This window comes from Balaenoptera acutorostrata, chromosome 5, assembly GCF_949987535.1.
Source record: "Balaenoptera acutorostrata chromosome 5, mBalAcu1.1, whole genome shotgun sequence".
Taxonomy (NCBI): domain Eukaryota; kingdom Metazoa; phylum Chordata; class Mammalia; order Artiodactyla; family Balaenopteridae; genus Balaenoptera; species Balaenoptera acutorostrata.
In genome coordinates, this window is record NC_080068.1 from 129,095,837 (window position 1) to 129,167,925 (window position 72,089).

Genomic DNA, 72,089 nt, shown 5'->3' on the forward strand with positions numbered 1-72,089 from the left:
GAAAAAAAACTATTAGTTCATGGCACTCTGCATTAGGAGACAACAGCTGAATCCTAGTTGTCATCTTTCTTCATATATTTCCTTAAGTGTTATGTGAGGATTTATACCAAAAAGTTACTTCTTAACTCTATAGTGTAAGCCATTTATAAAAATAGATTCTTTATGAAATAAACTCAAATTTAACTAACCTCACATCTTCTAGCTGTGAGAAGCCAAAATTCAAAAGCAAGAAAAACTTTCCTGTATTAATGAGAAAGGATATCTTCTTAGCAAAACCCATCACCCAGCACATGAGGCAGTGGAAGTAAAGAGATGTTTTGCATACTGCAACTCCAGGCATTTTCATGTGCCTTAGTGGAAATGAAGTAATTTGAATACAAAAACAAAAGATATGACATTGTCTCTGTTATCTAGAAGCCAAAAATTCAGTGAGGAGATAAAATACATAATCAATATAAATAGAGACAATAATTATGAAAAGAGACTTAGAATGAGAGATTGCAAGATGGAGATGGAGAGAAAATAAACCCTGCGCTGTGACTGTACTGATAGGTAAAAGAAATAAGAAGAAAATACATCAAATCTCCCTCTATTTTCCACCAAGAAAAAGGTGTCAGGCAGAACTGGAGCCCTATCAAACCCAGAAAATGGAAAACTTCATAAGTGTTCTCCTTGTTTGAAGCTTAGTAAAGCACTATAGTGGGTATTGGCTTCTTCATTAATTCCACAGGTGTTTGTGTCTAGGCAGGCACTGCCCTAGGAACCGGGAGCCTACATAGCATTTGCCTCAAGTTGTTTTCAGACTCTTAGGGAAGATGAACACCTAATGAGACAATTATAATATAAATGCTCAGTTCTATATAAGCAGAGACTGTGTGGGAGAATGTAAGAGGCCCCGTAAACCTCCATGAAGTTTAGGGAAGTCTCCTCTGAAGAGGAAGGGAGAGGAAACTGAGGGACAGCACGGACAAAACAAAGACCTTCCAAAGGATCTGGGGCATTAGAACAGTTGTGAACTGATGTCCGAAGTGCCATCCCTTTTGCCTGCCTTCTCTCCCTTCTCTTCTCCTCTCTTCTCCTCCTCCCCCACTTCCTTCTCTCTCTCTCTTCCTACCCTCCACACACTACTCAACCCCTCTCTTTCAGCCCATTTTATTCTCTTTCTGATTACAAAACACCAAAGTAGGTGGCAAGGACCCCAGCTTTGGCCGTAACGCTGCCCTGTGGTGGTATTCAAGTGTGTCTTGGCTGGTATGATGGTTTGGTGGGGACACCTTCCAGGAGATTATTTATGTGATAGTTTTGGAATGAGTAAAGGAAAACTTGGGGAAAGACAAAATTTTGTGCGTCATGGATATTGGTAACCTCACCAAGTCTCTTGGACCCCTATCTGAGTCCAAGAGAGGGAAAAACTTTAAGTCAAAACTCAAGGAGCATTTTCCAGAAAACCTCTGACACTCAGAAGTGCACAAGAAGTACCACTCTGGTGCCCACCTAACAACCAGAAGACACTTCAGTTACTCAAGAACAAGGATATTAATCAATACATACACTGTAGCTTCTTCAAAAACGAAGAACATTTTAAAGGGTTATTTATATTATCGTATTCTGGCAGAATTTTGCAAAACAAGGGCCTTTTCCACCTGATGGATACTCTCTCTCCCGTGACATTTCTACAGCAAGGTTTCTCAACCGCTGCATTATTGGACCAGATAATTCTTTGTTGTGGGTGCCGTGCTGTGCATTGTAGGATGCTACTAAACATTCTACAGAGACTGCCCCCACTAAGATGTCAGTAGTATCTAGTCATGACAATCAAAAATGTCTCCAGACATTGCCAAACGCCTCTGGAGGACAAAGTCATCCCAATTGAGTACCACTGTTCTACAGTAATGTGTAGTCATTTGGTACTTTGATGTCTGCTGTCCTGTGTCACTGACTGATTTTCCATGTATCTATCTCTCTGATAAGCTACCAGTGAAGATCACATAGTAGGCACTCAATAAATACTCATTGATTGAAATGAATAAACCTTCACAGCAATGCATGTTTTTCCTTTTCCTAAATTCTTTAAAGTTGAGGCAACTGCACACTTTCCCACCTGGACCTCCCTGTGTGAGCAAACAGAACAAGCCAACAACCAAAGGCAGAATTTGGTTCCAAGAAAGAAAATGTGTAGAATGGAGTATGTATTAAGAACAATCCAATCTGAGAAACATCCTTAAAGATAATTTATCTTCCCTTCAGTTGTATCCATTTTCCTCTAGGGAAGCTTTAAAACTGTGTATAAATGTTTGTAAACTCTTGCTTTCTCCATGGTTACAAACTATGAGATCCTATTTATTTATACAGAGAGGTCAAGACTAAGGCTATTACCAACCAGAGACACACTAAGATAATGGTACTCTACCGATATTATTTTGGGCAAATATTTGTCAAAAATATAAATTGAAGTTCCCTTAAATGAGTCAGACCTTATATTTCCTTCCTACAACTCTAAAATCTAAAAAATGTCTTAAAGGAGGAGAAAAACCACAGGCAAAATAACTATGACAATATGAATCTGGGCAGAATAGGAAGTGAATCATGGGCAAAAAGGAATACAAACATCAGGGAATGAGATACTCTGAATGGTATGTAGCATCTGAGAAGAAAAGTCAAGCTTTGAAACCTGCTACTCTACAAATCAAGGTCTGACAAATGACACAATAAAGGAGGCTGGTATCATGTCCCTTGACTACGTCTATTGCCCAAATGTTTTGCATTTGAAGGTCTTGAGGCATTTATGAGAAGCTGAATGAACTTTCATGGTCGGCTCAGAAATGTCAGTGTCTTGAGGCCAGAATGCTTTCAACCTCATCATTTCCTAACTTGAAGACAGGAAACTGGAAAAGCTTCATGAAGTGTAGGGGAGACAGATTTCATGTTTAAATGTAACAGTATGTTTCTCAAAATATTTAAACGAGCTAGGGAATAAATCTCTTAACTAGAAAGTTAATAAACCAAATGCATGTGTTTTAGCCATCTCGAAATCTACTGTAGTATTTTCCTTAAATACTTTATGGCTTTAAAAGGCGAGAAAACCAAAAAATAAAAGAATTTTCTCTTTTTTTCCCTCTCACTCACACATGGTAGAAATTTCCAGAGGGAGAGAAAAAAGAAAGGGGACCTCACATTTACTGAGCATTTATTGAATCCTTCAAAAGTACCATTTCATTTAATCAGAATAATCCTGTGAAATAAGTACTGATAATCACATTATACAGATGAAGAAACTGATGCTCAATCTACACAGCTAGCAAGTACCAGAATTTGAACCCAAAAAGTCTATGCTATATCCCTATTCTAACCTCTAAGTTACTTTTTAAAAAATGCAAAAAGAATTTTCCTGATTTTTTTCTCAGAGAAGCCCAAAGTAGAAAACAAACAAAAACAAAAAAACCACCACTGTGTTAGAATTCAAGGAAGAGAGAATTTCATTTTCTTTTTAAGTGTGGCCTACAAAAACAACACTTTGTCAATATATTACATTCCTTCTCATATTCTACTCAATTTAACTCAGGTTAAGGTAACAAATATATATATAATTTTATATTAGGATTATCATTTAACAGTGAAATAGAAAATAAAACACGTAACTGATCTCAGATGTAACTAAATGTAATAACTTCTGGCAAAAGTATGCATAGAATTTACTACAGTTTCAGAGGGTTTATTTTTAGCCTAATAACCACAGTTTAGGGAATGTTTCTGAAGTACAAATCAAGATATATTTTTCCCATTTTGCCTAATTATTTTTTGACTTTGAGGCTATCATGATGATACTAGAAAAGAAAAAAGATCGTACAAACTCTTCTGTGTTGAAATTCAAAGTGTTGTACGCAATTTTCCTATTAGATATCCCATGACTATTCATATTGATGGGTTGATAGGTCTATATAATTGATGTAAAGTATACCTGACATGTGTGGAGAAAAGAAAAAGGCAAGTTGTCCTATTCCAGTAGGAAAAGGAGTCATCCAATATCATTACTTCAAAAACATTGGCCCATACCCAGAATCTCCTTTCATATTCCAAGGTATAAAAGAGAAATCTCAAAGATGCTCTTTCCCATTCACTGAATGCCACTGCAGAAGGCTCCACTGGTTGGTGCTCTGCAGTGCTGAAACTCTCATTTGCTTTGGGAAAAAAAAAAGGGAAGAGGTGAAACATTTGCTACTGAAAGATTTTACTTAAAGTAAAATCATATGTTTCCCCCCACTGCTCATATTAATGTATGGTGCATTAAAATTTAGTCCCGTAAGTCTTCATTATTCAGGCATTTAATCATATGGAAAAAGTGGTAATTTAATTAAAACAAGAACATAGGTTAGATATCCCTTGGGATACAAACCTAGGAAAATGATCTAATCCATCGGGTTTCCATTGTGAAAATGTATTAATATTAGACCACAAGACCTCAGCAGAAAAAATGCTACTCATTTGCAAAGCAGTAATCTGATGCAGAAACAACTTGAGTTTAAGAAGCCAAAGCTACACCATTATTTCTGAGATGAGTGGAGAGTTTGTAAGAGACTGCTTCTCTGCTCTCACAGAGGTTAGGAAAATGCTGCAGGAGATGCATTTTCAGAGATAAGAACTTTGCTTTGTTTAGAATATAATTGCCAACAGTTCACATTATGATAGTCTATTGAATGGACTACCAAGATGCAATGTCTTTTCAGAGCATGATATTTCATCTTTTAAAACATGTTACTATCTGTGTTTATGAGAAATAATATTTACCAGTGCTATATGAAAACAAAATTAATCTCATTTACACCCGAGTATCTCATTACCAAGACTATTACTGCTAATGTGGAGGTTCCCCTTTTCTAATTCCAAAGTCAAGTTTATTTCCATAGACTAGACAAATGCCATAATACCCTTAGTTCTGGGAACCTAAAAAAAAAAGGTTAAAAAGATCAACTTTAGAATCACAAGATTCCATAATAAAAAAATATTTTAAAATTACCTCCTCTATCAATCTTCCTACAATGAATGAAATCCTCATATCATTCACTCCTTGCTGCTGAGTCCTGAAAGTACATGATACAATTTAAGACTATTGCCTAGTTGGGTTAATATAAATGTATTTTACCATCATCCAGACTACAATATCTTAGGCTGAACTATTTTAACAAACTGTATATCCCATGAAAGTTTGCAGTAGTGATGATAGCTTTTATTGAGTAAGAAGGACAAGAGAATTTTTCTGGCACATGGGGCACTGATTTGGATAAGAGTATCATAAAAGCCTAAGATAACATTTCTTGGACCATATTCTACCCATCATGGACAGTTCTGGAGTAGAAATTTAGTAGGTTACCCAAAATTTCTCATGATTTCTGGATCTCACTTGATCCTGTACTATTTCTACTATAACTAAATACCAGTTAAACCAATATAAATGGGAGAAAGCACCCACGATATTAAAATAACTCCTCAAAACTTCACTTACTTTTGTGCCTTTCCTCACCAATCCAACCTTACTCTATCAGAGTAATGCCTCCAGTATTAAGAAAGGGTCTATCTTGTCCCAGATGGACCGAATTTCAGCATCTTCTGCACTTGGCCCACTACACGCATACCCAAGGGATCAGAAGAAATTTTAGAAGGGTGGCCAAAAAAAAAAATAGGTGGAAACTAGAAGAAATGGAATCCAAGAATCCAAAGAAAGAAAAAGTTTCAGGAAGGATAGGTTGAACAAGAATATCAAAGTTCAAAAAGATAAAAACCAAAATATAATCATGACCTTGACGTGCCTGAGGAGCAACAGGTAGTTCAGGATGGTAGGAGCCAAGGATGCAAAAGAGAGAGTAGTAGAAACCTTATCTTTAAGTGGTAGGAAAAGCGCTGATGATGTAGGATTATGTACCCTTTCGAGGCAGAATAAGGAATAAGTGTGATGGGAATCCATTGCGAAGGGCAATCCATCTACATTTTTGAAAGCACTTTCTGACTTCCCTTTGGAGAAAAGACTGTAAAGGAAGAGTGAAAACAGTGAAATATTTTAGGAGGCTATTACATGGGTCTATTGAAAGGTGGTACTGGTTTGTACTAGGGTAGTAGAAGAGAACGTAGTGAGAAATTATCAAATTAAGGGAATTTTTTTTTTAAAGTAAAGGCAGAAGAAGAGTAAGGGGAGGAGAGAAACTAAGGATAACTTGGTGATTTTTGGTCTTAGCAACTGGAAAAATAATAATGTACTTTTATTATGGGGAATAATTTGGGAAATATCAGATTTAAGGAGGGTGATAGTGATAAAGAGTTATTTGTCAGAAATGTTATGTTTGAGATGTCTATTAGACACTGGGGTAAGGGTGTCAAGTAGTAAACTATATATACAAGTCTGGAAGTTAGGGGAAAGGTTAGGACTAAATATAAATATGAGTGTATATCATAATATACATGCTATTTAAACAGTGGGAATTAGTGAGATCATCTGTAGAACAATAGCAGGTAGAAAAGAAGGTGAGGACTAAGCAAGCAGTTCTAGGGCACTCCAACAGATAGAGGTCAGGAGAGGAAAAAAGCCTGCAAAGGAGAATGGAAGGGTCCAGCCAATGAGGAAGAAGAAATACAGGAGACTATATATCTATGAATCAAGGGAAAGAATTTTTTCAAGAGCTGCGTCAAATATAGCTGGAAGGTTAATGAACAGAGTGTGTAAGAAATTATTGAATTTTATGATATGAATTCACAGGTAAATGTAACAAGAACTTATTTAATGACACAATGGTAATAAAAAGTTGATATGAATGAATAAAAGCAATAATGGAGAGGAGGAAAGTTGATACAATAAGTGCTGTGGTGCTTTTGTACTGTGGTGACTTGAGTAATTTAGAACTAGGTTTTACAAAACCCATTCTCTGTATGGTTCTGGATTAGAGCTGGACAAAAGAGAAACTTGCATGCAGAATGAAGCAGTAACCATTACTCTCTGAAGGTTATCAGAGTTAGATGTAATGAGACACAGACACAGAATTTGGCAACCTGTACCAGCTTGTCCTCACTCTCTTTCCCCCCCCCCCCCCCCCACAGGTAGTTCTTCCTTACTGCAAGCCCTGCTGACCAACAGCAATCCCAGATCCACCACCAGGTCCAGAGGCAACAGCCTTCCATGGACTTCCCCTTTAGCTCTGCTTCATGGCCCCACTCTGGCAGATAGACGTGTCTGGCTTTCCAGAAGTCTCTGACTTGTTCACCTACACCAGTGTTTCAGGAGAGTGTTTAGTGAATTTTCTATGATCCTCCAACTCCCCTTTTTGTGGGCTTGTTTCCCAGCTTCTCCCCTCCCCATAATTCCTATAATTAATCCCTAGCATATAATACTCATTCTCTTCCTGAGTACAAGTATAAAATTGGTACAAGTATTAAACTTTTCAAGAAGTTTTGGTCTGAAGGGAAGGAAAGAAATATAAAACAGCTGGATGTAGGTGTAAAGTCAAGCACAAGTTCCTTTAATTTTTAAGATCAGAATTATGGCATATTCGTATACTAGTGGATTGATTCATTAAAAAGGAGAAACTGATGATACAAGACATAGGGGAGGTAATTCAGAAGTAAAATCCTTAAATAAGCACATAGGGATACAACAAAGGAATGGTCTTAAATAGATTCTGAAGCAGTTCATAATAGAAGGCTGTGAATATGAACACAAATACAGGGAAACTGATAAATTAAGGATAATAAATTAAGATGAGATTTGTGGTCTGATTTCTTTATTAGCTGAGAGTGAAGAATAAGAAATAGATGTTGAAGGTTTGACAAGGAGAAACTGTAAAATGAATGTTGAAGCATAGGAGAAAAGTTGACTAGGGAAATGTAGTTGAACAACTGGACAGAGCTGAGGGACAGCTTGAAATCTGTGAAAAATGAGAGCAGTCCACTGAGTTCTGTTTATTGGTTGGTTGAGTTTTTTTCAATATAACCATCTGTTGGTTACAGGTTTGGAGCAGAAAACTTGGGTTTATCCACGATAGGGGGTTGGTAAATTTAGATGATGGAGAAATGTAGGTGCATGCAAGGTAATGATTTTAGTAATTGGCTCTAAGCATGGAAAAGGGGAAAATGAACACATGAGAAAGAGTACGATGGGGACAATAATATTAAATTTCTCAGTTAGGCATAAGAATTCATCCAGTGAGGATACTAGAGAATGTGAGTGAGCTCTAAAGTTACTAGAGTTAATAAAAAATGGGATGCTTGACAGTTATGTTTTGGAAGCGTTGTACTCTTTGGTAGTAACAAGGTCTATGGTATGACCTTAAACAAGTGAATGAAAAGAAAGATTACTGGAAGAGATGTCTGTCAAGTCAAGGAACTGAGATGCATTGATATAGGGTAAACTATCCTTCGGGAAGTTAATCCTGCCAAATAGTGTCATTACAGAGGGGATAACAACAGGGCTGGGACTCGGGTAAAGGAAGCAAGGCACCCAGGGCTCAAAATTCAAGGAGGCACACAATTGTAGGTATCGATCCCACACTTGCATTATATCAGTAATGTTATAATTAAGACATTAAGAAGCGTGAAGAACAAGAGAAAACGAGTACCATCCATTGAAAACAGAATCATGTAAGTTTTCATAATTAAAATGTATATTCCATATTGGACATAATTTTATAAAATCAGTAAGGATGCTGCTCATAAAAGTCAATGCTATTCATATAAAGAATACTCAATAAATCAGAGTTACGCCAGCATAACATAACTACATTGTTCACTTGTGGATCTGAAACACAGTCTCACTCCCTTTAACTATCTCTCATTGCTTACGGAGGGTTGAGTGGTTAACAGCTAAGTGTTAGGAGCTAAAGCCATTTTCTCTTTTACACCATATAGTAGAATTTTGATTTTACTGTTTCCTATTCCCTGACAATAGATTTAGGAGTTGGCTTTAGATAACTACAGAACTAAAACTGACTTCATGAATTCTTTCTGATCCATGGCCATTCTCTTCCTTGAACCTTAAGAATCTCTAGGGACTTTCCTAACCTTACATGCTCTCAAATACACATTTACCGTCTCACTTAAATTCATCATTGTATTTCTGACATATATATTAATCTGGGAAGAAAGGAGAAATAAGGATATTCCACTGACACTGAAAAAAATTTGATAAGTATCAATCATGAGAAAAAATTACTAAAACAGAGGATTTGGTCTTAAAATGTGTTCAAATTCTCCTGAGAACACCAGACAGACAAATAAAATGATCATTATTTTAACTTTCCAACTGAAGAGAAAGTATTTTTATTTGTAAATACATCTACCTCATTCAGGCTTTTGTTTCTACCTAAATTCACACTGATGACTTCTGGTGTCCCATCAGCTGTAATGCTAACCTGCACCGCTTTGAGAAAAATAATGTCATCTTTCAGCCCAATCTTCCATTTCAGAGCAATAATCATAAAAACCTCTTAATACCCTCAATGTAACTTAAAACTATATAAACTTCAGTATATGTAATGAATGGTGATAATGCCTTTAGTAGTTAACCAAAAAAGACATTGTTCCCTACTTTTAAAAAAGACATAAAGATAGAATCTACTTTGCTGAGCCAAAACATGTAATCATGAGTGATATTTGCCATCCCAGGGATGTAATGCGATTCCTTTAGAGAATGAACAAAGGCTTAAAACCAGCACCTGAAATAATTACTTTAAAGGTCAAAGAAATTAAAAATCAAAAATTCTATTTGTATTAGACCTTTATGAGACAAGTTTAATGTGCAATTTCATTGAAATAAGGGGAAATATTACTCCTGGTCCTCCTAGAAAGCAGATCCAAGATGGGATTAAACATGCAAGGATTTTATTAAGGAACATGCTTGTGTGAGGAAATAGGGAGGGAGCCAGGGGAGGCTGGGAGAGACACCAAGACCTGATACAAGCCTGTCTCTCCAAGGAGAGACAAAAGGAAGGTTTGGTGGAAGCATCCTAGACTGCCCTGCAGCTCAAGGAAGTTTCCACAAGGCTATCAGGGAGTCCGAGCCACAGGTACTCATCAGAGAAGCCCTATGTCTGCCAGGAACAGGCCTGCCTTAGCATCCCTCCCGTGCTGTTATACACTAGCAGTAGCCCATGGAAAGCATGGCCTCTGTGAAAATGCCTTGATAGATTTCAGAGCAGGGCAGCTGGAGTCTTCTGTCAATTACACACTTGCTGTTTGGAGCTTTGTGAGGCACACTCTCATAGCTGCCAGAGGGTGGACATAACCAATATTCTACCCAATATCTGACTTGTAGCTATATTTAAACCTCACAAGCATTTTATGTCTCTTTTAATTGGACTGATATTGTTAATCAGAATGATCACTGAAATAGCAACAGAATATGCATATTAGGCATACACGTATAACATTTTTAATCAGGAATTCAAACGGACAGCTCATTCTTGTTCCTGCCCAAATACATAACTTTGGCAAAGGATCATAAGAGATTACTATGAACAATTATATGCCAATAAAATGGGCAGCCTAGAAGAAATGAATAAATTCATAGTAACATACAACCCACTAAGAATGAATCATGAAGAAACAGAAAATCCAAATAGATCAATTACTAGTAATGAGATTGCATAAGTAACCTAAAACCTCCCAATAAACAAAATTCCAGGCCATATAGCTTCACTGGCGAATTCTACCAAACATTCGAAGAATTAACACCAATCCTTCTCAAACTCTTCCAAAAGATAAAAGAGGAGGAAATATTTCCAAACTCATTTTATAATGCAATCCAGCATTAACCTGATACTCAAATCAGACAAGGACACCAGAAGAAAAGGAAATTACAGGCCAATATCACCGAGAAACACGTATGCAAAAACTCCTCAACAAAATATTAGCAAATCAAATTCAACAAACATTAAAAGGATCATCACCATGACCAAGCAAGATTTAGTCTAGGGATACAAGTGTGGTTCAGCATCCACGGATCAATCGTTATGATATACCATATTAACAAAATGAAGGATGAAATCATATGATCATCTCAACAGATGCAGAAAAAGCATTTGACAAAATTCAATATCCCTCGATGATAAAAACTCTCAACAAAGTGGGTTTACAGAGAATGTAGCTCAACAAAATAAAGTTCATGTATGACAAACCCACAGTTAATATCATACTAGATGGAAAGATGAAACTTTTTCTTCTAAGATCAGAAACAAGACAAGGATGTCCATTCTCACCACTTTTATTCAACATAGTATTAGAAGTCCTAGCCAGAGTAATTAGGCAAGATATGAAAGACATCCAAATTGGAAAGGCAGAAGTAAAATTGTCACTATTTGTGGATAATTTTACACACAGAAAACCCTAAAGCCACCGCCAAAAAACTCTTAGAACCGACAAACGAAGTTAATAAAGTTTCAGAGTACAAAATCAATACACAAAAATCTGTTGCATTTCTACACACTAAAATGAACTATCAGAAATATAAATTAAGAAATCAATTCCATTTACAATTGCATAAAAAGAACAAAATACCTAGGAATATATTTAACCAAGGAGGTGAAAAACCCAGAAAATGAAACCAATAAGACATTTATGAGAGAAATTGAAGCAAACAGATGGAAAGATATTCTGTGTCCATGAAATGGAAGAATTCATAGTTAAAATGTCCATTCTATCCAAAGCAATCTATAAGTTCAAAGTAAAATTCCAATGGCATTTTTCACAGAAATAGAACAAACAACTCTAAAATTTGTACAGAACCACAAAAGATCCCAAATAGCCAAAGCAATCTTCAGAAAGAAGAACAAAGCTGGAGCCATCTCACGTCCTGATTTCAAACTATATTACAAAGCTATAGCAATCAAAACAGTATAGTACTGGCCTAAAAACTGACACATAGGTCAACAGAACAGAGAGCCCAGAAAAAAACCCGCACTTAGATGACCTGTTAATTTACAACAAAGGAGGTAACGATATCCACTGAGGAAAGGACAGTCTCTTCAATAAATGGTATTGGGAAAACTGGACTGCCACATACAAAAGAATGAAACTAGACTACTATCTTCTGCCATACACAAAAATTAACTTAAAATGCATTAAAAACTTGAATACCGAACTGAAACTATAAAACTCCTGGAAAAAAACATAGACAGTAAGCTCCTTGACATAGACCTTGGCAATGATTTTTTTGAATCTGACTCCAAACCAAAGGCAACAAAAACAGAATCAAACAAGTGGGACTACTAAATACTAAAAAGCTTCTGCATAGCTAAGGAAATCATCAACTAACTGAAAAGGCAACCTATTGGATGGGAGAAAATATTTGCCAATCAAGGAAGGGAGGGAGGGAGGGAGGAGGGAAGGGAGGGAAGAAGGAGGGAGGGAGGGAGGGAGAGAGGGAGAGAGGAAAGGAGGGAGGAAGGAGGGAGGAAGGGAGGAGGGAAGGAGGGAGGAACGATGGAGGAGGGAGGGTGGTAGGGAGAAAGGAGGGAGGAAGGGAGGACAGGAGGGAGGGAGGAAGGGACGAAGGGAGGGAGGGAGGAGGGAGGGAAGGAGGAAGGAGGGAAGGAAGAAGGGAGGGAGGGAGGAATGAGGGAGGGAGGGAGCGAGGAATGAGGGAGGGAGGGAGGAAAGAGGAAGGGATGAAGGGAGGGAGGGAGGGAGGGAGGAAGGAGGGAGGCAGGAGGGAGGGAGAGAGGGAGGGAGAAAGGGAGGAAGGAGGGAGGCGGGAGGGAGGGAGAGAGGGAGAAAGGGAAGGAAGGAAGGGCAAACCAAGCTCATAGGTACAGGAAACAGATTTGTTGTTGCCAGAGATTAGGAGGCTGGGGGTTGGGTGAAATGGGTATAAGGGATCAAACAGTACAAACTTCCTGTTATAAAATAAATAAGTTATGGGGATATAATGTACAGCATGGTGACTAGGGTTGATAATGCTGTATTACATATTTGAAAGTTGCTCAGAGAGTAAAAGTCCTCATCACAAGAGGAAATAAAAAGAAAAAAGTTTTTCTATGTATGGTGACAGACAGTAACTAGACTTATTGTGGTGATGATTTCACAATGTATACAAATATTGAATCATCACACTGTATACCTGAAACTAATATAATGTTATATGCTGATTATACTTAAATAAAAATAGGAGCTTTATCATAAACAAATAGATATGCAAAAGTGCTATCTTAATAAATTCAATACCATAAATGGTGATGTGAGTTCCAATATGGTGAATAATTATTTGGGGATAATTCTGTACAGACAGAATGTTTTACACAGACATATTCTATACCCATTTTTTCAACTATGATTTTTATCTTTTCAATTTGTAAGAGTCATTGGCATATTAGAAATACCATCAGACAGTCATAGACAATGTAATTTTTCCCATACAATAGTTTGCCTCTTGGCTTTGGTATAGTCTTAACACTCAAATTTTTCATTCTTCATTCTCAAATATATTTATCTTTTCTTAGTTTCCTATTTTGTTTAGAAAGATCATCTCTATATTGGACTAACGGTTACAGTATTTATTTTTTATTAGGTTTTTACCTTTGATCCTCTGAAACCCCAGCTTAATTGTTAAAGTCTTTGCCAGATAGCTAACCAACAATGTCAACATCTCTCATTAAATAACTTATTCTTTTTCCACTAAAATGTAATACTATTTTTCCATTATTTTAAGTCCCTTATACCTTTGATTTTATGTCTGGATTCCTATTGTGTTAAACTGATCTGCTCTTCTATCCCTGTTCCAATGCCATGCTGTTTTGATTGTAATGATTTAGTAGTAAGTTTCAGTATCAGGCAAGGCAAATCTCCACTTAATATTCTTCTTTCTTATACCTTTCTTGATTATTCTAGGACATTTATTCTTTCATATAGTTTTTATACAGTTTTATCTAATTTTTGAAAGCACTGCTATTCTGCCTGAAATTGCATTAAACACAGAAATTAATATAAAAGGATTGCTATTTTTATACTGTTTTCCCACCAAACACCATCAGCATCTCTTTTTTTGTCTGGTTTTTGTTTTATTCCCTTTACTAAAATTACATTTTTGCTTTCTTTTTAAAATTATGTGTGTAGTGCATCAAGACAAAAGTATGTATAAACATAAAATATAATGAAAAACTAAACAGTGAACATTTTTCTAACTACCACTTAGATCAAGAAATAGTAAATTACCATCACCCAAAAGTTCCCCAACCAGTGTGTCTTCCCAGATACACTGTGGGGAGAAAGCCTTCTATGTTCTATCAGCGTGCCCTGCCACTTCCAGCACATACACCTACCTGTATTTTATGGACCTCAGAGGAAGGTTGAAGGGAATAGAAACGTGATACATCTTTCTTTAATCCTCTCCTAAACTTTTTTTTTAATGAACATTTGCAAAAGGAAGCTTAAATGGACTATTGCTAAAGCACTACAGATTTATCTTTTGGCTTTGGGATACTATTAATTTCATTAAATTAAATATTCCTGAAGCACTTTATATCTGCCTTTTAACTTTGAGATAATATTATTGTTGTTTATTTTAATGACAATCCTTAAATGGACTCCCACATGATGTAAAAAAATACGTTGTAAAAAAAAGTTGGCATGTTTATATATATAGGAATTGATACTAAAATAAAATTGGATAAAATATTATCCAAATAATTGGGTCAAACAGGTAAAAAAAAATCAAATAAAAATATAGACAATTGATTAAAATATACTTTTCTGGAGTAATTCAGGTAACTATCTCAATTATCCGCTTCAATAAACATGTGCAGATCCCAGCTAAATTTCAAAATACCTTAACAGTTTCTTGAAACAAATGGCATAAAATTGATTTTTTTTTTGAATTGACACTTTAATGGGCCAATTTCTCTATGCCAATATAGAGCACTTACACAAATTCTAACTAAATAATTTAAAAAATAATAAGCCCATTGGTCAAATATGTACAATAATCACTATCACATTGTAAGTATTACATTTAGATTAAAAAGAACCTCCAATCTCATGAAGGCACAAAATTTAATAATATACATAACACTACACCAAATATGCAATGTATAATATAATTTAGCTAAATATTTTCTAGATTTTATTTTCAAGTCTTCTTGTGACATAAATTTGACATTGAGTCCCTATAGTGACTTAAAAACAATTTATATTTGATGTACTTTTATATTTTATCCTGTCTGAAAAATCAGCTTCTCCTCAATTTTGTGTGTGTATGTGTGTGTGTGAGAGAGAGAGAGACAGAGACAGAGAAAGAGAGAGAGAGAGAGTCAAAACTAATAGATTATGGTAATTAGAAAGGGAATTTGGGGTAGTGGGAGAGCCAGAATTTCGGGGCTCAATGATCTCAAATGGGCAAGTGAAGGAAAAATTAAATATACATAAATACAAAAGGTCAAGTAACACTTAGGAATCTTACATATGCAAATATTCTGGTAACAAAATCTCAGAACTGTAAAATCCCATTTGAATTTAAATTGATTGACTGATTTTTCTAATGCAAAGGACTAAAAAAATAGGACATGAAAATGTGAACAAATAAGGTCATCAGTTTTATGCAGTTCTTTTATTGTATTTTTCTAGTCTGACTGAATTGATTTTGCTTCTTTCACCTTCTCCTTTTAACTCTTCATGCCTTTTCCCCACAGACATAAAAGGCACAAAAGAAGCCAAGCCCAGGATTTTCTCAATGAGTGAGTGTGTTGGAAGAGGCTAGGTCTGACAGGAAAACCTGGTGCGAACAGCTCCACATGAAGCTGCCCTGAAGTAAAGTGAAACAATTCTGCTTATTTAGAGCTGTATCCCCAGTACCTGCCCAGTATCTGACACAAGATAGATGCTCTGTAAACTAAAAATAAATCATTGACACTGAATCCAATGTATCCAATTATATTTTAATTACAACAATGCCTGAAAATCAGCATCACCTTATGAATGTAAGATGTAAACACGATTGGCCAATGAAATGTTCAATGGTCAAGGACACAGCAAGGCAGACTGGGACTGATACTGGCTGTGCCACCCACTACTTATGTAACTTTCACAATTTACATAAGTTTTCTATGCCTCAATTTCCTTATCAATATTAAAGGTAATATTAGTATCTGTATCATGACCGTTTTGTTTCAATTTAAAAGAATATCAGGCAAGTTTTTAGTGCTTTATTCTAACAATTATAATGAATGGTAGCAGGCATTTGGATAATAATCAAACAAACAATTCTGTCATCATAATAGTCCCTGAGTCCAAGATACAGATATGATTTAGGATATGATTAGGTAAGTGGCTTACCTTAACCTAGCAACACTATGTATATCAGTGCCTTATTAGGATTATGGAGCAACTATCCCAGCATTCCTAGTCAAATTCTGTACTGAATGGAAGCAGGCATATGAATAATCAAAGAACAAACAATTCTGTTTGTTTGTTTCATGCTTAGTTTCATCAAAAGACTAGGATAATTCCTTTCCACATGCCTTTTCACTAAAGAACTATTTGAAATTTACTGAAATGAAAATGTTTTTAAAACATGTAAGTTCAGTGTATTATGTATCAGGATAAAAATAAATATCAAAATTCTAAATTGAAAGAGCAAAATTGACTCTACGATGCAGGTATACATATATAGATATATTATTTCTATGTATGAAGTTCTAACTGGCTATAACACAATTCTGACACTACCTGGAGCTAAGTTAAATTTCAGAGGTTAAGGGCACAGTCCTTCACAAGACTCTCCTCACTTCAGACACCAGCTACCACCTCTGGGGTCCCCAGGCTACCTACACTTCTGACCAACTGTCTACAAGTTCAGGGGTTCCCACTACCTCCTCAGGCTCAATAATTGGCTGAGATGACTCACAGAACTCAGGAAAACATTATACTTATGACTACAGTTTTATTATTAAAAAATATAAATAAGAGCCAGCCAAATGAAGAAAGGCATAGGGTGAGATCTGGGAGGTTCCCAAAGGCAGAACTTCTGCATCCTCAGGACACATTATCCTCTTGGCACATTGATATATGTCGCCAACCAGGAAGCTCATCCAAGCCTCAGAAGTCCAGAGTTTTACTGGAATTTCATTATGGAGGCATGATTGATTGAATCACCGGCCGTGTAATTGAACTCAGTTTCTAGCTCCCCTTTCCTCCCAAGGTTAGGATGCCAGGAGGTCAGACCTATATCATGTGGTTCAAAGCATCAATCCTCTAGTCCCATGGCTGGCCTTTTCAGCATGGCCATTCCCCATGCTGAAACTATCTATGGCCCACCATGAGTCATCGTGTTGGCTTAAACTCAGGTGTGGTCCCAGGTGTCCACCATTAACAGCAAAGATACTCTTATTACCTGGGAAATTCCAGGAACCAGGGACAAAGGTCAGCCAAATGCTTTATTATACAACACTGGCATTAAATAGAATTGTTCGACATATCTTTGGATGCCAGATGAAAGGCATCCAAATAAAGTAAGTTACTGACATGTTATATAGTGGACCTTCCTAGCCATTAACAAATTTAGGTTGTTTTTTATAAATAATGTCATAAGTCCATGTACCAACTACTGGAATTTAATCTATCAATTGTAAATCTATCCATTAACATAACAGTAATGAGTCTCTATAGTTTGTAAGGTTTCTTAATCCTCATGTCAAACATAAAAGGAAGGCAAGTGTCTAGTTTGACTAAAATTAAGGTCCAATTTTAAAAGTTGCACATCATGTTATATAAAGACAAAAAGTTGCAATTACAAAGTACCTCTGGGTGGTTCACCCTTAGTATAGTGACAGCATTTGATGTAACTCCTGCAAGAAAACTAATCAGCCACTATGAAGGGCTAATAACTAGAGGACATGTTGTTGTGCGAAGTTGGCCTGTTCTCCAGCCGTGCCAGCTTACTCACTCCGTTGCTTGAATCTGAATAAGACCCTCGCGTATCAGATACAGACTTTGGTAAAGTTCATGAGACAATGTTCCCAGGAATCTTTCCAAGAAATCAAATCTGCCTGGTCTTAATAAAACTGCTTTCAGCATGACTGCTGAGAGGGACCCAGGAAACAAAGGATGGAAGCTATTATAACCATAGTTGAATCAGGAGGTCACTACTACAGTCCTTTAGCTGTCATGAAAATAGCAGTGAACCCAAATAATCCTAAATAAAGCAAATTTAAGTGTGTGAACAAAAACAAAGAAAAAGAAAACAAGGTAGTTCTAGAAAACCAGTTTGTCAATGAATAAGATCAAAGCATCAGGATTTTCTTATATATTAGCTCTCTCTACTGTAAAAATTAAACATGCAAATGAATTTTTCTACCACATTAAGTCTTCAAAGAGAAAATCCCAACTTTATCTAGGATATGAGTAGCATTACTCCCATTGCACAGAGTTTTTTGAAAGAAAAGAATAAAGTTCCTAAGGCACAACCATGAATTGATAGAAATAGAGTGGAAACTTTTATGTTTTTAAACAAACCAGGCCACACGGGTTCTAAAAGAAACCTTAAGAAGACAACAGAACAAATGTATGCTATTCTCCAATCGTGGATAAAAATCTGCCAGCTGAATTATGCACACTGATCTGAAAGAACTGGGAAAGAAAACAGACTCATTCGTGAACCCTAAAAAAGAGAGTCCATATATACCCTTTTTAGTCTTAATTTTCCTTTAACAAGCTCCTTCATTCCTTAGATGTAGAAATCATTCAATTCAATTTACAATTTAAAACATTATATTTCTGTTTCTAACTTGTATTGGTTTCCAAGTACTACTGTAACCAAGTGCCATAAATTTAGTGGCCTAAAACAACATAGATTTAGCACCTTACTTACGTTTCTGGAGGTCACAGGTCTGAAACAGGCCTCACTGAGCTAAAGGGCTGAAGGGCTGAAGGGCTGCGTTCCTTCTGAGGCTCTGGGGATAATCTGATTCTAGGCTTTTCACCTTTCTAGAGGCTGCCTGCATTCCTTGACACACGGCCCTCTTGGTTCATATTCAAAGCCAACGAAGGCCAGTTTTATCTTTCTCACAGGGCATCCCTCCAACTCTGCTCTTCTACTTCCTTCTTCCACATTTAAGGAGCCCCGTAATTATATTGGGCACACCTGGATAATCCAGGCTACTCACCTGATTTTAAATTTAACTGATTAACAACCTTAATTCCATCTGCCACCTTAATTCCCATCTGCCATGTAACCTAACATACTCAAAGGTACCTAGAATAAGGATATAGGCCTCTTAGGGGTGGGGGATGGAAAGTTTATATACGGTAAAATAGGATAGTCTAGTTTGAGGTGAGAACACAGCAGTAGGAATACCCAAACCTCCATTTTGTTTCTGGCCCTGCAACAAATATATGTTATGATCTTCATCAAATAAGTCATGCAGCCTCTTCTTCATCTAGTAAATTTTTAAATACTCATTAATTCTGAAACAATTAATTAAATTGAATTCATCTGAGTTATTTGCACTATTAAATAATGAATTTTAAATTTATCATAGAAAACAAGACAGTTTCTCAACAAAAAGACTTACGTACAGTTTCATATTCATGCTATCCTAAAATTATCTTCCTATTATCTTAAATTTTATCAGCATTGTAAACATTTTGATTGTTAAGTCATGATCTGTAGTAATTTTGATCTTTGTAAACCTACTTAGAAAGAACCTGAAGCTTTCTAGAAGTGATTGTTCAGTACATATTTCTAAAATTCATTTCATTAAGCACAGGAAACTGCTTCTTATTTCTTTTTCTTTTTTTTAATGTTTGTAACTAATATTGCAGATATTTATTGCACTGAATATGACCCAAAAGAGCAGAAATTCCTGTCTGTTTTGTTCTCTGATGAATCCCAAGTGCCTGGAGCAGAGCCTGGTATAGAACAAGCACTCAATAAACATTTGTTGAATGAATTACATTTCAGCTTATAAATAACCAGAGAACATAGAAACATGTCGGTTCACAATTCCACCCAATCCAAAGGAAAAGGCAATCACTTAAACTCTGGAAACTGCAAAGAATGGGGAAAATAGTTCCAAAGCAGCTCCAACGACATTTCAGTTCAATCCAGACAACACGTTTCTGTGCTAATTGATGTCGCGCTGAGCAGAGGGAGATGCAGACGAAGATGCTGCAATAGTCGACTTCACAGGGGACCATCGCGGCCCCAGGTTAGTCCTCACAGATGGAGGATCTCAGCACGTTGGGTTCCGCAGAGCAAAGGAAGGCTTCGGTCCTGAATTCTGACTGGTCTTTAGATAATTTCTCACTCTCTCTAATGTGCAGACCAGCCCTTAAGGTTTCAAATTGTCCGCCTAGTTTTTACCTGTTCTGCTTCCTCAGTCAGGGTAACAGGGACATAGCTGATCAAAATGTCAAAATCCATTAGGATAATCAAATGGGGAGTGAGGGAGGGTGGCGTTCGGCCGGCTTCCGTCCATCCTTCTGAGACGGCCTTCTCAAAGATTCGGGACTGTCACTGCCTGGGCCCTCCGTCAGGCACGCTGTCACATGCAACTATGCAGCTGTGCGTATTTTCTCATTCACTCATTCCTTCATTCATTCATTCCATCAGCTCTGAGTACCTCGCCCTCCGCTTGCCTCTAGGCATCCAGAGATAAGAAGCCTGGTCTTCCCAATGTCACGGTAAATCCCTTAAAGCTGACTTGGGTTGATTCTTAGCTACGAACTTCACAGTACCTGGGAGTTTACCCAGTAAGATTTCAGTAGCTGTGTCTCCTCCGCGTGCAGGGAACAAAATCAGGCATCTCCACATGGCCAAGTGCCTCCGGGCAGCCGGTCCAGGCCGGCAGCCTGCACCTGGGCTGCTTGTCAACGTGCCCGGGACTGCGACGCCCCAGCACCGCTTCGCCGCCGAGATGCCAGCAGCTCTTTCCGTGGGGACAGGAGCAGGCCCGGGCTCGCGCTCCCTTTCTTAACCTTTAATCCTCCCACCATCATTGTGTGCTTCCCCTACGCCCAGTCTGGTTGCAGAGCCTGTTCCAAGGATTGTTTTTCTGTTTGGCTCCCCAAACCTCTTTAGCCTTCACTCTAAATCCTTTTTATTTTTTGAATTTTTGAATTTTATTTTATTTATTTTTTTATACAGCAGGTTCTTATTAGTTATCTATTTTATACATATTAGTGTGTATATGTCAATCCCCATCTCCCAATTCATCCCACACACCCCCCAACCCCCACCCTTGGCGTCCATACGTTTGTTCTCTACATCTGTGTCTCAATTTCTGCCCTGCAAACTGGTTCACCTGTACCATTTTCTAGATTCCACATACATGCATTAATATACGATATTTGTTTTTCTCCTTCTGGCTTACTTCACTCTGTATGACAGTCTCTAGGTCCATCCACATCTCTACAAATGACCCAATTTCGTTCCTTTTTATGGCTGAGTAATATTCCATTATATATATGTACCACATCTTCTTTATCCATTCGTCTGTTGATGGGCATTTAGGTTGCTTCCATGACCTGGCTATTGTAAACAGTGCTGCAATGAACATTGGGGTGCATGTGTCTTTTTGAATTATGGTTGTCTCTGGGTATATGCCCAGTAGTGGGATTGCTGGGTCATATGGTAATTCTATTTTTAGTTTTTAAAGGATCTATTTCTTAATATATTACTCCTATCATTAAATTATCTGATCTTCAAAAGTTCAATTTCTCTGTCAAGGTATTAAAATTTTATCTATAGTGAACCAAAACATGCAGAGAAAGAAATAAAATAACCAAAATATCACAAATAATGCTATAGCTGAGATATAGGGACACATATATACATTTTACTATGATACATATCGAAACATAGTTCACTTGAAGTAATTGTGTTAATTATATGTATATGTATATAAATTTAAAATTTCAAAAGACAGGGAGAATGATCTGGGTCTCAAACACTTAACGTATTCTAATAGAGTCAAATTGGGTCTCTTGGTCTTAACTACAATTAAAACTGAAATATTTTTCTATTTTACTTGTCAATATTTTTTGAAAAAAAAATTAAGACTGGAGAATTTCATCTGATAAGAAAGTAAGCATTTTAAACATGTAAGGAGACCATGGTACCTCAGCCTTATCAACATACTAGGCTGTCCAGAAAGCAAATATGAATTGAGTTTGTCCAAAGGACAATATTTAACTAGTCTGTTTTGTACAAAATATAACCTACCTAGTATTACAAAATAGGAAAAAATATAGTATTTCATGTATCTTGACAGTAAAAAGAAAACAGTTTAGATCTCTATCTCTGTGCCTTTATATTGGAACATTATTTCCTATTTAACATTTATATACCTTGTATAAAATTCTGATAAGGAAGTTTTTTTTTGAAAAAGGGTCCATTCAGTTGAATTACCAATTTTTAAAAAAATAGGACATGATATTTCACCATTAGGGAGGGTAAGCCCAGAAAAGACATGTCATTTATCATATAATAAATGACCCATGACTTTTTAAATATCTTTCAGTTCAGGACACTAAAAAAATTTTGAGAATGAAATCTCCTCCAGAATTAAAATATGGGAACCAGGCATAACCATGAAAAAGTATTAATCAAAGACTCCTATTCATACTATTTTTAAAAATCATAGAATATTGAGATGCCAGAGGGAGAAAAATATAACTAAAAGAAATGTGAAAAAAGCTAAACCTACTGAATAACTAAAAGTGCAGAATATAAAAACATTATATTAATTTTTATTATAAAAAAGTAATTTATAAAATTAGATTATATCAGATGCAAAAGTACATTTATGTAACCATTCTAGGAAGTTTCTCCACAGGAACTGCTTTAGCAAATAAGAGTGATAATAGTTTGGTTTTTTTCCCTCTAAATTGTTCAGTCATTTTCATTACATTTTCATTTACATTTGCTTATTAATTCTTTAAGAAAAATATAAGAATGGTAGTCAATGACTCAATTTTAAATTTCTTAAAATTTCACATATTTACTTTACGCTCAACGAAGGAAGCATTTTGTTTCACAAGCCTGGATAATCAGGCATGTTGACCCATTGACTAAAGCAATGTTGACCAGCCTCTGCAAGGCCTGGCTACCTCTAGAAATGTTCCTTTTCTGCCAAAAGAGGGATCTGTACAGCAAAACCATATGATAAGTGTTCAAGCAGGTATCACCTCCTTAAGTTTCCTTCCTTTTTTTTTTTTTTTTTTTAATGGAAAAGAAGCTCTATTTCCTATTTGTAGATTCTGGAGGCATAGCCAAGGCCATAGCTATGGAGATCTAGCTTAGGTTTGAATAAGAGCTGTATAGATAAAAATGTAATGTGGCCTATTTCTCAATTTCAATTCTACCTGCTTTAGCAGTTGAGCAGATGTATCTCATGAAATATAACCTGAAACCTGGAAAGACTTCCTTTACTTCAACCTTAATGCCCTGATCATCAGGGACAACATGAATGAATGAATATTCCTCACTGCAGAACACTTGCATCACATCCTCAGTTTTCTAACTGCTCAGCCTTACCAATCTTCATGATACACTTCAGTTTTCTATAATTTTTGTAGCCTTATACCTTTCTAAATAGTTGTGGCATCTTTTAAACACACAAAAACTTTCCGATTCTATTTCAAAACATTGAAGATTCAACGTAAACTGCATATTTTTTCTCCAAAGAGACTATTAATTAAGGATAAAAAGATATAATTTGAGTACACTAGCCCTAATGTTAAAATGATATAATTAGGTTAAAAAGCAGATGTCAGCAATCTTCCAAACAACTTTGTAACAGATTTGTTATTTAAGAACTAACTCAGGGGGCTTCCCTGGTGGTGCAGTGGTTGAGAATCTGCCTGCCAATGCAGGGGACACGGGTTCGAGCCCTGGTCTGGGAGGATCCCACATGCCGCGGAGCAACTGGGCCCGTGAGCCACAATTACTGAGCCTGCGTGTCTGGAGCCTGTGCTCTGCAACAAGAGAGGCCGCGATAGTGAGAGGCCCGTGCACCGCGATGAAGAGTGGCCCCCGCTTGCCGCAACTAGAGAAAGCCCTCGCACAGAAACGAAGACCCAACACAGCCATAAATTAATTAATTAATTTAAAAAAAAAAAAAAAAAAGAACTAACTCAGGTAGATTGGCCAAGGCCCCGAGTTCATCTCTTCTCACAGGCACACCAAAATTACAACTACTTACAGAGCAGCTGTAGGTGAGAACGACCTGAAGACCAGCAGAAAAGATCTTCTACTACTAAATATATAAAGAAGGATCCACAACAGAGGGGGAGGAGGAGTGGAGAGGCAGAATAGACAAGACCCATTCCCCAGGTAGGTCACCCACAAATGGAAGTATAGTTACAATTACAGAAGTTCTCCCCAAGGAGCAAAAGATCTGAACCCCGCATCAGCTCCCAAGGCCTCAGCCCTGCCCACCAGTGGGCCAGAACTAGCACTGAGACCCCTCAGCAACCACAGCAAGTCACCTCGGGACCCAATGCCACTTATCAGCAGGTTAGCACCAGCCCCAGAACCACTAGGCCCTGCAAGCCAGATCCCCTAGGACACCCAGGCCCAAATCCAGCTGTGCTGGGCCCTGGCACCCACTGATCAGTGGGCAGAAACCAGCTTCTGGACACCCAGGCAAGTAGCCAGCCACCAGTGGCAGACAGCCTCTGCACAAGGCAGGGCCAGGAATCCAATCAGGTCAGGGACCAGCCCTGCCTAACTTCACACCACAGTAACTGGTCCAGTCCCAACAGAAGGGCACACTTAGCCCACATAGGGGGCACCCCTACAGCATATATCTCCGGTGAGCAGAGGAGACTGTGATGCTTGGTCCCATAGAACACTTCCTACATAAAACTACTTCTCCAAGGTCGGGAAATTTAACCAACGTAACTAATACATACAAATAAACACAGAATTAGGCAAAGTGAGGTGACATACAAGGGAACTCCCATAAGACTGTCAGCTGACTTTTCAGCAGAAACTTTGCAGGCCAGACAGGAGTGGCACAATATATTTAAAGTGATGAAAGGAAAAAAAATTACAACCAAGAATACTCTACCCAGCAGGACTATCATTCAGATATGAATTTAAGAAGACTGAAAACATATCAAACATCTTTTCTTACCAAAACACTATGAAACAGATATCCATTATAAGAAAAAAAAACTGCAAAAAACAAACACGTGGAAGCTAAACAGTATTCTATCAAACAACCAATGCATCACTAAAGAAGTCAAAGAGGAAATTAAAAAATAGCTGAAGACAATTGAAAATGGAAACACAACAATCAAATATCTATAGAACACAGCAAATGCAGTTCTAAGAGGCAGGTTATGGTGATACAAGCCTACCTCAGGAAATAAGAAAAATCTCAAATAAGCTAACTGCACACATAAAAGAACTAGGAAAAGAAGAACAAACAAAACCCAGGGTCAGTAGAAGAAAAGAAATAATAATGAACAGAGCAGAAATAAATTAAATAGTCTAAAAAGCAGAAACAGTCAATTAATCTATGACCTGGTTCTTTGAAAACACAAATATAATTGATAAATCTTTAGCCAGAATCATCAAGAAAAAAAAGAGAGCAGGCACAAATAAATAAGATCAGAAATGAAAGAGATGTTACAAATGACACCACAGAAATGCAAAGAATCATAAGAGATTATTATGAACAATTATATGTGAATGGAAAACCTAAAAGAAATGCATAAGTTTCTAGAAATGTACAATCTCCAAAGACTGAATCAGGAAAAAGTAGAAAATATGAACTGACCAATTACCAGTAATAAAATTGAATCAGCTATAAAAAAAAATTTCTAAACTCCCAACAAACAAAAGTCCAGGACCAGATGGCTTCATAGGTGAAATATACCAAACATTTAAAGAAGATTTAACACCTATGCTTCACAAACTTCTCTTAAAAATTTCAGAGGAAGGAACACTTGCAATCTCATTCTCCGAGACCACCATCACCCTGATACCAAAACCAGACAAAGATATCACAAAAAAAGAAAATTACAGGCCAATACCACTGATGAGCATAGATGCAAAAATCCTCAACAAAATACTAGCAAACTGAACCCAGAAATACATTAAAAGGATCATATATCATGATCAAGTGGGATTTACCCCAGGAATGCAAGGATTTTTCAATATCTACAAATAAATCAATGTGATACACCACATTAACAAACTGAAGAATAAAAACCATATGGTAACTTTATTTTTAGTTTTTTAAGGAACCTCCATATTGTTCTCCATAGCGGCTGCACCAATTTACATTCCCACCAGCAGTGTAGGAGGGTTCCTCTTTCTCCACACCCTCTCCAGCATTTACTATTTAGTAGACTTTTTAATGATGGCCATTCTGACTGGTGTGAGGTGACACCTCATTGTAGTTTTGATTTGCATTTCTTCAATAATTAGTGATATTGAGCATCCTTTCATGTGCCTGTTGGCCACCTGTATGTCTTCCTTGGAGAAATGTCTATTTAGATCTTCTGCCCACTTTTTGATTGGGTTGGTTTTTTGTTTCGTTTTTTTTTTTTTTTATATTAAGGTGTATGATCTGTTTGTATATTGTGGAAATTAACCCCTTGTCAGTATTGTCATTTGCAAATATTTTCTCCCATTCCATAGGTTGTCTTTCATTTTGATTATGGTTTCCTTTGCTGTAAAAGGCTCTTAAGTTTAATTAGTTCCCATTTGTTTATTTTTGTTTTTATTTCCATTATTTTAGGAGACGGATCCAAAAAAATATTGCTGCTATTTAAGTCAAAGAGTGTTCTGCCTATGATTTCCTCTAGGAGTTTCAGAGTATTGAGTCTTACATTTAGGTCTCTAATCCATTTTGAGTTTATATTTATATATGGTTTTAGATAATTTTCTCATGTCATATTTTACATGTCACTGTCCAGTTTTCCCAGCACCACTTATTGAAGAGACTGTCTTTTCTCCATTGTATATTCTTGCCTCCTTGGTCATAGATTAATTGCCCATAAGTGCATGGGTTTACTTCTGGGCTTTCTATCCTGTTCCATTAATCTATAATTCTGTCTTTCTGCCAGTACTATACTGTTTTGATTACTGCAGCTTTGTAGTATAGTCTGAAGTCAGGGAGCATGATTTCTCCAGCTCCATTCTTCTTTCTCAAGATTGTTTTGGCTATTCTGGGTCTTTTAGGTTTCTATACAAATTTAAAATTTTTTATTCTAATTCTGTGAAAAATGCCATCAGTAATTTGATAGGGATTGCACTGAACCTGTAGATTGCCTTGGGTAGTATGGCCATTTTAACAATACTGATTTCTCCAACACAATAACACAGTATATCTTTCCATCTATTTGTGTTGTCTTCAATTTCTTTCATCAGCATCTTATAGTTTTCAGAGTACAGGTCTTTGGCCTAATTAGGTAGGTTTATCCCTAGGCATTTTATTCTATTTGATGTGATGGTAAATGGGATTGTTTCCTTAATTTCTCTTTATGACATTTTGTTGTTAGTGTACAGAAAAGCAACAGATTTCTGTATATTAATTTTGTATCCTGCAACTTTACTGAATTCATTGATGAGCTCTAGTAGTTTTCTGGTAGCATCTTTAGGATTTTCTATGTATAGCATCATGGCATCTGCAAACAATGACCATTTTACTTGTTCTTTTCCAGTTTGGATTCTTTTTATTTATACTTCTTCACTGAATGGTGTGGTTAGGATTTCCAAAACTACATTGATAAAAGTGTCAAGAATGGGCATCCTTGTCTTCTTCCTGATCTTGAAGGGAATGCTTTCAGCTTTTCACGACTGAGTATGATGATCTGGTAATCCCACTCCTGGGCATATATCCAGAAAAAACTCTAATTCAAAAAGATGCATGTGAGGAGGAACCAAGATGGCGGAGTAGAGGGATGTGCTCTCACTCCCTCTTGTGAGAACACCAGAATCACAACTAGCTGCTGTACAATCAGTGACAGGAAGACACCGGAACTCACCAAAAAAGATACCCCACATCCAAAGACAAAGGAAAAGCCACAGTGAGAAGGTAGGAGGGGTGCAATCACAGTAAAATCAAATCCCATAACTACTGGGTGCATGACTCACAGACTGGAGAACACTTATGCCACAGAAGTCCACCCACTGGAGTGAAGGTTCTGAGCCCCACGTTAGGCTTCCCAACCTGGGGGTCCGGCAACAGGAGGAGGAATTCCTAGAGAATCAGACTTTGAAGCCTAGTGGGAATTGATTGGAGGACTTCAACAGGACTCGGGGGAACAGAGACCCCACTCTTGGAGGGCACACACAAAGTAGTGTGTACATCAGGAACCAGGGGAAGGAGCAGTGACCCCAGGGGAGACTGAACCAGACCTACCTGCTGGTGTTGGAGGGTCTCCTGCAGAGGCATGATGGGGGGCTGTGGCTCACAGTAGGGACAAGGACGCTGGCAGCAGAAGTTCTGGGAAGTGCTCCTTGGTGTGAGCCCTCCCAGAGTCTGTCATTAGCCCCAACAAAGACGCCAAGTAGGCTACAGTGTTGGGTTGCCTCAGGCAAAACAACCAACAGGGAGGGAACCCAGTCCCACCCATCAACAATTAAGCAGATAAAAGTTTTACTGAGCTCTGCTCACCAGAGCAACAGTCAGCTCTACCCACCACCAGTCCCTCCCATCAGGAAACTTACACAGCCTCTTAAATAGCCTCATCCACCAGAGGGCAGACAGCAGAAGCAAGAAGACTAAAATCCTGCAGCCTGTGGAACAAAAACCACACTCACAGAGAGATAGAAAAGATGAAAAGATAGAGGGCTATGTACCAGATGAAGAAACAAGATAAAACCCCAGAAAAACAACAAAATGAAGTGGAGATAGGCAACCTTCCAGAAAAAGAATTCAGAATAATGATAGTGAAGATGATCCAGGACCTCAGAAAAACTATGGAGGCAAAGATCGAGAAGATGCAAGAAATGTTTAACAAAGAACTAGAAGAATTAAGGAACAAACAAACAGAGATGAACAATACAATAACTGAAATGATATCTACACTGGAAGGAATCGATAGCAGAATAACTGAGGCAGAAGAACGGATAAGTGACCTGGAAGAAAGAATGGTGGAATTCACTGCTGCAGAACAGAATAAAGAAAAAAGGATGAAAAGAAATGAAGACAGCCTAAGAGACCTCTGGGACAACATTAAACGCAACAACATTCACATTATAGGGGTCCCAGAAGGAGAAGAGAGAGAGAAAGACCCAAGAAAATATTTGAAGAGATTATAGTCAAAAACTTCCTTAACCTGGGAAAGGAAATAGCCACGCAAGTCCAGAAAGCGCAGAGAGTCCCATACAGGATAAACCCAAGGAGAAACATGCCAAGACACATAGTAATCAAACTGGCAAAGACAAAGAAAAATTATTGAAAGCAGAAAGGGAAAAATGACAAATAACATACAAGGGAACTCCCATAAGGTTAACAGCTGGTTTCTCAGCAGAAACTCTACAAGCCAGAAGGGAGTGGCATGATATACTTAAAGTGATGAAAGGGAAGAAACTACAACCAAGATAACTCTACCTGGCAAGGATCTCATTGAGATTCAGTGTAAAAATCAAAAGCTTTAAAGAAAAGCAAAAGCTAAGAGAATTCATCACCACCAAACCAGCTCTACAACAAATGCTAAAGGAACTTCTCTAAGTAGGAAACACAAGAGAAGAAAAGGACCTACAAAAACAAACCCAAAACAATTAAGAAAATGGTCATAGGAACATACATATAGATAATTACCTTAAACGTGAATGGATTAAATGCTCCAACCAAAAGACACAGGCTTGCTGAATGGATACAAAAACAAGACCCATCTATATGCTGTCTACAAGAGACGCACTTCAGACCTAGGGACACATACGGACTGAAAGTGAGGGGATGCACAAAGATATTCCATGCAAATGGAAATCAAAAGAAAGCTGTAGTAGCAATACTCACATCAGAAAAAATAGACTTTAAAATAAAGAATGTTATAGGAGACAAGGAAGGGCACTACATAATGATCAGGGGATCAATCCAAGAAGAAGATATAACAATTATAAATATATATGCACCCAACATAGGAGCACCTCAATACACAAGGCAACTGCTAACAGCTATAAAAGAGGAAATCGACAGTAACACAATAATAGTGGGGGATTCTAACACCTCACTTACACCAATGGACAAATCATCCAAAATGAAGATAAATAAGGAAACAGAAGCTTTAAATGACACAATAGACCAGATAGATTTAATTGATATTTATAGGACATTCCATCCAGAAACAGCAGATTACACTTTCTTCTCAAGTGCGCATGGAACATTCTCCAGGATAGATCACATGTTGGGTCACAAATCAAGCCTCAGTAAATTTAAGAAAATTGAAATCATATCAAGCATCTTTTCTGACCACAATGCTATGAGATCAGAAATGAATTACAGGGAAAAAAACACAAACACATGGAGGCTAAACAATATGTTACTAAACAACCAAGAGATCACTGAAGAAATCAAAGAGGAAATCAAAAAATACCTAGAGACAAATGAGAATGAAAACACGACGATCCAAAACTTATGGGATGCAGCAAAAGTAGTTCTACGAGGGAAGTTTATAGCTATACAAGCCTACCTCAAGAAACAAGAAAAATCTCATATAAACAATCTAACCTTACACCTAAAGGAACTAGAGAAAGAAGAACAAATAAAACCCAAAGTTAGCAGAAGGAAAGAAATCATAAAGATCAGAGCAGAAATAAATGAAATAGAAACAAAGAGAACAATAGCAAAGATCAATAAAACTAAAAGCTGGTTCTTTGAGAAGATAAACAAAATTGATAACCATTAGCCAGACTCATTAAGAAAAAGAGGGAGAGGACTCAAATCAATAAAATTAGAAATGAAAAAGGAGAAGTTACAACAGACACCACAGAAATACAAAGCATCCTAAGAGACTACTACAAGCAACTCTATGCCAATAAAATGGACAACCTGGAAGAAATGGACAAATTCTTAGAAAGGTATAACCTTCCATGACTGAACCAGGAAGAAACAGAAAATATGAACAGACCAATCATAAGTAATGACATTGAAACTGTGATTAAAATTCTTCCAACAAACAAATGTCCAGGACCAGATGGCTTCACAGGTGAATTCTATCAAACATTTAGAGAAGAACTAACACCCATCCTTCTCAAACTCTTCCAAAAAATTACAGAGGAAGGAACACTCCCAAACTCATTCTATGAGGCCACCATCACCCTGATACCAAAACCAGACAAAGATACTAAAAAAAAGAAAATTACAGACCACTACCACTGATGAATATAGTTGCAAAAATCATCAACAAAATACTAGCAAACAGAATCCAACAACACATTGAAAGGATCATACACCATGATCAAGTGGGATTTATCCCAGGAATGCAAGGATTCTTCAATATATGCAAATCAATCAATGTGATACATCATATTAACAAATTGAAGAATATAAACCATATGATCATCTCAATAGATGCAGAAAAAGCTTTTGACAAAATTCAACACCCATTTATGATAAAAACTCTCCAGAAAGTGGGCATAGAGGGAACCTACCTCAACATAATAAAGGCCATATATGACAAACCCACAGCAAACATCATTCTCAACAGTGAAAAACTGAAAGCATTTCCTCTAAGATCAGTAACAAGACAAGGATGTCCACTCTCACCACTATTATTCAACATAGTTTTGGAAGTCCTAGCCATGGTAATCAGAGAAGAAAAAGAAATAAAAGGAATACAAATTGGAAAAGAAGAAGTAAAACCGTCACTGTTTGCAGATGACATGATACTATACATAGAGAATCCTAAAAATGCCACCAGAAAACTACTAGAGCTAATCAATGAATTTGGTAAAGTTGCAGGATACAAAATTAATGCACAGAAACACTCCCTAACACCATACACAAAAATAAATTCAAAATGGATTAAAGACTTAAATGTAAGACTGGACACTCTAAAACTCTTAGAGGAAAACATAGGAAGAACACTCTTTGACATAAATCACAGCAAGATCTTTTCTGATCCACCTCCTAGAGTAATGGAAATAAAAACAAAAATAAACAAATGAGACCTAATGAAACTTCAAAGGTTTTGCACAGCAAAGGAAACCATAAACAAGACAGAAGACAACCCTCAGAATGGGAGAAAATATTTGCAAATGAATCAACGGACAAAAACGATTAATCTCCAAAATATATAAACAGCTAATGCAGCTCAATATTAAAGAAACAAACAACCCAATCCAAAAATGGGCTGAAGACCTAAATAGACATTTCTCCAAAGAAGATATCCAGATGGCCAAGAAGCACATGAAAAGCTTCTCAACATCACTAATTATTAGAGAAATGCCAATCAAAACTACAATGAGGTATCACCTCACACCAGTTAGAATGGGCATCATCAGAAAATCTACAAACAACAAATGCTGGAGAGGGTGTGGAGAAAAGGGAACCCTACTGCACTGTTAGTGCAAATGTAAATTGATACAGCCACTATGGAGAACAGTAGGAGGTTCCTTAAAAAACTAAAAATAGATATACCATATGATCCAGCAATCCCACTACTGGGCATATACACAGAGAAAACCGTAATTCAAAAAGACACATGCACCCCAATGTTCATTGCAGCACTATTTACAATAGCCAACTCATGGAAGCAACCTAAATGCCCATCAACAGACGAATGGATAAAGAAGTTGTGGTACATATATAGAATGGAATATTACTCAGCCATAAAAAGGAACGAAATTGAGTGATTTGTTGAGACGTGGATGGACCTAGAGACTGTCATACAGAGTGAAGTAAGTCAGAAAGAGAAAAACAAATATCGTATATTAACGCATGTATGTGGAACCTAGGAAAATGGTAGAGATGAACCAGTTTGCAGGGCAGCAGTTGAGACACAGAAGTAGAGAACAAATGTATGGACACCAAGGGGGGAAAACCATGGTGGGGTGGGGATGGTGGTGTGCTGAATTGGGTGATTGGGATTGACATGTATACACTGATGTGTATAAAATTGATGACTAATAAGAACCTGCAGTATAAAAAAACAAACAAGCAAAACAACTAATACTAAACTTTCTTTGGGTTATTTGTATGGAAATATGTTAATATAAATGTTTCAGACATTACATGAAATTTCTAAAAATCTTATATGCTCTGATATAATGTTATAAGTCACAATTCTAGTTATTACTTTAAAATGTATATCTCAGAAATAACTAAATTTCCTTGTGAATTGCATTATTACGAACTTTCATCAAATCTTTAACCGTGGTCATTTTTAAGTCTTTTGTCATTTTCAGACAGTTCTGGGTGTACTTTGATGCTTTTGCAAAAATGTTCCTATAAAAGGTTTTCATCTTCAAGGAATTCAGGGAAAAGACTCTGACAAGTAAAGGTTACTGGTAACTGACTATACTGCTGAACTGAATGAATAAGCATTTTCAGAACTCTAATGGAAAACTGATGAATTCATAAAAGTGCTAACAAAAGATCAAGATGAAAAAAAATTAATTACATGGGACTGAGTGAACTGATGAGGATGATTATAGTTTTTGTGACTTTCTGTTTGAATAAAAAAAAAAAATCCCACAAGGACTCAGAGGCAAAAAATATACAAATCAATTTTCACTGCAAAGTAAAGGACCTGTTACAGTAGAGGATTACTGGACTGAATGTCAATATTATGACATAGTATGAGTGTGTTTCATGTTTGGTAATTGCAATCATTGTTGCTTTTGTTGTGGTCATCCATGTACAATGCTTGGTGTCAGTCTATTTATCTCTTGTAAAAATAAAATACAGTGTGTGTGTGTGTGTGTGTGTGTGTGTGAAGAAAATAAATAAATAAATAAAATAAAGTGGTAGAACAAAAAGATACTTGCACCCCAATGTTCATAGTAGCACTATTTACAATAGCCAAGACATGGAAGCAACCTAAATGTCCATCGACAGAGGAATCGATAAAGAAGATGTGTATGTGTATAAGTATATATATACATATATACATAAGTATACATAATGGAATACTCCTCAGCCATAAAAATGAATGAAATAATGCCATTTGCAGCAACATAGATGGACCTACAGATTATCATATTAAGCGAAGTAAGTCAAACAGAGAAAGACAAATATTATGCAATATCACTTATATGTGGAATCTAAAGAAATGATACAATTAAACTTATTTACAAAACAGAAATAGACTCACAGACATAGAGAACAATCTTATGGTTACCAAAGGAGAAAAGGTGAGGGGAGAGGGATAAGTTAGGAGTGTGGGAATAACATATACACACTATTATATGTAAAATAGATAATCAACAAGGACATTCTGTATAGCACAGGGAACTATATTCAGTATCTTGTAATAACCTACAATGGAAAAGAATCTGAAATTGAATATATATATATATATATATATATATATATATATATATATATACACACACATATATATACACACACATATATATATAACTGAATCACTTTGCTGTACACCTGAAACTAACACAACATTGTAAATCAACTATACTTCAATAAAAAAACACATATGATCATCTCAGTAGGTGCAGAAAAAGCTTCTGACAAAATTCAACCTCCATAAAAACTCTCCAGAAAGTGGGCATAGTGGGAACATACCTCAACATAATAAAGGCCATACATGAAAAACTGACAGCTAACATCACAGTCAATGGTGAAAAGCTGAAAGCATTTCCTCTAAGATCAGGAACAAGATAAGGATGCCCACTCTTATCAGTTTTATTCAACATAGTATTGGAAGTCCTAGGCATAGCAACCAGAAAAGAAAAAGAAATAAAAGCAATCTAAATTGCAAAGGATTTTCACTATTTGCAGTTGCTATGATATTATACATAGAAAATCCTAAAGATGCCACCAAAAAACTATTTCCAATAAGAAATGAATTCAGTAAAGTTGTAGGATACAAAATTAATATACATATATTTATTGCATTTCTATACACTAACAACAATTTATCAGAAAGAAATTAAGAAAATGATCCCATTTACAACTGCATCAAAAAGAATAAAATACCTAGACATAAATCTAACTAAGAAGCTCAAAAACCTGTACTCAGAAAACTAAAAGATACTGATGAAAGAAATTTAAGATTATACAAACAAATGGAAGGATATATCCAGTTCATGGATTAGAAGAATTAACATTGTTAAAATGACCATACTACCCAAGGCAATCTACAGACTCAACACAATCCCTATCAAAATACCACTGCCATTTTTCACAGAACTGGAACAAATAATTCTAAAATTTGTGTGGAAACCCAGAAGGCCTTGAACAGCCAAAAGAATCTTGAGGAAGAATACAGCTGGAGGTATAATGCTCCCTGATTTCAACCTTTACTACAAAGCTGCAGTAACAATGAAAGTATGGTACTGGCACAAAAACAGACATGTAGATCAATGGAATAGGATAGAGAGCTCAGAACTAAATCCACACTTATAAGGTCAATTAATCTATGACAAAAGAAGCAAGAATATACAATAGGGAAAAGACAGTCTCTTCAATAAGTGGTGTTACATATGGGTATGTAACATGTAAATAATGAAACCAGAATATATTCTCACACCATATTCAAAAATAAACTCAAAATGGATTGAAGCCTTAAATGTAATCATCTTAAATCATTGAACTTAAATCTAATCCTGAGGGAAATACAAACCAAAACCACTTTGAGATATAATCTCACACCTGTCAGAATGGTTATTATCAAAAAAACAACAAATAGTAAGTGTTGGCAAGTATTTGGAAAGAAGGGAAACATGTGCACTGTTGGTTGAAATGTAAATTGGTACAGCCACAATTTTTTTCCTCAAAAAATTATAAATAGAACTATCATAATATCTAGCAATTCCACTTCTGGGTTTTTCCAAAGAAGTCAAAAACACTAATTGAAAAAGGTACATGCATCACTTTGTTCATTGCAGCACTATTTACCAATAGCCAAAATATGGAAGCAACCTAAGTGTCCGATGGATTATTACTCAACCACAAAAAAGAATGAAATCGTGCTATTTGAGACGACATGGATGGACCTGTAGGGTACTATGCTAAGTGAAATAAGTCAGGCAGAGAAAGACAAATACAGTATTTCACTTATATGTGAAATCTAAAAACAAAACAATTGAACAAACATAACAAAACAGAAACAGAGTCATAGATACAGAGAACAAACAGGTGGCTGCCAGAGAGGAAAGAGTGGTGAGATGAGTGAAATAGTTGAGGGAGATTAACAGATACAAACTTCTAGTTACACAAGAAATGAGTCATGTGTATGAAATGTACAGAGTGGGGAATATAGTCAATAACAATATAAAATATCTTTGCATGGCAGATGGTAACTAGACTTATCATAGTGATCACTTTGTAATGTATAGAAATATTGAATCACTATGTTATACACCAGGAACTAACTCGGTATTGTATGTCAGTTACACTTCAAAACAAACAAACTCATAGAAAAATAGATCTAATTTGTGGTTACCAGAGGTGGGGGGTTGGGAGAGAATTGGATGAAGTTTGTCAAAAGGCACAAAATTCCAGTTATAAGTACTAGAGATGTAAAGTATAACATGATTAATATATTTAGCACTGCTGTATGTTATATATGAAAGGTGTTAAAAGAGTAAATCCTAGGAGTTTTTATCACAAGGAAAAACATTTGTTCTTTTTCTTTTATTTCGTATCTATATGAGATGATGAATATTCACTAAATTTATTTTGGTAATCATTTCATGATGTATGTAACTCAAATCACTATGAGGTATACCTTAAGCTTATACAGTGCTGTATGTCACTTATATCTCAATAAAACTGGATAAAAAATTAATTAAAATATTTGAGTAAAAAAAGAAACAACTCACATTCCCCATATTTTATGAAGAAATGGGGAAGGAGGAATTACAAACATTTAGGATTGACTGATATACCACAGAATAATTGTTTTACCCTGAAAATTCAAGCATAATAGAAATAGAATTTGATGGATTTAATCAAGAATTTTAAGATGAGAAAGGTAAGGAAGTATCAAGGCTACAGTTCTGAATCACATTTTTCAGGCTTCAGTGTGATAAATGAACACCTTGTGATGTAAAAATACTCATTTAAAAGGCACCTGTGTTTTTAAAAGGGAAATTTTCCCTACCATGTAATCTAGTGAAAGTTGAATTCCAGCTGGATATTTTTCTTCTTTCTTTCCAACTGCCATTCACTAGTATTAGACTAAACAGATAAAAGTGACTTAATTAAAAATCGACTTACTGTAGAAAGAATATATAAAATAATAATTCTGGTATATTCAAACCTGGCACTCTCACGAATACATTATTAAGGGAAAACTTGTGCTATAGAAAAGAATGGTTTATTCCCACATAATCAGAAAGTGTATCACTCCATAAATGTCAATTTCTCCTCTCTTATTGTGAAAAACTGAGAAAATTAGTCAAACGAGAATCTTTACAAGAGCATTTTGAGTGAGAAATATTAATTCTGTTGTGAAATTAAAAAGACTTAAAAGGCTAAAACTGTATTGAGAAGCTCACAATTTCATCTTAAATCAAGATATACATACTCTTAATTTTATGCTGTTTTCTAAGAACACCAGTATTTTCTATATTAAAATAATTCATTGCTACTTCAACATTTAAATATTTGAGTCTCTTCCAAAATACTTCAAGTAACTAATTTATGAATTAAATAAAATTAATCAAATCTTTGGGAAGGTAATACATTTTTTCAAATTTTTATTTTTTATTCACAAATAAAAGTTATTTTTCAGAGCAAACTGAACATAAAAGGTATTTTTTAAAATATTTATTTATGTAGGCTGCTCTGGGTCTTAGTTGCGGCACATGGGATCTTTAGTTGGGGCATGCGGGATCTCCCAGTTGTGGCATGCAGGCTCATAGTTGCAGCATGCAGGCTTCTTAGTTGCAGCACGCAGACTTCCTAGTTGCAGCATGCAGACTCCTAGTTGCGGCATGCGAACTCTTAGTTGTGGCATGCATGCGGGATCTAGTTTCCTGACCAGGGATCAAACTCGGGCCCGCTGCATTGGGAGCACAGAGTCTTACCCACTGGACCACCAGGGAAGTCCCAAAAGGAATTTCAACTTGGGAGATGTTTTACTCATCAATACATACCTAAGATCAGAGCATGGTACACAGCAAGCACTCAAAATTTTTTATTAAGTTAATAAATCAATCAGATAAATGTTTATGTGTGTATATAAGTTTGTTAACCTAAGTTTCATAAAACTTGATATATGACTACTCCCCTATTTAAAAAAATTTAAATCAGCACTCAAAAATGTATTATATCATATCCCTCATTCACTGTGTTGATGGAATTTGAAGTTGAAAAGTCTCATGCAAAATAGATTTGTGATTTGCTAAAACATGTTGTTAAAAGTTCAGGTTTTAAAAAAAAAAAGTTCAGGTTTTGTTTTTTGATGTCAGTTGGGGGAAAATGTCACTAGTAGTTTCGAACTGAGTTTTATCTTGCACATGTGAATTAAATTATATTTTTCTTGGTTTCAGATGCATAAACACATTTCTCCCATGGCATTGTGCCAGTAGAATAATGCACCTGGAATATGTTAATTTCCTTAATGACCTCACAGTCTGTCATAACAAGCGAATCACCTCCAGCCAAGAAGATTAGCATGATTTGTACATTTAGAGAAGAAGTCCTTAAATGCCAACTTAATTATTATTGAAATTAATTTCCTTATTTATTAATTTAAGGTCCAAATTTTGTATGATAGTGTTTTCTCCCACACTTCTAACTGTTTCTTATTTTCTGATACTACTTAATCATCAGGTTGGCTTGACATACACTCTTAAAACAACCTTGAGAATTGTATGACCTTATTCAAAATGCTGCAGAAAAGGGCCTATGTACACGTTCAATAACTCAAGTCAAGCTAGCGGCACCACATATGTTTTCTGTTACGATACGGTTACAATTTAACATGTAGAAAATGTGGAATATATGTATTTTTCAACTCTTTTTATCCACATCCTCTAAAATTTTTACCCCCCGATGCAATCCTATACTTAGCACTACCTAAAGAGTTGAGCCAAAACAATCGATTCCTTTATTTTTGTCCCATCATAAACACCAGATTTCACTTGGCAGCAGAACCCATAAATAAGTTAGAATTTGTCATACCTACAGAAAGCAGTACACAAAGGATCTGCTCCCTGATTCCTTTTCATCTAATGTGCTCTGTATTACCATAAATAAGAAATTAATAAATATATTACCTGTGGCCATAATTATTTGACATCTATATGCAAAAATAAAGAAACATAATTAAAATAGTTCAGGAGTATAATTCAATAGATTTAACCATTTTGAAACCTAAGCTGTACATATGCCAACGGAATATTATTTCACATAGTTATAAACAGTTTATAACTGCTTCAGGGTTTGAATTAGTCAGCCAAGTTAAAGCCATATTACTTAGAGGAAAAATTGATCACAAAAGTGACAATCCACAGATATTTTGCAACACTTACAAAAGTCTATTTCATTTTCAGTTTCTTAACCAGATCCAATGACTTGTCACAAAAGAACTAAAGGATTACAAATATTTCTAAAAGCCTGGAGTACTTGTGTACCTGCTAATTTTTCTCCAAATGAAGTCAATGTCAAGGAGCAGAACAACAACAACTGTACCAGGAGTTTGCCATCATAAAAAACACAAGGGAATAACCATCGAAAGATAGGACAGAATGGGGGATCATTGTGATTGATATGTCAAGCATTATATTGGGGCCTATAATAAGCTCAAAAACTTGTTAACTGTCCTGCTGTCTCACTATCATTCCTTGCTTTCAGGTTATTCTCCACTGATCCTATCATATAAAAGTAATAGCCCTTGAAAGAGAATAGCCTAGACAGAAGGAATTAGGAGAGAAATGAACATTTTCCCACATGTACTAACGGGATACAATGCATGCAGTCACAATTGAGAGTGATTTTTTTTTTAACATCTTTATTGGAGTATAACTGCTTTACAATGGTGTGTTAGTTTCTACTTTATAACAAAGTGAATCAGCTATACATATACATATATCCCCATATCTCCTCCATCTTGCGTCTCCCTCCCACCCTCCCTATCCCACTCCTCTAGGTGATCACAAAGCACCGAGCTGATCTCCCTGTGCTATGTGGCTGCTTCCCACTAGCTATCTATTTTACATTTGGTAGTGTATATATGTCCATGCCACTCTCTCACTTCGTCCCCACTTACCCTTCCCCCTCCCCGTGTCCTCAAGTCCATTCTCTATGTCTGTGTCTTTATTCCTTTCCCGCCCCAAGGTTCTTCAGAACCTTTTTTTTTTTAGATTCCATATATATGTGTTAGCATACGGTATATGTTTTCCTCTTTCTGACTTCCTTCACTCTGTATGACAGACTCTAGGTCCATCCACCTCACTACAAATAACTCAATTTCATTTCTTTTTATGGCTGAGTAATATTCCATTGTATGTATGTGCCACATCTCCTTCATCCATTCATCTGTTGATGGACACTTAGGTTGCTTCCAAGTCCTGGCTATTGTAAATAGAGCTGCAGTGAACATTGTGGTACATGTCTCTTTTTGAATTATGGTTTTCTCAGGGTATATGCCCAATAGTGGGATTGCTGAGTCATATGGTAGTTCTATTTTTAGTTTTTTAAGGAACCTCCCTACTGTTCTCCATAGTGGCTGTATCAATTTACTTTCAAACCAACAGTGCAAGAGGGTTCCATTTTCTCCACACCCTCTCCAGCATTTATTGTTTGTAGATTTTTTGATGATGGCCATTCTGACTGGTGTGAGGTGATACCTCATTGTAGATTTGATTTCCATTTCTCTAATGATTTGTGACATTGAGCATCCTTTCATGTGCTTGCTGGCCATCTGTATGTCTTCTTTGGAGAAATGTCTATTTAGGTCTTCTGCTCATTTTTGGATTGGGTTGTTTGTTTTTTGATATTGAGCTGCATGAGCTGCTTGTAAATTTCGCAGATTAATCCTTTGTCAGTTGCTTCATTTGCAAATATTTTGCCCCATTCTGAGGGCTGTCTTTACATCTTGTTTATGGTTTCCTTTGCTGTACAAAAGCTTTTAAGTTTCATTAGTCCCATTTGTTTATTTTTGTTTTTATTTCCATTTCTCTAGGAGGTGGGTCAAAAAGGATCCTGCTGTGATTTATGTCATAGAGTGTTCTGCCTATGTTTTCCTCTAAGAGTTTTATACTGTCTGGCCTTACACTTAGGTCTTTAATCCTTTTTGAGGTTATTTTTCTGTGTGGTGTTAGGGAGTGTTCTAATCTCATTCTTTTACATGTAGCTGTCCAGTTTTCCCAGCACCGCTTATTGAAGAGGCTGTCTTTTCTCCATTGTATATTCTTGCCTCCTTTATCAAAAATAAGGTGACTATATGAGCGTGGGTTTATCTCTGGGCTGTCTATCCTGTTCCATTGATCTATATTTCTGTTTTTGTGCCAGTACCATACTGTCTTGATTACTGTAGCTTTGTAGTATAGTCTGAAGTCTGGGAGCCTGATTCCTCCAGCTCCATTTTTCTTTCTCAAGATTGCTTTGGCTATTTGGGGTCTTTTGTGTTTCCATACAAATTGTGAAATTTTTTGTTCTAGTTGTGTGAAAAATGCCATTGGTAGTTTGATAGGGATTGCATTGAATCTGTAGATTGCTTTGGGTGGTCTAGTCATTTTCACAATATTGAATCTTCCAGTCCAAGAACATGGTATATCTCTCCATCTGTTTGTATCATCTTTAATTTCTTTCATCAGTGTCTTAAAGTTTTCTGCATACAGGTCTTTTGTCTCCTTAGGTAGGTTTATTCCTAGATATTTTATTCTTTTTGTTGCAATGGTAAATGGGAGTGTTTCCTTAATTTCTCTTTCATATTTTTCATCATTAGTGTATAGAAATGCAAGAGATTTCTGTGAATTAGTTTTGTTTCCTGCTACTTTACCAAATTCATTGATTAGCTCTAGTAGTTTTCTGGTAGCATCTTTAGGATTCGCTATGTACAGTATCATGTTATGTTTCCTTCTTCTTTTCCAATTTGGATTCCTTTTATTTGGTTTTATTCTCTGACTGCTGTGGCTAAAACTTCCAAAGCTATGTTGAATAATAGTGACAGTGGACAACCTTCTCTTGTTCCTTATTCTGTTGTTTTTGGATGGAATGTCCTATAAATATCAATTAAGGCCATCTTGTTTAATGTATCATTTAAAGCTCTGTTTCCTTATTTATTTTCATTTTGTATGATCTGTCCATTGGTGAAAGTGGGGTGTTAAAATCCCCTACTATGATAGCATTATTGTTTATTTCCCTTTTGATGGCTGTTAGAATTTGCCTTATGTACTGAGGTGTTCCTATGTTGGGTGCATAAATATTTACAATTGTTTTACCTTCTTCTTGGGTTGATCCCTTGATCATTACGTAGTGTCCTTCTTTGTCTCTTGTAATAGTCTTTATTTTAAAGTCTATTTTGTCTGATACGAGAATTGCTACTCTAGCTTTCTTTTGATTTCCATTTGCATGGTATATCTTTTTGCATCCCCTCACTTTCAGTCTGTATGTGTCCCTAGGTCTCAAGTGGATCTCTTGTAGACAGCATATATATGGGTGTTGTATATATGCTGGATCCATCAGGCCAGTCTATGTCTTTTGGTTGGAGCATTTAATCCATTTACATTTAAGGTAGTTATCGATATGTATGTTCCTATTATCATTTTCTTAATTGTTTTGGGTTTGTTATTGTAGGCTTTTTCCTTCTCTTGTGTTTCCTGCCTAGAGAAGGTCCTTTAGCATTTGTTGTAAAGCTGGTTTTGTGGTGCTGAATTCTCTAAACTTCTGCTTGTGTGTAAAGGTTTTACTTACTCCATTGAATCTGAATGAGATCCTTTGCTGGGTAGAGTAATCTTGGTTGTAGGTTTTTCCCTTTCATCACTTTAAATATATCCTGCCACTCTCTTCTGGCTTGCAGAGTTTCTGCTGAAAGTTCAACTGTTAACCTTATGGGGATTCCCTTGTATGTTATTTTTTGTTTTTCCCTTGCTGCTTTTAATATTTTTTCTTTGTATGTAATTGTTGATAGTTTAATATGTGTCTTGGCGTGTTTCTCCTTGGATTTATCCTGTATGGGACTCTCTGCACTTCCTGGACTTGATTGACTATTTCCTTTCCAATATTAGGGAAGTTTTCAAATATAATCTCTTCAAATATTTTCTCAGTCCGTTTCTTTTTCTCTTATTCTTCTGGGACCCCTATAATTCATACCTTGGTGCATTTAATGTTGTTCCAGAGGTGTCTGAGACTGTCTTCAATTCTTTTCATTCTTTTTTCTTTATTCTGCTCTGCGGAAGTTATTTACACTATTTTATCTTCCAGCTCACTTATCCTTTTTTCTGCCTCAGTTATTCTGCTATTGATTCCTTCTAGAGAATTTTTAGTTTCATTTTTTGTGTTGTTCATCATTGTTTGTTTGCTCTTTAGTTCTTCTAGGTCCTTGTTAAACATTTCTTGTGTTTTCTCCATTCTATTTCCAAGATTTTGGATCATCTTTACTATCATTACTCTGAATTCTTTTTCAGGTAGACTGCCTATGTCCTCTTCATTTATTTGGCCTGGTGGGTTTTTACCTTCCTCCTTCACCTGCTGTTTTTCTCTGTCTTCTCATTTTGCTTAACTTACTGTGTTTGGGGTCTCCTTTTGCTGGCTGCAGGTTCGTAGTTCCCATTGTTTTTGGTGTCTGCCTCCAGTGGGTAAGGTTGTTTCAGTGGGCTGTGTAGGCTTCCGGGTGGAGGGGACTGGTGCCTGTGTTCTGGTGGATGAGGCCAGATCTTGTCTTTCTGGTGGGCAGGACTGCATCCGGTGCTGTGTTTTGGGGTGTCTGTGACCTTATTATGATTTTAGGCAGCCTCTCTGTTAATGGGTGGGGTTGTGCTCTTGTCTTACTAGTTGCTTAGTATGGTGTGTCCAGCACTGTAGCTTGCTGGTCGTTGAGTGGAGCTGGGTCTTAGTGTTGAGATGGACATCCCTGGGAGACCTTTTGTTGTTTGATATTACGTGGACCTGGGAGGTCTCTGGTGGACCAACGTCCTGAACTCGGCTCTCTCACCTCAGAGGCACAGGCCTGACACCCGGCCGGAGCACCAAGACCCTGTCAGCCACACAGCTCAGAAGAAAACAGAGAAAAAAGGAAGAAAGAAAGAAAGGAAGGAAGGAAGGAAGGAAGGAAGGAAGGAAGGAAGGAAGGAAGGAAGAAAGAAAGAAAGAAAGAAAGGAAGAAAGAAAGAAAGGAAGGAAGAAAGGAAGGAAGGAAGGAAGAAAATAGTTATTAAAATAAAAAATAAAGAAAATTATTAAGAATTTAAAAATGAAAAAGTAATAAAAAGAAAGAAAGAAAGACGAGAGCAACCAAACCAAAAAACAAATCCACCAATGATAACAAGCACTAAAAACTATACTAAGAAGAAAAAAAAAAAAGAGACAGAACCCTAGGACAAATGGTAAAACAAAGCTATACAGACAAAATCACACAAAGAAGCATACACACATACACACTCACAGAAGAGAAAAAGGAAAATATATATATATCTATATATAAAAACAAAAATGGAAGAGAGCAACCAAATCAATAAATCTATCAGTGATAATAAACTCTAAATACTAAACTAAGATAAACATAAACCAGAAACAAATTAGATGCAGAAGCAAACCCCAAGTCTACAGTTGCTCCCAAAGCCCACCGTCTCAATTATGGAATGATTCGTTTTCTATTCTGGTATTCCAGAGATGCAGGGTACATCAAATTGATTGTGGGGATTTAATCCACTGCTCCTGAGGCTGCTGGGAGAGATTTCCCTTTCTCTTCTTTGTTCCCACAATTCCTGGGGTTCAGCTTTGGATTTGGCCCTGCCTCTGCGTGGCCCAGCATGACATTGCAACAGTGTGAGGCACACCATGTGTTCTTCTGGGGAAGTTGTCCCTGGATCATGGGACCCTGGCAGTGGTGGGCTGCACAGGCTCCCAGGAGGGGAGGTGTGGAGAGTGACCTGTGCTTGCACACAGGCTTCTTGGTGGCTGTAGCGGCAGCCTTAGCATCTCATGCCCATCTCTGGTGTCCGCACTGATAGCCTCGGCTCATGCCTGTCTCTGGAGCTCATTTAGGCGGCGCTCTGAATCCCCTCTCCTCGTGCACCCTGAAACAATGGTCTCTTGCCTCTTAGGCAGTTCCAGACTTTCTTCCGGACTCCCTCCTGGCTAGCTGTGGCGCACTAGCCCCCTTCAGGCTGTGTTCACGCCGCCAACCCCAGTCCTCTCCCTGGGATCCGACCTCCGAAGCCCGAGCCTCAGCTCCCAGCCCCGCCTGCCCCGGCAGGTGAGCAGACAAGCCTCTCGGGCTGGTGAGTGCTGGTTGCCACCAGTCCTCTGTGCAGGAATCTCTCCGCTTTGCCCTCTGCACCCCTGTTGCTGTGCTCTCCTCTGTGGCTCCAAAGCTTCTCCCCCACCACCCCTGCCTCCACCAGTGAAGAGCCTTCTTAGTGTGTGGAAACTTTTCCTCCTTCCCAGCTCCCTCCCAGACATGCAGGTCCCATTCCTATTCTTTTGTCTCTGTTTTTTCTTTTTTCTTTTTTCTTTTGCCCTACCCACGTTCGTGGGGAGTTTCTTGCCTTTTGGGAAGTCTGAGGTCTTCTGCCAGCATTCAGTAGGTGTTCTGTAGGAGTTGTTCCACATGTAGATGTATTTCTGATGTATCTGTGGGGAGGAGGGTGATCTTCCATGTCTTACTCCTCCGCCATCTTGAAGTTCTCTCCAAGAGTGATTTTAACACTGGGCAGCCTTTGTCTTGTCAAACTATGTAGGTTTCTTGAAGTGGGTATGATTTTGATATTTCTTTCCCCTTATACAAATGGGATTATATTAGACCTGCTCAATATCTTCTTATCTATTGGCTTAATAAGGTACTGTAATAGTTAACGTCTGAGAAAAATCCTAGTGCTATTTTTTTTTTTAAAGGCCACAATCCTCAAATAGATTATTTTGAAGACTCCATATGTTTTGACATGGCATACTAGGCAATACGGTTTAACATAAGAAGCTTGGGCTTTGGAAACCTGCAGATCTACTTTCAAATGTCACCTCTGCCACTTTCTGATTCCTAATTCCAATCAACTTAGTTAACCCTACTGAATTTAATTTTCTTGTCAGTAAAATAAAAACTGGGTGGAAGAGAATGTGAGAAGTGAAATGCCTCCTTTGGAACCTGGCATGTTTTTTTTTTCTCTGTGTTGCTGATATGCTACTTTCTGAATTTTAACTGCCACTGGGGACAGAAACCTAGCAAAGATCCTGGATCATAGGAGGCACTCAACCGATTTTACTTCCTTTTCCTGAGAAGTCATTAAAATTAATGACTTAATTATATCATTACATCATTACCTACTAAGAGTATCAAAATATTAAATCAATCAAGAGTTGGCCAACTCCTCACTATAATGAGTTTGAAATATACTGATTTACATGAAATCACTGACTTTGTAAGCCACATCAAGAGATTTTCATATGTCCTAATTTGCTGAAGAAAATTAAATGTTCAGGTTCTGTAAGAGAAACAAAATGAACTCTGGCTTCACCATGGCACTGGGCAGTTACACAGCAATAAATGGAATGATCCTCAAGACCAGGGATCAACAAACTTTTCTGCAAAGACCAGATGCTAATTATTTTAGGCTTTGCATGCCATATGGTGATTGTTGCAACTACTAGGCTCTGCCTTCATAGTACAAAATCAGTCATAGACAATAGGTAAACAAACGGGTAAGGTTGCATCACAAAAATAGTTATTGACAAAAATTGGTGGTGGAACAGATTTGACTCATAGGCTGTAGTTTTCCGACTCCTGTTCAATACTGACGATATCTCAGTACTCCACCAATTATCACTTACATGATTTCTCATAGTCCTGATATTTCCTACCAGTTAGCAAGATGACCACAACTATATGTAGAGATTTAGAGAACATATTAAAGGAACAATTACATATTAGAAACTAGGTATAAATTCTAATCACATTCTTCTTAAAAATGTTTAGTAGTAAAATACAGGAGTGGACCAAGAAAGATGGCTAAATGTATAACTCATAGTATGATTCCTAACTAGCATAAAAACCTAATATAAAACATCTTCCAACCTCAAAGGTCATGGTGTGAGGCTCCAGTCAATCCAGAGGGCATTCCAAATAATAATTTGCCATTAACTGGTGTGCCAGGTACAGGTTATGCCAATAACCAGTCAAGAACACAGAAAATTGTTGCTAGGTAACTACAGTAACTGGAGGTAATGTGAAAAACCAAAGCAAAATATTTTTAATCTGTCCACCCACTTGCCATAGGATTAAGTCCAAGAATTAGAAATCACTGGGTCTACAAATGCAAAGGAATTTTTAGATGTTTGAACAAATGGAAAGAAGAACAAAGATACTGCAGAACATTTGGTGATCCTCCCCCACAAAGCATGTTTCAAACCACAGAATTTGAAAACAAAATTAAAAGAAGTAAAAGATTATTATGTGTAGATAGTTGAATAGTTTTCCTCCATTGCACACTAAAGCTCTTTCTAAAGATCAACATGAAAACAATCAGCTCATGTTTTCCAATTGGTCAATAAGCTCTCTTATTAGATTGTGAACTCAGAGGCAAGAACAATATATTATTCAGCATTTCTATAAGTAGAAGATATAAATAATATAGGTATACTGGATAGAAATAGTAGGTGCTAAGCAAGTTATTTAAGTACATTTAATAATCTACTAGCCTTAATAGAGTATAGAAATCACAAAGTTGCTCATTATGTTATTATCTCAAAACCCACTCATCTAAATAGCAGGATATTCCCTGAAAGTGTAAAACTCTATCTTCTATCCCTTAATGATGTGCTGCAAGGACCAGAGTTCTTATGAGAAGACTGGAGAATTCAGAGGTGCACCATTTGGCGATTCAAAGCAGGCTCCTGTCTGTCTTAATTAAACGAATCCCTCAGCACTGAACAAGCAGGCTGCTTTCCGAGACAGAAGAGATGTCACACAGATGTTTCCAACAAAATTTCCAAAAGTTTACCTTGCTGGGAAAAAATGACTCCATTCAAAGTAAGAGTTTTACCAATCCTATAAGAATGAACACAGCAAAAGGCTTGGAATTTGCCTTTTTTTAAAGGAAAACACATATACAACGTACAACCAGACACGTATTCAGAATGTCCAGATGTCTTCACTGTGCAGGGGAATAATTTTTAAAACTCCACAGAAATAAGAAAAGGCACTGAGAGAACGATGAGAAGGTGCTGCAAATCTGAGAAGTGAGAATACACAGACCTCTCTTGGATTGCCAACTTGATTAGCTCTTCTCCCTTACAGAAAGATGCTTTAGTCATTGACATGCCAAAAAAAGGACCCAAAACTATGCCTGATTTCTGGTCAAAGGTGAAAGAAAGAAATGCCAAGAAGACAAATGCTTACAGAAGAGACCTGTGAAACAAGGCAGTAAAGATAGGTTTTATAGATCTGCGGTACAGAAGATGAAATCCGGTGTGGAATAGATCATGTCTCCTTGTGAATTTTAATGCAGATGATGGAACAAGAGGGCATACATAAGAATTAGGGAAAATGTGATTTGAAACAGATGTCATGCAGCCCTTCATTGCAAAGAGTCATAAATGAATGTATGGAATATCAGGCGGAAAAAAAGCTGTCCAGGTGAAGAATACTGAATGTTAAAAAAAAAAAAAAAATTGCATATCACCCCAGGTTAGATGAGATTATAAAGTATTAGGAGGCTTCACTGGATGACTATAACCAATTTCTTTATATTTGAATGTTAATTAATTTTTAGTTTTATCACTTCAGAATGTAACAAAGGTATTAACTTTTAACAAATGATGATAAGAAAGCCCAGAATTAACACGTGGATGAGATTCTGGGTTTCTGATTTGGAGTCTGCCACTCTACTGTCTTGGCATCATAGCCTCACATGGTGAATTTAGAGATTTCCAAGTTATAAAAAATTAGATTATTTTGAAGATCAGAGTTCTATAACATACTGTATTTAACTTTTTTAAAGTAAGCAAGCAGAATAGCTCCTTAATTGCTGCTGTATTATAAGTCTAACATAGCAATTCTCCTGAGGGATTTTTCTGCTTTAACAGACACTTGAAATTGAGTAATGATTTTTTCTTATTGGCTACTAGAAATTTTAGAACCATATTTAGCACTCACTCAAGGCAACTGAGTAACTTTGACATAAGCATTTCTGTCCTGTGCCCACTACCTCTCCATTTCATGTCTTTTCCCTACAGTGGTTTTACTTTTTTCTTTTGAAAATATTTTTAGCATATTCTAATTTGCTCTATTTTACATAACTTTTTAAGTCATTTTTACATGATTTGAAACAAAAGGAAATACAATTAATTAATTACTTAGATCCTTCCTATAGAATTGCACAATAAGACATAAGAGGCCTGATCACCCCCTTAGTTGATCTCAATTCAGTTCATAATGGTCTTAAAACAAGACATCCAGAACACATAATTTACTGATAGCCAACACTGCCCTCTTGTTTCAAATCATAGTATACAAAGAGGTTCAATGAATATAAACAACAAAGCAAACATCAAATCTATAGAATGAAAACAGAAACTGAGAATTCTCTGAAAAAATCCCATTTTATAAAACACCCATCCATACATCCATGGTTATGGGGATTCAGAAAGTGTCCCTGCCCCAGTAGCTCCCAGATCAGTGTCTCAGCAATAAATCTTACTTTCAACATCATGGTGCTAAACTCTCAACCCTTGTCAGAATCCACGTTTGACATATACGTGTTCATTGAAATTGGCATGGGTATATGGTGGTCCAAGTGACATGGGATGAACAGGAATGAAAAACCTCTGGTTCCTTCCCCATAGTGCTACCATTTTTTCTTCTTTCATTTTTACACTTCTAGTCCCAGAAGCTCTTTCCTAAAACTCACAATCACAAAACTAAGGCCACACAACCCTCGTGGTACCCAGTGAATTCTCTGCTTTATACACCACTTGCTTTTTGATTGCAAGTGTGTGGGGATGGAAGGAAATAAAAAAAGCACATCGGGATTTCATAGAATCTGAAACTGTCATATACAATATCCTGCCAAAATCCACATTCCTTGTGTTTCTTCCTTAATAATCTGTTTTTAATAACACAGGCATTAACATTTCTCATCTTTGACCTCATCCCAGCAAAATGAAAGCTACAAATATAGTTTAATAGAAGGAACTTATTTACCTGCTTATGTATCTGTGTACTAAACCAAGGTTGCAACAATTTTCAGTTTCTTATACACTTATCATATTTCTCATTTGTTTCCCACTGGAGAGAATATCGTTATCTATGATAAAAACTTATTTTTAATAAACTTTTTGAAATAGAAATATAGCCACAGAACAGAGGAACAATAAAAAGAAGGAGAAGGGGAAAATGACAATAAGAGCACCACCCTGATATCAGGGGAGCTTTTTCAAAGTACATACACCTTTCTTCTCTCCCCTACCTCTCAAATTCTGAACTACTCATTTTTCACCTGGAATAGGCTAAGAAAGGAAGAGAAGTTCATAGTTTTATCATCTCTTGTTAAGGTTCTATGAACTAATTAGTGTTTTAATCACTGTTTACAAGGCAATTGAGTGCACTTTATCCTTGATACTTCAGAAGCTCTGATAGCTGAATGTGGCTATTATTTCAACCAACCAGGCGAACAAACATTTTCTGGGAATGTGATGTGAGGGACAAAGAAACAGGATCATAAAAATCAAATCAAACTGATGGGTTTTTCCACTGTTATGACTTGGTTGATACAGAGAAAAGAATATTCTAGTCATAACCCATCTGATCATAAAGTATTCACATTACCATACTGCTGGGTATTCTATGGTAAGAAAAAGATTGTGCTGAAATTACATTCTAGAGGCCAATAGACAAGATTTTTGCTGAAAATATACTAGTACACCATTCACTCATTGGAAACCAGTCAATTCTTAGACTAATGTTTCCAATTCACATATCCTTAATCTAACAGATATAAATTCAACACCAAGAGCAGTAACTCCACACATTATGTAGCACTTTACACTTCACAATACACCATAAGGCAGACTATCTCATTTTATTGAACAAAAATCCATTTTATTATTTCAAGTTACAGACAGGAAAAATAAAGTTCAGAGAGATTAAATGACTTGCCCTGGTCATTCAGTGATACTGCCAGGTCTCTGGTTCCTAGTCTATTACCCTTTGCTCTACCTGGAGGTTAATGTTAATTTCATTAAGTCAATACAATTCCAATAAGGTGACTCCAACAATATTCAGCTGTTTCTCTGCCAGCTTAGTTTTCTTCATCTAAACATTATCTTCCTCCTGGTATCTCTTTGACAACAAATTACTAGAAGAACTTCAAACTCATAGTTAGGCTGTACATCAAAACCTACAGGAGGGAGGTAGGAGCCACAAAGCAGGTTCTGAGGATAGCACGTGTTGGTCTCCTGAGAGCATCAGCAATGGCTGAGGTTCTTATTAACAAACAGGAATTGACACATGTTCTTATGGTTTGCATCTACATTAGCACAAACTGCCTGTGCTGCCAAAATGAAATTACTGTATCCTTTTTAGCATGCTGTGCAATTAAATATTTTCTACATGTTGTTAAGGAGATAAAAATAATAATAAGTGACCAATGTTGTGACAGTGTAACAGAGACTCAGTTTTAAGACAGATCAGATGTAAGTTATGGAGCTTGCCAGAGCCATGAAAGAGTGTACTCTCTTCACTAGTGTCAACAACTTATTTTACGAGCAGTTATTCACCAGAGGGTCAGGCGCCATTAAAGTCAACATAAAACTCCGGAAAGGGGCTTCTTCTCTGGCACATGCTATATTCCTCCTCAGGAATATAGTGGTGATTTAAACAAACCTATACAATTCAATTTCAAAACACGTGAGTTTAAATTAATATAATATCTTATAAAAGATAGGAATGTTTGCGCCTACCTATTAGTACTTTAGAATAAGCTAAGATTTCTATATTATTTTAATTGTTTATGTACCTTTAGGTGTAGAGCCAGTGTCATCTTGCTCTTGATAAAAGTAGACAAAATAGTCATTAAGAAATTAAAATAGTGGTTCAAAATTATGTTAATCAATAAGAGTATCAAAATTAAAGAAAAAAACTTCACTAGCCCATGTCATTATAAAAGCTAATAAAGCTGTTCCTTAAGTGTGTACATTTTAAACAAGAAAAGGTGAGAAAAAGGAAAGAGGGAGAGAAAGAGGGGGAGGAGGAGGGAGAAGGAAGAAAGTCATCTGAAACTACAACTTGATGAGCTACATTTCTTTTAAATATGTACTGATCAGTTACTCAAAGAATAAAAGGGAGCTTTTAGGGGAAATAACTCCAGCTCTTCAACCACAAAACAATAGTGTATGTCTCCAGACTATTTGTTTATTAATAATTCAGCTTTTATCACCAAATATGCTTAATCATTTCAAGGGTAAAGCTCATGAAATGTCATTTCAATTCATTCTTAGTGTGTTGTCTTGGCAGTCAGAGGAGAGAATTATAGGATTAAGCGGTCTGACTATATATAAAACAAGGCAGAAACATAAAAATCTCTTCTTTAAATGCTAGACTGATGTAATGATTTTAATGAGTTGCATAGTATTGTTCTTCATTCTTAGGATGGATTATATTTCTGGAAACTGACTTGACTGATTAGGTTTCATCCAGTCTCTCTGGATTTTGCTGCTGAATACGATCATTTCTATCCCATGAACAGCAGGATCCAAGCATCTGCCTCTTTATTGTAGCTTCCATGGTATTATTGTTGAATGTGTGAGCCAGTAGGGTCTTGCTGAATGAAGTGCACAATTCAAATCATAAAATTTTTCATACACCAGAGAACACTTTGGAGGCAACCCAAAGGTGAAATACAATTTCTATCCCAATGAGCTATTTGCTACAGACCCATGAGACACAAAAAGAAGTAAACTTTAAGAGCAGTGTTCTCAAAGTGAAGTCTCTGGACTGACTACTTCAGAATTATCTACAATGATGAATAAAAGGAGATTCTTGGGCACCTCTTCATATTTACACAATCATAATTTCTAGAGGAAAATCCCAAGCATCTACACAAGCTCACCTCATGACCCTAAAATTTTAAAAGCCACTGTTCTTAAACCTTAAACTGCCCTAAAAAATAAAGTCTTAATATAAAAAATGTTATTATAATTTTTTTCTCACTGTTTTAAAGTCTTGAGTCTACACAACTCCCAGTTTCCAATGATGTTCCCCTGAAGACTTATGAAGCACTTTTTTGAAAGGGACCAGTTTCATATATAGGCTGTCATGTAACCCAAATGGGTAAGGTATAACAATGCTGGAAAAATGTCCCAGTACATTGCCAAACATAAAACTTGAATGAAATAGGTTAATTCTTGTTGCATCAAGAGAAACCATGGCATAGAGTTTTTCAAAAATATGTTACAGCATAAAATATGAATTTAGCTTAAGTTTTCTTATTGACATTTCTTTCCCAAACTAGATTATAGTGCTGACGGCACATTATTGAGACATACACATATAGCACATGGGTGGAAGCATATGGCAGAAAAACGGCTGCTTTCTTTGCCATATCCACACTTGCCATATATGCTGGAACTTATTAAATTCTGTTGAAGTGGTCAGACTGTTCTTAGTGTGCTTGTTTTTTCTTGAAGAAATCCACTGCCCTTTCAATGAGGAAGCATTCAGTTACCAAACTATTCCTGGTTTAAAAGTAATCTGCAAACTCTGCCTTGTAAACACGTACAGATATACCACAGAAGTCCCTAGAGCTACCTTGGAAGTAGCCCAAATTTATCTCAAACATATCTTGCTCGTGTAAAATAAATATTGAAACCATTATTCCAGAGAAACTATTTTTCTAAACCAGTTGCTTTTCAAACTGAAAGTCGAAGGTGTCACCATTGAGGTTGGAAATGCAAAGGAACGTGTTCAGTGAAATTGCTTTCCAGCGCAGAATAGAGACTGAAGGCACAGTTGCCTTCCTCCTCTTCTCACTAGTATAGGCTCTGCTGCTCATCTTCACCTGTTCTTTATAAAATGAGAAAAATGCCTAAATATAGAGCTGAGCTCTAATCTAGTCTTACTCTCATAGACTTTCCCCCTCCCTTCAATATTTCCTCTAGAGCTGGGGTTGCAAAACTATGGCCCATGGGTTAACATATCCCTCAACTAGTTTTTGTAAACACACTTTTATTGCTACACAGCCACGCCCACATATTTACATAGCATCTATGACTGCTTTCCCACTACAAAGTCAGAGTTGAGTAGTTGCAAAGGCACCCTAGGGCCCACAAAGCTAAAAACATTCACTATCTGGCCTTTTACAGGTAAAGTTTGCTTACCACTGATCTAGAGGATATTTACAGTTGCCTCAGTACTGGTTATTATCAATCAGAGGTAGATAGAAGCAGAGGTGGTGAATGCCCAGCATGATACAGGTGGAAATTTTATATGAATATTATTGCAGGAAAAATAGATAGCTCATAATCAAAAATAAACAATGCCTACTCTTAACAAAATAGTTTCTTTTAAAAGTGAGGATTTAGCTGAATTGCTATTTTGAAAAGGAGGTCAGGAATGACCAAGATAAAATAGTGATTGTGGAAGCACTAAATCCCCAAACCTTTCTCCCTTTATTTCAGCTGCTCTTTTTTGCTATATGCTTGATCTTGTTAAATGTGTAATTGCCCTCCTAATTTTCCCAGATAAATATTAACACTTAATTATTTCTTCATGCTCTCTTAATTATTTCTTCATGCATTTATAAGAATTAAGCTGAATTTTATGTTTTGTGCACTTTTTGACTGTTTATAATATGTGCCAATTTAAAAATATATATAAAGATAGTTTTAAACCATAAAAAGGAACATAAAAGAGTAAATCTGGGCTTCCCTGGTGGTGCAGTGGTTGAGAATCTGCCTGCCAATGCAGGGAACACGGGTTCGAGCCCTGGTCTGGGAAGATCCCACATGCTGCGGAGCAACTAGGCCCGTGAGCCACAACTACTGAGCCTGTGCTCTGCAACAAGAGAGGCTGCGATAGTGAGAGGCCCACGCACCGCGATGAAGAGTGGCCCCCGCTTGCCGCAACTAGAGAAAGCCCTCGCACAGAAACGAAGACCCAACACAGCCAAAAATAAATAAATAAATAAAAGAGTAAATCTAACAAAAAGTCTGCAAAATGTGTGTGAAGAAAAATGTAAATCCTCACTGAAAGATTTTTTTTTAAATCCTCTCTATTTGGAAAGGCATATCATGTCTTTTAATAGGGATATCAAGAATTGTTAAGATGCAAATTCTCCCAAATTGAGCTATAGATTAATGAAATTCCAGTCAAAAACCAAATAGAGCTTTTTAATAGAATACAACAAGCTAATTCTAAAATCCATATAGCATTATAAAGGCCTAGAAACAACAAAAACATGCCTAAAAATATAAAAAGTTTTTAAAAAGTGGGATGACTTGCCTTGCCAAATATTGAGACTTGTAAATACCACAGATATAGGTATAAAGATAGATAAAGAATATGAATGAATAGAGATAGAATAGAAATAAATCCACTATATATAAATGACTTCTAACTCAGCTGACACTGCAGACTGGTGCGGGAAGGACTGACTGTTCAATAAAGATGCTGGGAGAGTTGTTATTCATTTGAAAAGAAAAAAGAAAAAAACAGGATCCTTACCTCACACTCTACACAAATTATAAATTCCAGATATGTTAAGTACTTTACTTTTGTAAAATAAAAATCTATAAACCTTTAATTCGACAATTAGGATAGCATCTTAATGAGCTTGGAGTAGGAAAAGATCTACTAATAAGATACAAAACATAGAGTCATACAGAAAATAATAAGTTCAGTTACATTAAAATGAAGAACTTCTGTCCTTTAAAATACACCATGAAGAGAATAAAGTGATAAGCTGTTGCCTGGAAGAAAACATTTGCAGCACCTGTGAACAAGGGTTAGTATTCAGGATATGTAAAAGTTCTTATTAATCAAAAGGAAAAAGACAAATAACCCAAATAAAGCTTGCAATAGACATAAACAAGCATTTTATGAAAGAGGAAACAAATGGATCATAAACATGAAAACATGTTCATCCTTGCTGGTAATCAGGAAACATAATTTAAAACCACACGGTAGAACTTCAGGTAAAAATTTGAAATCGAGTCAATGTCAATTTTAGCAAAAATGTGGAAAAACAAGGCTTGTCCACTTAGCCACTGCTGGTGTGTGTGTAAAATATCTGGCATTTAAAGTCGAGGATATGTATATGCAGCAACTCTGTAATTCTACTCCTAAGAGAAAATCTTACATCTATGTACTGGAAGACTTGTATAAGAACATGCATAGCAGCATTGTTCCTAACAACAATTACAGATGTTTATCAAAACAAATGCTCAACAAACGCGTTAAGGTATTGTTGTTATGTGGTTATGTGAGCCACGTGGAGTGGAGAAATAAATTGTGGTATAGTCATATACTGACATTCTTTTCAGCAAGGACAATGAATGATATAGTATAGTAACATACATAGCAACGAAAGTGAATCTAGAATAATCAGTTGAACAAAAGATATAAGGCATGGAATATGCACATCATATAATACAATTCCATTTTCATAAAGTTCAAACCAGTAAACTGAACATACTGTTATGGCATATACATGTAGTTAGACACAAAATACAGAAGGGGAAAAGAATGTGATCTGGGAGGGGTAACACTGGCATATGTTTTATTTCTTAAGCTAGATGATGGGTACATGGGTGTTATTTTAATTTTTATAATTTCTGCTACATATGAATTTATATAGTCTTTTGTATGATGTATTTTCTAAATATTTTCAAGGAAATACCATATGCTTTAAAAGATATGGAATATTTGATGAGAAAAATTTAACCAATAGACTTTATCTGCCCGTTTGAAAATTTAGAGATTGATTTTTTTTAATCCCTCAACTTAAGAGAGGGTACGTTGTACTGAGCTAGGAAAAAAATTAAATAGTCTAACAAAAATTGGTCATGAGGGGAAAACATTACTAAAAAAAAAACTCTAAACAAGTTAAAGTAGGGGGGATAAAGGGGGATCCTAAAATATTTAACACAGTGCTAAAGAAAATCAGCACAATGTTTTCAGTGTGTCACTGTATTTCTGTCACCTCCAAAAATACAACGAATTAAAGATTCAAAATGGATACACAGGTAAAGATAAAATGGCTATTCTTCTAGGAAAAAAAAAGCAGAGGAAAATTTCTAGCTTCGCTTTGTAATTGTTCACGAAGGAAAAAGTTTACCCTCTGTTTTCACAAGTCATGTTTCATTAGTGTAACAAACATAGGCAGAAGGAAAAGAATATTTCAACATGAATATGCTTTAAAATTTGCTCATCTCTTTACTAACCTCATGTAACAAACGCATACAGAGAGAAGTGCCATGATAAAAGAGTACTTCCTTACGTGGCTGTGCCCAATAATCAACCGGCAAAAGAGCCAAAATCCCAGAGGGTATAAATGTTACACTTAGGTGGTATTATGTATTTTATTCAGAGGAGGTAGCCGAACATTTGAAGGAACCAGTAATGAGTTTCCCCACTTTGAACCTAGTCCAAGTGGTGAATGAGTCATGATCAAATATTTTCACAGCCTACTAGACATTCAGTGATCTCTGAGACTTGAGCTGACGGTCTTCCATCATTCTTTGGTGGACAGGTGTCACCACCACTAAATAGGCTTTTGCTTCAAATCAGCTGGGGGTGGGTGTGGGCAGAAAGCAAGGAGGTCTGGAGACTGAACAGCCCATTCATGGCCTGCGGTGGTCCTACCCAGGTTGGCACAGAGGCTCCTGGCCAAGGCCACCTAGTAAACGTAGTATGTCCGGTAAAAGAAAGAGGGAGTTTTACCTCGGAGAGCTGTCAGTCTGGATCATCTACCAGCATTCAGTTGGCAGGGCCAAATTTCAAAAATGTAGGTGCTTTGATGAATAGGCCTTTATTTGAAACAGCCATTTTGAAAATCTCAGTTCCATAAACTTTATAACTGATATCTCACACAATACACAGTGGTGCATTCTGCTAAAAATCTGTTAGCCACAGATCAGAAGAATATTCGGATGGATAGATAAGCAGGTAAACGTGATTCATATGTAGCTGGGTTATACTATAGACTTAGGCCTTGAAATAGGCCAGAAAATAACACTGTCAAAATAATAATACTCTCCAATTATATATAATTTTATAATTTATCAAATGATTTCACCAGCACAAGATGTGGAAAAATTTAATTTTAGAAGTAAAAAATTGGCCCAAGATCACACAGGGAGTATAGGATTGAGTCAGGACATATTCTAAGCATAAGTTAAAGTCCAGTGTTGGCTCCACTAGACCACATGTGCCTAAAAATAATAACAAGAATAATGATAGCAGCTCCCATTTTTACTGAGCACCTACTAAGCATGAGGCATTGTATTATGTACTTTATACTTCTGTGTCTAAATTTAAAATATTTATTTATATTTAAATGCATATCAAGAACTGTCTATGTTGAATCCTCTGATTACAACAAAGATGTATCAGTCTTATAAGTTTAACTGTTCATGTTTGGCTCTCTTTAACTACAGCATAACTGTACCGAATACATATATAAACTTTATACAGATGAAAACACATATAAATATATTTCATATATATGAAAGTTTATATGTGTTTACGTATAATATGTTTAACAATGTAATTTCCCAGTGTGTGAAGTACAATACTACCTTATTCTACACAAAGGTTAAAGTGAGATACTGTCTTAGAAAGACAGTTTTCAGTTTTAAAATTTAAATTATATTAATCAAGATGATATAAAATTAAAAGTTGATTTTCTCAGTTGTACTACCTACTTTTCAACTGTTCAAGAGTTACATTTGGCTAGCAGCACAAACTATAGTCAAGAGGATTTTTAGAAAATTGAAGTTTATTCATTTAAATATTGAATTAAAGATAATTTAGATTGAAATATTTAAATAGATTGCATAGTATCTGCCCTTATTAAGTCTTTCTGGTGATTTAGATCATTAATCTTTTAACTGTGTATGTAAATCATGGTACTCTGTATATACATTATACATACAGTGGTTTCCTGTTGCTCCGACAAGGTATGTTTTCTGTGTATACTCATTATTTCCCAAGAATACAAGTGATCATTTGCTTTTAGTATAATTTTTCCATCCATGAAATGAGGATAACAATATTATTAACTATCTCATATACAAACCACTTAGAACAGTACCTAACACATAGAAAATATCCAATAAATATTATGCATGTTTAAGTTATAGGAAATCAACTATACTTCAATAAAAAAATAAATTAAAAAAATTAAGTTTGTATATATTTCATATATATTCATGTATTTCATTTGTAATTATATATATGAAATTAGCTACAAGGACAGTATTACAGACTAAGGATTGATCATTTTACTAAACTTTAAAAGGAATTCTTGCAAGAACAATATTTAAAATGAAAATTTTTCTTGGTCATTATTTTTATTTTATTCTTTACCTTTAGTAGCAGAAAAAAAAATTATCTGGTTTAAAAGTGAAAGTAGGTGAGAGACCTTCAAGATGGCAGAGGAGTAAGACATGGAGATCACCTTCCTCCCCACAAATACATCAGAAATACATCTACATGAGGAACAACTCCTACAGAACACCTACTGAACGCTGGCAGAAGACCTCAGACCTCCCAAAATGCAAGAAACACCCCACGTACATGGGTAGGGCAAAAGAAAAAATAAAAAACTGAGACAAAGAATAGGGACGGGACCTGCACCAGTGGGAGGGAGCTGTGAAGGATGAAAAGTATCCACACACTAGGAAGCCCCTTCACTGGTGGAGATGGGGGGTGGGGGGGGAAGCTTCGGAGCCACGGAGGACAGTGCAGCAACAGGGGTGCAGAGGGCAAAGCAGAGAGATTCCCACACAGAGGATCGGTGCCGACCAGCACTCACCAGCCTGAGAGGCTTGTCTGCTCACCTGCCGGGGTGGGGGGTGGCTGGGAGCTGAGGCTCCGGCTTCAGAGGTCAGATCCCAGGGAGAGGACTGGGGTTGGCTGTGTGAACACAGCCTGAAGGGGGCTAGTGTGCCACAGCTAGCCGGGAGGGAGTCTGGGAAAAAGTCTGGAGCTGCCGAAGAAGCAAGAGACCATTGTTTCAGGGTGCGCAAGGAGAGGGGATTCAGAGCACTGCCTAAACGAGCTCCAGAGATGGGTGCGAGCCGCGGCTATCAGCGCAGACCCCAGAGACGAGCATGAGACGCTAAGGCTGCTGCTGCCGCCACCAGGAAGCCTGTGTGTGAGCACAGGTCACTGTCCACACCTCCCCTCCCAGGAGCCTGTGCAACCCACCACTGCCAGGGTCCCGTGATCCAGGGACAGCCTCCCCCGGAGAACGCATGGCGCGCCTCAGGCTGCTGCAACATCATGCTGGCCTCTGCCACTGCAGGCTCGCCCTGCATCCGTACCCCTTCCTCCCCCCGGCCTGAGTGAGCCAGAGCCCCCGAATCAGCTGCTTCTTTCACCCTGTCCTGTCTGAGCGAAGAACAGATGCCCTCAGGCGACCTACACACAGAGGAGGGGCCATGAACCCCAGGAGCTGTGGGAACAAAGAAGAGGAAGGGAAATCTCTCCCAGCAGCCTCAGGAGCAGTGGATTAAATCTCCACAGTCAACTTGATGTACCCTGCATCTCTGGAATACCTGAATAGACAACAAATCATCCCAAAATAGAGGTGGTGGACTTTGTGTGATTCTTTCTGTATAGCTTTGTGTTTACCATTTGTCCTAGGGTTTCGTCTGTCGTTTTTGGGGGGTTTTTTTTCTGGTTTTTTTTTTAGTATAGTTTCTAGTGCTTGTTATCACTGGTGGATTTGTTTTTTGGTTTAGTCGCTCTCTTCTTTCTTTCTTTGTTTTAATTACTTTTTAACGTTTTTTATTTTTAATACTTTAAAAAAATTTTTTATTTTAATAACTTTCTTTTCTTCCTTCCTTCCTTCCTTTCTTTCCTCCTTTCCTTCTTCCTTCCTTCCTTTCTCTTTTTTCTTTCTTTCTTCCTTCCTTCCTTTTCTTTCTTTCTTTCTTTCTTTCCTTCCTTCCTTCCTTCCTTCCTTCCTTCCTTCCTTCCTTCTCCCTTTCCTTCTGAGCTGTGTGGCTGACAGGGTCTTGGTGCTCCGGCTGGGTGTCAGGCCTGTGCCTCTGAGGTGGGAAATCCGAGTTCAGGACATTGGTCCACCACAGACCTCCCAGCTCCAAATAATATCAGATGACAAGAGCTCGCCCAGAGATCTCCATCTCAATGCTAAGACCCAGCTCCACTCAACGACCAGCAAGCTACAGTGTGGGACACCCTATGCCAAACAACTAGCAAGACAGGAACACAACCCCACCCATTAGCAGAGAGGCTGCCTAAAACCATACTGAGGTCACAACACCCCCAAAACACAACATTGGGTGCGGTCCTGCCCACCAGAAAGACAAGATCCAGCCTCATCCAACAGAACACAGGCACCGGTCCCCTCCACCAGGAAGCCTACACAACCCACTGAACCAACCTTACCCACTGGGGGCAGACAACAAAAACAATGGGAACTACGAATGTGCAGCCTGCAAAAAGGAGACTCCAAACACAGTAAGTGAAGCAAAATGAGAAGACAGAGAAACACAGCAGATGAAGAAGCAAGGTAAAAACCCACCAGGCCAAACAAATGAAGAGGAAATAGGCAGTCTACCTGAAAAATAATTCAGAATAATGATAGTAAAGATGATCCACAACCTTGGAAATAGAATGGAGAAAATATAAGAAACGTTCAACAAGGAACTAGAAGAACTAAAGAGCAAACAAACAATGATGAACAACACAACAAATGAAATTAAAAATTCTCTAGAAGGAATCAATAGCAAAATAACTAAGGCAGGAGAACATATAAGTGACATGGAAGATAAAATAGTGGAAATAACTACTGCAGAGCAGAATAAAGAAAACAGAATGAAAAGAATTAAGGACAGTCTTAGAGATCTCTGGGACAACATTAAATGCACCAACATTTTAATTATAAGGGTCGCAGATGAGGAAGAGAAAAAGAAAGGGACTGAGAAAATATTTGAAGAGATTATAGTTGAAAAATTCCTTAATATGGGAAAGGAAATAGTCAAGTCCAGGAAGTGCAGAGAGTCCATACAGGATAAATCCAAGGAGAAACACGCCTAGACATATATTAATCAAACTATCAACAATTAAATACAAAGAAAAAATATTAAAAGCAGCAAGAGAAAAACAAAAAATAACATAAAAGGGCATCCCCATAAGGTTAACAGCTGATCTTTCAGCAGAAACTCTGCAAGCCAGAAGGTAATACCAGCACATATTTAAAGTGATGAAAAGGTAAAACCTACAACCAAGATTACTCTACCCAGCAAGGATCTCATTCAGATTTGACAGAGAAACTAAAACCTTTACACACAAGCAAAATCTAAGAGAATTCAGCACCACCTAACCAGCTTTACAACAAATGCTAAAGCAACTTCTCTAGGCAGGAAACACAAGAGAAGGAAAAGACCTACAATAACAAACCCAAAACAATTAAGAAAATGGTAATAGGAACATACATATTGATAACTACCTTAAATGTAAATGGATTAAATGCTCCAACCAAAAGACATAGACTGGCTGAATGGATAAAAAAACAATACCCGTACATATGCTGTCTACAAGAGACCCACTTCAGACCTAGGGACACATACAGACTGAAAGTGACAGGGTGGAAAAAGATACTCCATGAAAATGAAATCAAAAGAAAGCTGGAGTAGCAATTCTCATATCAGATAAAATAGACTTTAAAACAAAGACTATTACATGAGACAAAGAAGGACACTACAAAAAGATCAAGGGATCAATTGAAGAAGAAGATATAATAATTGTAAATATTTATGCACCCAACATAGGAGCACCTCAATACATAAGGCAAATACTAACAGCCATAAAAGGGGAAATCGACAGTAACACAATCATAGTAGGGGACATTAACACCCCACTTTCACCAATGGACAATCATCCAAAATGAAGATAAATAAGGAAACACAAGCTTTAAATGATACATTAAACAAGATGGACTTAATTGATATTTATAGGACATTCCATCCAAAAACAACAGAATACACTTTCTTCTCAAGTGCTCATGGAACATTCTCCAGGATAGATCATATCTTGGGTCACAAATCAAGCCTTAGTAAATTTAAGGAAGTTGAAATCATATCAAGTATCTTTTCCTACCACAACACTATGAGACTAGATATAAATTAAAGGAAAAAATCTGAAAAAAATACAAACACATGGAGGCTAAACAATACACTACTAAGTACCCAAGAGATCACTGAAGAAATCAAAGATGAAATCAAAAATACCTAGAAACAAATGACAGTGAAACCATGACGACCCAAAACCTATGGGATGCAGCAAAAGCAGTTCTAAGAGGGAAGTATATAGCAATACAATACTACCTTAAGAAACAAGAAACATCTCAAATAAACAACCTAACCTTACACCTAAAGCAATTAGAGAAAGAAGAACAAAAAAACCCCAAAGTTAGCAGAAGGAAAGAAATCATAAAAATTAGATCAAAAATAAATGAAAAAGAAGTGAAGGAAACAATAGCAAAGATCAGTAAAACTAAAAGCTAGTTCTTTGAGAAGATAAACAAAATTGATAAACCATTAGCCAGACTCATCAAGAAAAAAAGGGAGAAGACTCAAATCAATAGAATTAGAAATGAAAAAGGAGAAGTAACAACTGACACTGCAGAAATACAAAGGATCATGAGAGATTACTACAAGGGACTCTATGCCAATAAAACGGACAACCTGGAAGAAATGGACAAATTTTTAGAAAAGCACAACCTTCCGAGACTGAATCAGGAAGAAATAGAAAATATAAACAGACCAATCACAAGCACTGAAATTGAGACTGTGATTAAAAATCTTCCAACAAACAAAAGCCCAGGACCAGACAGCTTCACAGGTGAATTCTCTCAAACATTTACAGAAGAGCTAACACCTATCCTTCTGAAACTCCTCCAAAATATAGCAGAGGGTGGAACACTCCCAAACTCATTCTATGAGGCCACCATCACCCTGATACCAAAACAAAAGATGCCACAAAAAAGAACACTACAGGACAATATCATTGATGAACATAGATGCAAAAATCCTCAACAAAATACTAGCAAACAGAATCCAACAGCACACTAAAAGGATCATACACCATGATCAAGTGGAGTTTATCCCAGGAATGCAAGGATTCTTCAATATATGCAAATCAATCAAAGTGAAAAACCATATTAACAAATTGAAGGAGAAAAACCATATGATCATCTCAATAGATGCAGAAAACACTTTCGACAAAATTCAACACCCATTTATGATAAAAACCCTCCAGAAAGTAGGCATAGAGTGAACTTACCTCAACATAATAAAGGCCATATATGACAAACCCACAGCCAACATCGTTCTCAATGATAAAAAACTGAAACCATTTCCTCTAAGATCAGGAACAAGAGAAGGTTGTCCACTCTAACCTCTATTATTTAACATAGTTTTGGAATTTTTAGCCATAGCAATCAGAGAAGAAAAATAAATAAAAGGAATCCAAATCAGAAGAGAAGAAGTAAAGCTGTCACTGTTTGCAGATGACATGATACTATACATAGAGAATCCTAAAGATGCTACCAGAAAACTACTAGAGCTAATCATGAATTTGGTAAAGTAGCAGGACACAAAATTAATGCACAGAAATCTCTTGCATTCCTATACACTAATGATGAAAAATCTGAAAGACAAATTAAGGAAACCCTCCCTTTACCATTGCAACAAAAAGAATAAAATACCTAGGAATAAACCTACCAAAGGAGACAAAAGACGTGTATGCAGAAAACTTTAAGACACTGATGAAAGAAATTAAAGCAAACAGATGGAGAGATATACCATGTTCTTGGAATGGAAGAATCAACATTGTGAAAATGACTAGACTACCCAAAGCAATCTACAGATTCAATGCAATCCCTATCAAACTACCAATGGCATTTTTCACACAACTAGAACAAAAAATTTCACAATTTGTAAGGAAACACAAAACACCCCAAATAGCCAAAGCGATCATGAGAAAGAAAAACGGAGCTGGAGGAATCAGGCTCCCAGACTTCAGACTATACTACAAAGCTACAGTAATCAAGACAGTATGGTACTGGCACAAAAACAGAAATATAGATCAATGGAACAGGATAAGACAGCCCAGAGATAAACCCACGCACATATGGTCATCTTACTTTTGATAAAGGAGGCAAGAACATACAATGGAGAAAAGACAGCCTCTTCAATAAGTGGTGCTGGGAAAAGTGGACAGCTACACATAAAAGAATGAAATTAGAACACTCCCTAACACCATACACAAAAATAAACTCAAAATGGATTAAAGACCTAAATGTAAGGCCAGACAGTATAAAACTCTTAGAGGAAAACATAGGGAGAATACTCTATGACATTAATCACAGCAGGATCCTTTTTGACCCACCTCCTAGAGAAATGGAAATAAAAACAAAAATGAAGAAATGGCACCTAATGAAACTTAAAAGGTTTTGCACAGCAAAGGAAACCATAAACAAGACGAAAAGACAACCATCAGAATGGGAGAAAATATTTGCAAATGAAGCAACTGACAAAGGGTTAATCTGAGAAATTTACAAGCAGCTCATGCAGCTCAATAACAAAAAAACAAACAACGCAATCCAAAAATGGGCAGAAGACCTAAACAGACATTTCTCCAAAGAAGATATACAGATTGTCAACAAACACATGAAAGGATGGTCAACATCACGAATCATTAGAGAAATGGAAATCAAATCTTCAATGAGGTATCACCTCACACCAGTCAGAATGGCCATCATCAAAAAATCTACAAACAATAAATGCTGGAGAGGGTGTGGAGAAAAGGGAACCCTCTTGCACTGTTGGTGGGAATGTAAATTGACACAGCCACTATGGAGAACAGTAGGGAGGTTCCTTAGAAAACTAAATATAGAACTATTATATGACCCAGCAATCCCACTACTGGGCATATACCCTGAGAAAACCATAATTCAAAAAGAGTCATGTACCACAATGTTTATTGCAGCCCTATTTACAATAGCCAGGACTTGGAAGCAACCTAAGTGTCTACCAACAGATGAATGGATGAAGAAGATGTGGCACATATATACAATGGAATATTACTCAGCCATAAAAAGAAACGAAATTGAGTTATTTGTAGAGAGGTGGTTGGGCCTAGAGTCTGTCATACAGAGTGCAGTAAGTCAGTAAGAGAAAAACAAATACCGTATGCTAACACATTTATATGGAATCTAAGAAAAAAAAAAAAAGGTTCTGAAGAACCTAGGAGCAGGAAAGGAATAAAGATGCAGACATAGAGAATGGACTTGAGGACACGGGGAGGGGTAAGGGTAAGCTGGGACGAAGTGAGAGAGTGGCATGGACATACATACACTACCAAATGTAAAATAGATAGCTAATGGGAAACAGCCACATAGCACACGGAAATCAGCTTGGTGCTTTGTGACCACCTAGAGGGGTGGGATAGGGAGGGTGGCAGGGAGATGCAAGATGGAGGAGATATGGGGATGTATGTATATATATAGCTGATTCACTTTGTTATAAAGCAGAAAGTAACACACCATTGTGAAGCAATTATAGTCCAATAAAAATGTTAAAAAAAAATAATGAAAGTAGGCAAACCCCTCTCTAAATTAGAAATGCTATCCACATACCTGCTGACATGTCATTTAGTGAAAACCATCATATTTACCCTAAAGGTTTCTATGTAACAGGTATTTATTGAAAGTTTGCTGTGTTAAGAAAGAAGGAGATATGCAAAAGTGACATCAGACAGTATCTATCTTTAAGGACTTTATATTCTAGTAAGAAGCATAAGAAACACACAAGTAGAAGATAATGAGAATTGACCAGAATAAAATATTTGATTTCTTTGAGTTCTTCTAAATAGAAAAGGGAGTATATTTTACATTTAACAAATATATTAAAATTTACATTTCAGCAGTGCTAATCCTCTAAATCATCTAGTTGTTTTTAAAGAGTCAACCCAAAATCCATTCACAGTGGTTCGAAATGGTATTACTTAGTCACAAAACTGACCCATAGGAATAAAGAAGGATGGACAGGAATAAAATGAAGGGACAGGTGGTATCTCTTTGTTCTTATCAACTGATTTCAGCACAATTAATTGTAATGGTCCTTGTCCTTGGCAGAAAATTTTTCATTCTGGTATTTCTCATTGAATACATAAGCGTTCAAAGGTGCACTGAAAGGCAGAGTTTATAAAGTAAAGTTTCTAGCTTCAAGTACAATATCTACGATGGAGAATCTCAAAATCATTAGCCCACATAAATATTCTTCTTCCTCATTTCCCATCCCAATCCCCTCTCTCCTCCTGACAACACACACACACACACACACACACACACCTCTCACACCTGAATGAGTCATTCTGATATACAAAAATCTGATTGCACATCCAGTACTTTTAAGTTCACTTTTAGTTTAACCTAAACCAGAACATTGTTACTGATAAAATACAACTCGTGGCAATTTAGTATGAATCCATTAACATGGCCCCATATGCTAAAGAAGCAGAGAAAATAATATGAGACAGATTTCTGAATCTCCTTTTAGCTCAGAAATCTTATGCAATAATTAGTGACATACTAAAAACCCAAATAAAGAGACCACTTGCTGTATAGATCTATAAACTGGATATTGGTGTTACAGATGCCAAAACACAGAAAGATTAGCTCTCAGCTCCTTCCCTGCTGAGGAAGTTCCCTGAAGGATGAAAGAGCCCTGGAACAAAGTGAGATGCTTTAGCTGATCAAGCCCTATTTAGTCACTTTCATCTTTGCGATGCATGGAAAAGGAGCCCCTTTCCTGCCAGTTCTTGGCACTGTGACCATGGAGAGACATAAAGGGAGGCAAGGCAAGGCCAGCACAAAAAGGGAAGTGGTTAAAGGCAGCAGCTCGTTCCAAAGAAACAAAGGTGCTGGCAGGAGATGTTAACAACGAAGAAGCTTGTGCCTCCGTGGTAAATAGAATGACAATGGCCTAATAATAAACCTGAAAGACACAAGTGAGGATGGCTGCATGCAAAGTGGGGGAAAACCTTCCAATTACTGCTTTAGACAGCCCTATTAATCCCTAGGAGCACTCCCGACAAAAAGTCTATTCAATTTTCCCTCAATGTGTTCTGTCTAATGGGAGCGGTATTATGTCTGACACTGAGGGTAATTACCTCATGAGAATTTCACATACAGAGAAGTAAAGTCTTTAATTTTCTGCAGGTGTCTTGGACACATTCTGCATAATTCTTTACCCCAAAATTAGGTGCACATTCCTCTTCTGCAGAGCTGCTTTCAGATTGGGATGGTTTGCATTTGAGGACTGAGTAATGGTCATTTATCTCAGCCATTACGGAAAGCAGCACATAGTATATTCTCCCTTCATCACATCACAAGTGCCATTAATATCTTCAGCAAAGCTGAAAAATGTGTGTGTGTGTATATATATATATAAAATATGTGTGTATATACATATACATATAAATCTTGCTGTAACACTCCTCTGGGTCACAACCATTAGCAACAGATCAGTAGTTGGGAACCTTTCTATACACTAGTTATGAGAGTTCCAATAAGACCATAACCCTGTAGGGAGGCACTGAACTGTTTACTCCTGCCAGTTCTTGAAACTTGGAAACAACTGAAATTGAACAGGAAAGAGGATAAATGGAAAAAACAGTATTTAAGGCCACTTTGTTTCCTGAAATAATTACACATGTAGCATGTCTTGTTGATTTATTCTAAAGACTCTTCAGTCAAACATAAATGGATTACATTTTTTTGCTGAATTACACAAGGCAGTTTTATTATTTTACCATCACCTGACAGCAGAGATATGACAAAGGGAATGTTTAATATAATAGCTTAGTGAAATAAGCACCAGGGAGAAAAAACCTTTTCTAAAAAAATTGTTTCCCAATAGTGGAGCAGTCAAGTGTATAGAAATAGGCTGTAGTGTGCCTAACCACTCAACTAAATGGAGAAATAATTAAACATTTCTTGGAGTTGATGACTTTACTGCTACTGAGACATTCTTATATAGTACCAGAACAAAGATATTTTTTTTTCTACTCATGAGTAAACTACATGAATAAGACCATACCATCTGGTGTAATACATGTTCTTTATGATTTTGTGTTTTCTTTAAAGTCCCCATAATTAACTAGGAAAAATGGCACTTAAGACACCACAATATGGCTCATGGAAACCAAGGTGGCTGAATCCTTTTATTTCTAAATTGCTTCTACCCTAAAATGCAATGATTTTTCCTTTCAGAAGCTAGGCCTGCATGGGGTAATCAGATAGTTGTCCAAAGTACCCCTTCCAGCAGCACTATCTGCGGTCCAGGGGTTCATAAATAGCCCAAACTAACAGCTGAAGTTTCTTCCTTATCCAGGTGTCTTAAACATTGTAGAACATTCTGATTGGGTTCAGGTCCCAGAAAACCTGTTGCTTCTACCCTAAAATGCAATGATTTTTCCTTTCAGAAGCTAGGCCTGCATGGGGTAATCAGATAGTTGTCCAAAGTACCCCTTCCAGCAGCACTATCTGCGGTCCAGGGGTTCATAAATAGCCCAAACTAACAGCTGAAGTTTCTTCCTTATCCAGGTGTCTTAAACATTGTAGAACATTCTGATTGGGTTCAGGTCCCAGAAAACCTGACCCAGTCTAATAAGAACATTTTTTTATTGCAATTAGACTTAGGCAAAATTTAGAATCTCCTGGACAGCAAGTTATGCTTAATTTTCATTTTTAAAGTAGGATATAAAACTTTAAATAAATTAGTCCTTGGAAGAGTTGTCTTCTTTTCAAAAGCTGAAGGCATCTTTTCAGAGAGAGAAGACTAAGGATGTGCTCATGACTGGCTCCTGCCTTGTTCACCTTGAAAACCCCAGGACGTGTTGCCATCAGTGCTTCTGGTAAGTACAAAGGACATGCTGTCCTTGGCTCCCATTATTTCCCAATTTGCTCAGACAGACCAAGACATCCAACAAGGCTTCAAGTCTTAAACTTACTGACATTCTTTACAATTTTCCCAAAAGTCTCCTGAGGCTGAAGAGACTGAAAACTGATCTGGAAATGTCCATAACTAAATGTGTACAATACATACTTTAGCTAACCTATAACTTAATAGGATGTATAGACTTGGAATGTCCAGTTTACCCTGTAGGTTGCTCTTATTTCTTGATGCAAAATGTCACAGGCAAAGGTGAAGAAGCTACCAGTTATCTACTGTACCTCTTTGTTTAGAAGGAGATACCACCAATGCACTATACTTCTCTTTTAGAGGAAATGCTGAAGGAAAACCTTGGTTATCAGCTTATTTATATACAATGGTACTTTATGAAACATTCGTGTGTAACTTCCAAATTTCTCTCTGTGAACTTGTCATGGCCATCAAATATTACACTGTCATATAATTTTCCTGTATATTCTTAAAGTGACATTGATTTCCAAATTAGATCAGGTTAGTAAACACTACCTGAGTTGTACCCAAATCTGAAAGATAATTCAACATAAAATATTCAAAGTAGTAGTAGTATTTTTCACTAATACCCATAATGCTCACTGTTTTTTGCATAAGAGGTTTTTCAAATACCCAAACCCCTGGCAATTCAGAACAGACTCAGGAAAGAACATTACTTCTTACTCAAGAATTAGTTCCAAACTAATACGGATGATGAAACAAGAAAGCATACATGGGAAATAAAATGTGAAACAGATGGCAGGAAGCCCTATGTGAGGAATTATAAATTCATAGATGATCCAGCCAAAGAAAGATATTCTGGTACAAACACTAGGTCCATTCAAGAGATGGTCAAGAAGAAGGATGAAGTGAAATGGTCTGACCAATAACTGGACATCACAATGCAAAAAATATATTTAAAGTGTGATGTAATTCACATTAAGATATTCTGGTCCCTAGCAAGAAATGAAAACAGAACATGCATTATTCATCCTTATTTGCATGCAGCAATTCCCATAAAAATGAATCAACTGGAACATGCATTCAAAGGCTGCATGGACTCCAACATGTTATAAGAAAGAGCTTTATGGCAGAGCTATACAGTTTGTGGGTTTATGACAACAGTAGGAAAGGATGAATGAAGGTTCAGAATATGTGTGCTGAGTATACCAAAGAATGTATTTATTAACACCCAGACTATTTTTCCACATCTGATTAATTTTAGTGTCTCTGAGGTCTAATGCATTCTGAAAACTGTAGTCAATCTCCTTCATTTTTACTTCAGTCTTCCTTGTAGCAGCTGTGTACACTTTGCATTTCATAAGCACTTAAAACAATAACATGTACTAGGGTCTCAAAATTGAAATTAAGAAATTTCAACAGTTCACAAAAAATCAGATTTAAGGGCTAATGGAGACAGATTTATGTAACACGCTAGTGACATTTCCATTTCTCATTCTAGTCAACATAGCACAATGACGACTTTCATAAAGTATGTGGGGACTATTGGCTTTAACCACACATTTTAAAAATATTAAGACAAAATAAAAATAACCTCTTCCTAGCCTTTTTTAAAATTTTGATTTTGTATTAAAAACTGTATGAAGATGAAAGGACTGGAGAATCATTATTTTTTATTTTATTGAGCACTTACTATGT